At 44.3% G+C, this 68719-nt stretch overlaps 3 protein-coding genes and 1 non-coding gene across 4 annotated transcripts; 3 read left to right on the forward strand and 1 right to left on the reverse strand.

The window, feature by feature from the left end:
• The first annotated feature begins 10178 nt into the window (after nucleotides 1-10178).
• Nucleotides 10179-12442, forward strand: LOC142576122 (uncharacterized). Its single transcript, XM_075686078.1, has 3 exons — nucleotides 10179-10207; nucleotides 10996-12238; nucleotides 12330-12442. Coding segments are annotated over exons 1-3 (1248 nt in total). The 5' UTR covers nucleotides 10179-10204; the 3' UTR covers nucleotides 12332-12442.
• Nucleotides 12443-28998: 16556 nt separating this feature from the next.
• Nucleotides 28999-31061, forward strand: LOC142576121 (uncharacterized). Its single transcript, XM_075686077.1, has 3 exons — nucleotides 28999-29025; nucleotides 29548-30853; nucleotides 30939-31061. Coding segments are annotated over exons 1-3 (1311 nt in total). The 5' UTR covers nucleotides 28999-29022; the 3' UTR covers nucleotides 30941-31061.
• A 5046-nt stretch (nucleotides 31062-36107) lies between these two features.
• LOC142576837 (U2 spliceosomal RNA) lies at nucleotides 36108-36293 on the reverse strand. Its single transcript, XR_012826978.1, has one exon. It is a non-coding gene; the product is annotated as a U2 spliceosomal RNA (small nuclear RNA).
• Nucleotides 36294-39425: 3132 nt separating this feature from the next.
• LOC142574657 (uncharacterized) lies at nucleotides 39426-56067 on the forward strand. Its single transcript, XM_075683694.1, has 3 exons — nucleotides 39426-39479; nucleotides 49330-50737; nucleotides 56060-56067. Exons 1-3 carry the CDS (start codon nucleotides 39426-39428, stop codon nucleotides 56065-56067), a joined length of 1470 nt encoding a protein of 489 aa, XP_075539809.1.
• Nucleotides 56068-68719: the final 12652 nt, after the last annotated feature.

The following is a 68719-nucleotide window of genomic DNA, read 5'->3' on the forward strand; positions in this document are numbered from 1 at the left end:
AAGTGCATGCATGACGTTCGTCGGAGGAGGAATAGTTATGACAAGCTTATGGGCAGAGTATTACAACACAGATATCGCCACACCTAAGAATTCTGCTCCGTTTGTACCACACTATACAACAAGTCATTTTTAAAGATTCACCAAGAATACGCTATGGACACATGCCGAACAGGCAAGTCAAGATTCTAGTAAATCAAAAAAATCTGTTGAATATAATTGCCACTCGCATTTGGAAATCGGTGTGCTTTAAAGAGAGCTACGAGAGGGCATTATATGTTGAGGTTTCATGCAAGAACTCGTATTGTTTATTACGCAGAACAGAGGGGCATCTACTTGTCCCACTTTATCGGTCAGCATTCACTGGTGATATTGGCCAGTTTGATACCACAAGTATTTAGCGCGAAAATCCACTTCGTATCTATATCGTCAAATATATCCTAGAAATACCGGCCAACCCAGCAGCAGCCCGCTGCCACATCACGCCCGGGCGTTTAGGCAAAGACAGCTTTGATTTAAAAATCCGAGTAGATATGAGCAAAATGCTGATTTTTGTAAAAAGAACAAGCTCGCTTCTATCAGATATTTTGTCATGTATGATGAGTGCAAACGCAGTAATTAAGAGGCACCGATGCATTCTGAATTTAGATCGGCAGGAGACGAAAGTACATATCTATAGTCTCTCATCACTTCGCGTATAACGAGGACATAACCTGAATATAGACAAATACGCATGAGAAGTAGGCAAATCAGTGTGAAAGGGAAATAGCAAGTGTGAGTAGGCCCTTCAGCTTCATATCACCGTACATATGAGGCGGCTGTTCTCGCTTACCTTGAAATGAAAGATTATTTTTATTGTTGTCATTCGAAGGTTGTGCCTTCAGCGTGACATTAAAATGATGTCCCACGATAAACGCTATAGCTTGAAGTGTGAACACTTTCTTCGTCGTTAGAAACCGACCAACTGCCTGCCAGGTTTGCCAGCCTGACCCCGCCTGTAGTAGCATCAGCATCACCACCCACAGCATCCCCTCCTTGGACCCCACGTACAATGTCGGTTTTTTAACGCGTCACGCGGCCTGATTAAAGCATACATGTTACCTGCGGTGCCGCTCTGTTAAGCCCGAAAGCGTGAGATCTAATCCCGGCAGCGGTGACCCCACTTCTATCGGACTGAAATGCAAAAACGCCCCTGTGGCGCTCGTTACGTGCAAGTTAAAGAATCTCCCAGGTGGCCAAAATTATTCCGGAGCCCCTCCCCCCTCCTCCCCCCGCCCCAACTCCCACTACAGTGTGGCCGATGACCATATTGCCGCGAGACGGAAGTCTGTCTAGGATTGGGCACGAAAAATCGCAGAATTTAATTTTATATGCCACCAAGGAAGAATTATAATTAAATAAAACTATGCATTAGCTGGTAACGGCGATATTTAAAGCGTCACACTGCACAATACTCTCAAACGTGGCTGTTAACGTGCGCATGGAAAGATAGGGAGGCGTGGCTATATTCGATATTTTATCTAAATATGGAACCTATGCGATAGAAAAAAAAAATGTACGAAGGGAGCGCTGAGGAGCCAAACAACATGCCCACTGCACGGACGCAATGTACCATTAAATCATATGTTTGCGAGCCAACATCAAACTAGGCTATATGCAGGACACGCAACTGTTGCCGATCGGACATACACGCAAATACAGAACCATTCACAACGAAACATAAACCCTACTATTTCATATGGAAAGAATCCACTCTCGCTGAAAATTTAAAGGACATTTTAGAGATACATACTAATCTTCTAAAATGTACTCGTCGCACATGTGCGCGTTTGTGGTGTGCATACGATGTTAACTCGCTGCTATATATAACATAAGAAAAAATAGGAATACGCGCTTGTTGTGTAGTAGTTTGAATGCTGGTCTGCCACGTGGCGGTCTTGGCATCAAGTCCTGTTGCGCGTATTCCCGGTGAAATACGACGGTTTACAGATGCACGAAGCCTTGAATACTCGCCATGGCGTGATTGTACTTGCTAAAAAGAAAAAGAAAAGCCTTGTCACACGCATTTTTTTACACAGAGCTGCTTAAACTACTGGCCGCATATATCTGAAATTCATAGTAACCGTACTTACTTCTAAATTTGTTACCACATAAAATTAACACATTTGCCCTGCGGGACGCATATTAAGCGTCCTAGTTGAACTTTTATGCCACCAGATTTTTTACCGTTTTTCGGCAGGCCACTTATAAGCATGATTTCGTTGATTTCTTTTTTTTGCCCACAAAGAAGTCCGGCTAACAAAACGGGCCGCATATCTTCGGCCCGAGTAACTAGGAGCCCTTTTTTCTGTGCCCCACAAACACTCGGGACGCATAGTAAGCGGCGTTATTTTGAACTTTTCTCCCGCATAATTGGCACTCTCATAAGCGGGGTTTGACTTAGGATGTAGTGTGACACCCGTTTCCAAATGTCCGACCCCATGCATTTCTCTATATAACAGATCACGGAGGCGCATAGTCACACTCGTGACTATCGCTGAATTTGCTAAATGGCACAGTGTTGCTAAGGAAAATGAAGCAAGGCTCATTTCCGGATGGGGTTGTGTAATATCTAGCTGGAGCAGTTCGTCCGTTACAATACAAGCTTCGTTCTTTTCTTCCCGTTGGGATCCGGGAGCTCATGAAAAAGCAGCAAATTTTGCTTAAAAGGTGCATTTGGTTACTCTTAGAGGCCTATTTAGAGAAAGAAGGAAAACAAAGATATACCTTATCCATAGAGGTGCAGGGATTCCACCGTGTAATGCAGTCATTCGTCTCTGCACCAGCGTAAACGAATAGGTTAAACACAAGTTTGTCTCAATCTTGCAATAATTTTTTTAATCACGTGATGCAAACGTCTCCCAAACCTAGATCCTATGAAAAGCAAGGTCACGACATATGTGAACCAAGAATCTGTTGACTATTACATACCCCAAAAAATGTGATGTATTTCAAATTGTGTCTCACTCGCAATAAAGCTCAACAAAATCAGACTCAGCTTGGCTTATTCGGAATCGGACAGACCTAAATCAGACTCAGGCAGACTTACCCGGTTTCCTAGTCTCACCGACTTAATTAGACTCACTCGGATTCACAGAGAGATCGACTAACTTAGAAATGAATAATCAACTGTTCAGGAGAAACACGACTCGCAGAACCGCCGTCTCACACATCTGTAATGTCATTCGCGTAAGGAGGCTGACTTGACTCAGATTTCCTAGCTCTAAATACGCCCGGAATCACAAACGCCAGCTAACGCAAACGGCATTCGCTCAGTTGAGTCAGAACTGCATAAAATGAGGACATAATTGGCAGTCGGTGTCGACCGACGACGCGCGTACAGCAGGTGGCCGTGTGTTAGAGGGGGAGAAATGAAGATGTGATGAAGTGGCTGGGCGCGCGGGTTTCTTGTTCAGAGTAAAGATGTGTCACCGCAATAGTATCTTAAACAGCATGTTGAACCGTTGTTACTCGCCAAGGAGTTTACACAGTATGTGCGTACTTTAACTCTTTGTCTGGGACATCTCTGAAGTATGATTCATGCTTTAAGTCTAAAACGAAGGCGAGCGCCACAAATTTGTATTGAGGCCACAACAACTACAGTAAATGCAAAGCGATCAACAACAACAGTCCATGTGTTGCGTCTTTCGTCTTCGTTTCACCGGGTTACTGCTTCAGCCATGACAAATCGTTCCTTCGGAAGCTGCCGCAAGTTGGGTGGAGGTTCATGAAAGGAAAAAAAAATTCGCATCCTGTAGCTCCCTGGTACAGTCAGGTGTACGACAATTTTAACCTTTCCTCTTTCCAGCACGAACCAGCGCCAACTTGCCTAGATTTCTGTCTTCTTCCATATAAAATTGCGTTTGATGGTCAGCGATCCTTCGTTCGTAGTTCAACAATAAGGCTTACTGTTTGAAACGGAAACAACTTCTAGGTATAAGTTACAATAACACAAGGTCGAGGGCACTCATCCTCGAGGACACACTTCTATCTTACTGGGGCTGACAGTCACTTGCACTCACTTGCGTTTTCTCATACCAGAAACACAACTCGGAATTTTGAAAACTCACATTTGCAGTCCTTGCGAGTTTCAATACGTTTCAGTGCGTGCTACGTACAGCGTCGCTTACACGAAGTTTAACACACAACATAAATTTGCTCATGTATGAATGCACAGCGCGGGCGCACAAAGCTCCTCCCCGAAACACGGAAGTGCTGGCAGCTTGCAGAGATCGCACAACCATACTCGTTCTCGAAAAAAATAAAACAGCAGCCTTCATAGTGGCCACATCACAATTTTAACGCACGCCGCAAATCTGTAAGAGAATAAGGCACCTGCAATAATATTTTAGCATCTGAACCTCGCTGTAACCTAACTTCCCATAGTGACTTGTCTCTCTAGTTCTTTTTTACTTATTCCCCATGCCAAAATCCGTAGCACAGTTCTATGTAGTAAGGTTTTGCTGGCTTTTCACTCATCACGCCTTCCAAAGTTTTGCAAATCTTACATCTCAAATCTAACGACAAACGCTATTCTTCCACGCGGCAGCTTCAGATGCCACATCAGTGATTCGATATCCCTAAAGCGCGTGTAATTCACGCGCATGCCAGTGTTTTCTCTCATGCTCCTACAAAACATGTCATGCCGCATGAGCAGCTGCTCGCTGCAAATGTATTTTTGTCTTGACACCTGAACCCGCAACTATTCTCCCCTGGTTAGTGTCATAAAGTCTTAACCACAGAAAAGCTTTCACTGGCTAAATCGGCCGTACCTGTGATAAATCAGTGCACTACATGCAGAAATGGGCCGCTCGCACCGCGATGCTAACTAGTTTGAAAGTGAACCACTCCCATAAGACATGGGCCACGCTGACAACCTCCTTTTTCTGTTGCATAAAGTAGTCTGAAAAAGATGAGAAAGGATGGTGGCATGCACGAGTTTCACGACAGAAATAAATTCAAAGTCCTTGTGCCACGTATTCCCGATCTCTATGATAGTTTGAAGAATGCGGTTTGCGAGGTTAATGTGGATATTATAACACTGGCTTCTCAGAAACTTTACTACTACAAACTTTCACTTATAGAATGGCTCGTGCAGAAGACCGCTTGTCTTGCCTACGTGCCCGGTTGTACCTAGGCCCTCGTCTCTGTTTTGTGCTCAGAAACATATTTAACAGCTAACATCAAATAAAATAATAAGTTCGCAAAGCAGAGTGCACTCATTGCCGAATGAGGGCATGCAAGAGGAAATGATAATTGGAAAATAGTTATTCTACATTTGCCTTCAGTAAACAGGGTGTGCAAATATATAATGCGGCTAATTGGACGGATGTTGTAATCTAGATGAAAGGACTGACCGCTAAAGAGGAGAGTGTTCCAGCCATCAAAACTGGTCAGGATCAAGGTTTCCTCACTCAACTTAAAATGAAATACGTCAGCGCACGTCTTGTCAAAGGTCTTCAAGAAGTCAAAGAAAGTACTACCAGCGCGTGGATAGCCATCAAAAAGGAAGTCAAGCTTGGTAGTCGAGGATTGATCTTAAGTTTCACATGATATATACCTGCGGAAACCATGCTTTGTCGACATCAAGAGTAAGTTATGTTGATTGCCTTATTTTAATTGAGAAGAAATATGCGCAATTACTTTTTTGTACTGTTTTAACAGGTTGCAGGAAGATTACGGGGGACGAAGTGTTCTTGAAACACTACATTTTCTGAGAGCATAGACGGCACTGTTTTGTAAAAGCTCTAAATTAACAATGTCAGCACCAAAGCTTAATGCCATCCTTTGATTAGCTCTCGAACCTTAGCCTGAAGTAAGCCATGGACTAAAGAGTATTCACTTTATACAATAACTTTGAACAACACTGCGCATCAGCCATTACAGAAAGCGTCTGCGCCATCTGAAACGAAGAACCTCATTACACTGTCGGATGCATGCCGTTGCATGCTCACCGACAAAGTGATGCGGAAGTTCCTCCTTCGTTTTAAATTAGTCTGTTTCATGCAGAGGAGAATTTGTTCTATAAAATAAACGTCGTCGTAATACTATACCGCACCAGTCAATCGCGTGAAACTTGCCAAATTGAGCCATCTTGCTGTCCACGCAAATGATATTGATGAGGCGAAAATTCTAATTCTGCCAACCCGGAATTGATGTATCCAAATAGGCCTTTCTGATGTTTGAAATAGTATGAGCGAGAGAAGCAGTAGAATTGTAAGTCTGTCTTAAGTTGTTTTGTCATAAATTGCATGCAGATATTAGGTGGCACAGAGCGACGCCTCCCACAAAAGAATGCCGAAATTGAGGCCCGGAATCTTAGGAAAGTATAGCATTCGCCTGGACCAAGTAGGGCCGGTGCGATGTATCGATTATCTTCACTCAATTCAATTCTTACCAAAGCACTGGCTACTCACGAACTGCCTTTGACGGCGACAAAGTAAGCGGAGCGTCGCACAATGCAGTGAAATAACGTGGACATTAAATGAATTAAAATTGAAGGTGCAGAATATTACGAACGAGGATTCGCTATCCAATATTTTTCTACACGTCCCAGAAAATTCGGGCGAAACAACCGCAGTTATGCAAATGACCCTAACTGCACCACTGGATAAAGAACAGAAAAGAGCAGGTAATGTATTTACCGGCGGAATGCAGGAAGTAAAAATCTAACATGAGCGCTTTTTTCCATATATCTGTTTGCCTTATGTTTCAGGTTGTGTACAAATTATTAGGTAGTAAAATTCTCGCTCTTATGGTTGCTCAGAAATATAACAAAACATGCCATAAAGTTGGTCTCAATAGGGCAGAAATCAATACGTGGCTTGTGCTCATTTTGTCCATGTCGGTTTTCAAGAAGATTGACATTTGCTGAGGGATGTACTGCTGCAGCGTCAGCGACGATGAAAAAACAACAAAATATTGAATGAATTCCATGTCCTATTTCGTTGGGCAATTCAATATGCAGAATAAACGCCAGGAACTGCCACGTGGTGCTAAACTTGCGTAGAGTGTGTTTAGGTGAACGAAAAACGTTTTTGTCTGAAGAAACTGCAGAAATAGCCTGTGTTCGCGCACATGGAGGGAGATATTGTTGAGCGAATGTGCCCATGTGATATGATTTAGTCCAACATGCAGGTTTTAGGTGCTTATTAACTTAGTACACACTGAAACTCAGTTTAGAAGGTATTGTCATGAGCATTCTGGTGGGTTTCAGGAAGGTAGATGCATGAGAGACATACTATCTGTCGAAGCTAACGCTGGCCAAGCTGTTAAAACAAACGGGCTACCAGATACGATGATGGTACCAACAGTGTTTTTTATCCGCCACCCTATGCTTTTTCGCGATTTTTCTTTTTGGTGTCATTGACAACTTAATTTGTCAAAACCTTTCACCGCATTTCGAAGCTCCAGAACAAGTGAGAAAATTATTTGCAAAGCATGTTAGAGATAAATATTTGTAAATGCTTGTGTCAGAGCATTAGATAAAAAAATCACGTTCTAGGGTTCAGCTATCAGAAGTAACACTGTATAAATGAGGCCTGGGGGATTTGCAATGACATAGTTATTGGCGAGAACAAAGCCAACACAAAAAAGAAAGTTGGGACAGGACAGAGCGCTAGACATTCACTGCACCATATATACCTAGACTTCTACATTAGTTGAAGTCTAGCACTCTGTCCTCTCTTAACTTTTTCTCGTTATCCTTCTTCGCGCTATTGAATATGTCACAGCAATTGTACCTCCACCAACGAACCCAACGCTCTTGGTTATACTTACCGTGCAACCTCGGTAGCCTGGCTAAATTTCAACCACATGGGATTCTTTGACGTGCACCTAAATTGATGTACAGGAGTTTTTTTTTTGCATTTTGCCTCCATTGGAATAACGCCAACGATGCCTCGAAACGAACCAGTGACCTTGTGCATGGCTGGGGAGCAGCCTAATTGCTCAGCCATTGTGGGTCACCAGCTTTGACTGAGAGGACGCAACCGGCAACAAGTACGTTTGGCTCGAAAGTCATTATCTCAAGACACGCGATAAGCAGAAAAGGAAGACAGATGTTCAAGAAGCGGATTATGTTGCATGCATAATGTCAGCAGTTTAAACCTTATCGTCAGGATATTCGCAGTAGAAACCTCTCCTGTTAGTGGTTGCCGGGGTTTCATTTTGGTTATACAATAAAATAAAAGCTGTAGCACTGAGCAGGTATGAAGGGACCTATCAGGACTCTGTAGGATAGCACCTGCGATGATCTGCCTCGTGTTCTTTTTGTCGCACGTTTGTTATTTGTGTTACTAAGATGGTGCATAGGTATGTCATTTCTTGAAATATAACAACACTGTTCTCATCTCACTTTCTAATTTGCACGGTTAAAGCGATGCGGCTCCTGTATGGAATGGTCGCTCTGCACCATTTCCCATTGTCCGTAGCGATTAGAGCACAATAAACAAATGTCTTGTAAGGTAGGCAACTGCGGTAGAGTTTAGCAAAAAAAGAGGTAATTTTTGCAGCAAAAATGCAGTTGAACGTTACGGGACTCTTTCCGGATTATTCGAGCGAGTGCCGTTAAAGCACGTGGTCGTTGTGTGGAATGAATGTACTTGGGCAGCTTTCCCATTGCCAATATCAATTAGCGCACCCTAAACATAGGTTTCGTAAGAAAAAAACATGTTCAAGTACGTAAGAAAAATGAAAAAGGAGTGCCAATACAAAAGAGCGGCAGAAAATGTGATCTCTCCTATCATCCTTCTGTCTCTGTACCTTTATTCGTTTTTCTTGCAGGGTTTAACATGTCCTTGTATAAATTCAAACTCGCCAACTCTCTACCTTAAGGTATCGTAAGAAACACGGCAGTGGATGCCATACCATAAAGGAAACAGTAGCATTTGAGTTGAAGAATTTCAAGCTTTCTCCAGCATGCACAAACCATTGCATAGCTATTAAGAAAATTCTGTCATTTATACGTACTCCCGTTCGATTCCTGCAAACAATTCTGCACCAAGCCACGCGCTCAAGCCAAAATTACTGAGCTTCAGAAACGCTAACGAACTAAGTTGGTGATGTACAGGGTCTTCAACTACCGATGATAGGGAAGTCAATTGCAGTTATTTCTTTACCGAATATAAAGAAATAGGTTATTGGTCAAAGCTTATAAAATATCGAAATGTTTTCATTGAAAGAAATCATTCGTCTGCGCTTCATAAAAAACGAGTGATCGCGAAAATGTACCGCCAGGGTGCTCTACCGGAGATACATTTAAGCTAACAAAGAAATACTAGAAGTTCTTATCAAAATATTTAGGGTTCAAAAGCCTGCGTTCCCAAAAGGCAGTCCCAAGTTCAAAGAAGTTGTCAGCGCCCGTAAAGTACACAAATCAAACGCGCTTTTCACCCCTTAGCTTTCTACTTTACAAATTTAGTTTGCTCTCAATCTTTGACCTTTTACTCACATCTCTTGAGAGATTTTTAGTTTTATGATAGTGGCTGTTCCGGCCATGAAGCGCTGTAAGGGATGTAATCAAATTATGCGCTGAACCCAAAGGTATCCTTTATCCGGTAGCCAGCTAACAAGATGCGATCCCCACTAGACTTGAATCGAAGAAAATAAAAATACAGTGAAAATCCTCAACAAAATATGGAAAGCAGGCACCGCATCTCATTTTTCTCATGATCGATTAAGCCGGAGGGACGCGCCGTTGCTTCACGCAAAGTACTCGCGCAGTGCAATCCGCCGCGTATCAACCCTCTCACACCCTTGTCCTGTTAAACGTTGAGCGTCCTACGCCCTCGCCTTCCGCGTGGGTTTGTTGCTCAATAGCTTTGTCCTACGGGGGGGCCAGAGTAAAAGATCACTTAGCATCTACGTTGGAGGTGCGAGAGCTTCTATTCCCGGTAAAGGCCCCAAAGGTCGGGAAATAGACCACTTAAAGAAAACGGTACTTCGCGTTCTGCGTGCTTCATACGACGGTGAGTGCTAAACCGGATCTTAGGTTCTAAGTAATCACCGAGCTAAGAATGCAATTGTGGTTAAAGGTTAAACGTTATAGCATTTGCTGTTTAATTCTTTCCCTTTCGATTTCACTCTTCCCATATCGGGTATATAAGCGGCTAGGAAACGAGCAAACATGAGCAATCCGTGGTTTCCCGAAGGAACTACTGCCGTTGCCATGGTAAGCCCAATCCGCCTTGTTCTGTGCATCATAGTCAGTTGGAAGTGTTTAAAACTCACTAAGTTCATGTAGGCACCAACCATATCCAGTTTCAGCTTCAAGATAGCAAGTCGCACGTGGCAGGATTCGCATGGAAATGTACGGAAGGCTGCGTCGTTATTTATATGTTCCAGTGTTTCCAACTCTTCGGCTTTATTTGCTCCTATGGCTGGGACCACACTAACAAAAGAGAACGTTCTTTACACAACTCGTGCCACTTCTTCAGCGCCAAAGTGCAGTTGAATTGAAAGAATATTTATTTATACTCGAGTAAATATAATGCCTGTGTACTTCAATTCGTACTTTAGTAAAACGTCTTTCAACCTCGTGTATTAGCAACTTGAAGTGGAACTTTTTATAAACCCATTATTCAAACCCTCACATATCTCTCCCGTTTTAGAAACGTAAACCCGGGAAATGCTATTCCCGTAATAAAACAAAAGAACTGCAACCAAATATTTCGTGACTAAATACACGCACTTGCCATTATGGCGAGTTGGTGTATGCCTAAAGTCTCGCCTGTAAATTGTGACTGCGCATAGCCTGCCAATAAAATCGTTGTTATAGTAATGGTAGCCGCCCCGACAAGTTGAAAGTAAAGATTGTGGAAAACGAAAATCGGCTGCTCGAAAGCAAATTCAGACAAAGCTTCATTCTTCTGCAATAAAGCGTTACTCAAATAATAGCAGTCGAACCATTTGTAGAAAAATTATACAAGCTTATCAATTAGGTTATATCCACTATTACAGTTTCGTGTCGTCGTCATCCTGGCCCTGGCCTCCAGCTCGCTTGCTGGATTCCTCCACAGTGGCTACAATCTCGGCCATGGTGTTGGCTTAACCAGCTATGGCCTCAGCCACGGAATTGGCTACTCCGGCCTCACTGGCTTTGGTGTCGGTCATGGCCTTGCCTATGGACCAGCCTCCGGCTACGCTGTAGCAGCCCCAGCTATTTCTGGTGCCGTATCCACCTACCACGCTGCTCCAGCTGTGACCACTTTTCATGCTGCCCCAGCTGTCACTGCGGTCCAAGCCGCGCCAGCTGTCGCTACCTACGCCGCAGCTCCAGTCGCAACAGTTGCCGCTGCCCCAGCCGTGTCCCACGTGACCACCTACCAGTCTGCCCCAGTTGTCGCTGCCGCCCCAGCTGTCGCAACCGTAGCCGCTGCTCCAGCCGTGTCACGCTTCACCACCTACCAGTCCGCCCCACTCGTTGCCGCTGCTCCAGCTGTCTCCCGGGTGACCTACCAGGCCTCCCCAGCTGCGACTAGGGTTTACCAGAATACCCCAGTTGCTAGCGCCCCAGCTGTCTCCCGGGTCACCTACCAGGCCGCACCAGCTGTGGCAAAGGCATACCAGAGCGCACCAGTCGTCGCAGCTGCCCCCGCTGTGTCCCGCGTCCCCTACCAGTCTGCTCCAGCCGTGACCAAGGTCTTCCAGTCTTCTCCAATCGTTTCCACCCCCGCTGTCTCCCGTGTCGCCTACCAGGCTATTTCAGCAGTGAACAAGGTCTACCAGAGCGCCCCAGTTGTCGCCGCTGCCCCAGCTGTTGCTACCGTGGCTGCCGCACCCGCCGTGTCCCGCGTCACCACCTTCCAGTCTGCTCCAGCTGTAGCCACATACGCCGTCCCAGCTGTCACCAAAGTGTTCCAGTCTGCCCCAGTTGTGGCTGCAGCCCCTGCTGTGGCGACCGTCGCCCACGCTGCCCCAGTTGCAACCTACGCCGCTGCCCCAGCTTTCGCTACCGTTCATTCCGCTCCAGCTGTTGCCACTACCACCGTTCACCACGCCCCAGCTGTCGCCACTGTAGCCCACGCTGCCCCAGCCTTCGCTGCCTACCACGCCGCTCCAGTCTACGGCTACGGTGTTGGAAACCTAGGCTACGGTGCTGGTCACTATGGTCTCGGACACGGCATCGGTGTATACGGCCTGAACTACGGCTATGGCCTTGGCACTCCCTTCGACTACAACACTCTCGTCCGCAGGAAGAAGTGTAAGTACATTATAGCACTTGGTAAAAAGCAGAGTGCGAGCATTAATAGGCTGCAAACTAATTCGTCATGTGTGCTCTTCTCTCATTGCAGAAATAATTCTACTCTTCAGAGGACATGGCGCGCCGAAACGAAAATGAAGAATGTGCTGTGCTTGGGCTCAGCTGTGCATATTCTTAAATGTTTTGTTCAAATAAATGTTTCAAGTGAACAAAAAGGTGGCACTAGTGATTACATTTCGACAGGTACAACAAAAAACGCGCATGTAAGTGACTTAGATTGTTTTCAACGTCGGAATGAGGACCATTGTGTTCTGGACGTATTTATATTCTTTCCTGATTGCGCAAGGTTGTCTGCATTCATCAGTCATTTATAGGCGCTGTTCTTGGCAAAGAATGCAAGAAATTGTGTCAGGACGTCACTATGACTGAATTCAATTTACATTATCAAACATAGTAGGACCATTAACATTATGGAGGTGAAAGTTGCTGTTTCCTGTGCTATAACATTCGTGTTCATTACTTCGATGGCTTGTGTAACATCAGGCGCTCATAACTGCATTGTAGACCTTCTTGTTCTGATTGATAGATATATTGACAGATAGATATATATGATAGATATATATGACAGATAAAGAAGTGTCCAGAGAAAGCGCACATTTCCTGGCATAAATTTCAGTACCTCTTAGAGGTCTGCACATCGATAGTTACCGCCTTGCAACTTGAAAGAGTACTTTTGCTCCAATAATGCCAAAATATGAACTTTTATTCACCAAATTGTGCAGGTGCTTGAATTCGTAGGTAATCGCTCAAAGGAAGAATCCTGTTTACACAGTCAAACCTCAGACATACTGGGAGTGCCGAGTCTGTAGTTACCTGATTATACATGAACAAAGTCATAATCAATCCCTTTGGCTTCCAGTCGTTCTCATGTTTGACAAATAAAGGTTTTGGTGGGCCTCCATTAGTTATATTGAGGAAGTGTCGATCGATCCCTCGGATCTCTTCGTCCTAAATCACTCGGGATCAATGTTCGACTCGTCAGTAGACGCAGTGCCCAGATGTGGACATTCTCATTAGTAAGTGTTCATCCTCACTTTGCCTCACCCTGAAGAATGCAGGTGATAATGAGGCCAGGATTAGTGTCAGAATCTCCGTAAGGGCGAGAATAAAAGGGGGAAGCCGTGTGGTGAGGCCGAGTGATGGAGAATTGGCCGGAGTAAGGGTAAAGAAGAATTGATGATTCAATCCGGTTCGTTTAGCTGCATTTCATGTTTCTCTACTAACATTTTTTCATTCGGTCTACAAGGCACGCTCACACTAGCACAAAGTGCCGATTTATGTCAATATTGGCCAATGTAAAAACTCGATCAAAACTTGTGCACATCTCACGCATTGTGCGAATCGACCTTATGCGAAGCATTTTGCTGGCAGCTTGCTATACAGCATTGCTTGTGGTACCCCGAAGCGTTACGAGGCTGACAGACATGTTTGTGTAAAGCCAGTATTCCTTTCGATGACGCGAGTACAGTCAAATAGACTTAGAGCGAAAGCGTATGTTTGATGACAGGAACAAGACAACGACAACGGTAACGACGTTTTCATGACTTCTACGAACGAGCTAATTAATTTCAACGATATCCCTTTTGTATTTTGTATGTGTATATATTATGGGTGGGTCTAATTCGTGTGAACGAGCGTCTGATGATAGAGAGTGTAACAAACGAAGAAACTAAGTGCTCACTAAGGTCAGTGCAGGGTATCAGTTAGAATACACAAACGGGTGACTTGACGGCAATACTGTAACATAACCTTGAGTCCGTCTCACATTGTAACCATTCTGGCGGGTGGCGCAGTACGGCAGCTCGCCTCGGCCGAGCCGTGATGGCGCTGCCTTAGTGGGATTCGATCCAGCCTTGTCGTACTCGGAGGCTATGTGCACTAGGAAGGAGCGCGCCTCCATGTTTGGTTAAGCAGCCTGGTAACACAGAGAAGAGCCGGGAAAGTCCGGCAGGAGCTTTGGAAATAATGAGGAGGCGGCGCCTTGCTGTCTGGCGCTCTGAAACCAACATTCGTTCAGTCGTTCAATCACTGTTCGGACGGATGCAACCACCCCTGACGGAATTCATAGGTCTTTTTACGCGTGCCACCTGGTTTTACAACAGATTTAACGCGATAATAAGATGCGAGAGTCGCCTTACGAAGCTGGAAGCGTACAACAATCATCACCGCATCCTGAACACGAGCATATAGTTATCGGCCCATTCGATCGCCGTAACTTCTTATCATGGTGATGTCATGCCGTGCACGCATGCATGCATTTAAGCCATGAATACATCTCATTCTTCTTGCGCATGTCATGACATTCATGGGAATCACGCCAACCATTTTATGATATATACATGCCACGACATGTCATAATGGTCACAGATGAATGCTCTGACACGCATATGCAGCAAATGTTTAGTGGAATGAACGCATGCCTTATCGTTCAATTCATTATCGTCATCTCATTTATGGCATTCATGTAATGACATGATTGCCATTCACGTAAGTTTCGTTCTCAAAAAACATATATATGAATATATCTATGACACGACTGAAATGATGGGGCAGGCATCATATGAATGAAATGTATGTCACGACTTGATTGTTGTGAATGACATAAATGACATCAGCGGATGGCGCGTTCTCATTATTTAAATTGATGTGTATAAGGATGTGCATGGCGAGATATGCGTGCATTGCATGACAAGACTAAGGAGCTATGGCATGCTCATGCATTTCTTTTCAATAATTTCATGTCATGAAATTCATGGAGTGCGTGAATGGCATGACAGCTTGATAATCATGTAATGACATTTATGTCCGGTCATTCATGTCAAGTCATGCACGCATGTATATCATTCATATCCACATGTATACCGATCTTAAAAACCGACCATGACAGCATCATGTCATTCACGTAGATTACGCTATGACAAGGTACCATGAAAATCATGCCATATTATTGATGTCATGACATGACACGTCACTCTATGTCTTTTCGTTCATCACCCAACGTACAATAGCTGTCCTGAAATCGATGTCTTTCATTTCACGCCACACTTGTCATGCAAGTCATATCCCCAGTGTCAGATCATGAATCTATTTCATTGGTATCCTAGCATCATCATCGTCACCAGCCTATTTTTTCTCCAGTGCCAGGAGGAACGCCTCTCGCAACTTTATCCAATTACAGCAGTCTTGTCCTACCTTATTCCTAGCTGAACCGACAAGTTTCCTAATTTTATCACCCCACGTAATTTTCTGCCATCATCTGCGGCGCTTCCCTTCCCTCGGCCCTCATTATGTATCTCTAATCATCCACCGGTTATCTACGCAACTCCTATCTTTATATATATTGAACTAAAGAAATGACCACGACGGTGTCATATCATTCATACCATTCATATATAAATACATGTCACATGAAATATATCTTGTCAATGATGCCATGACATGTTATTCATGTTATGTATGCATTGCATGTTATATGTTATATGTTATATGCATTGCATGTATGCATGTTATATGCATGCATGCCTCCATATAGCAATGCTGATATATATAGTGTTGGAGGAATGGCCACGACCGTATCACGACGAAGGAGACAAGATAGATAGATAGATAGATAGATAGATAGATAGATAGATAGATAGATAGATAGATAGATAGATAGATAGATAGATAGATAGATAAATAGATAGATAGATAGATAGATAGATAGATAGATAGATAGATAGATAGATAGATAGATAGATAGATAGATAGATAGATTCAAAACGCTGGAAATTGGCCAAGAATGCTTCGCATTAACATGTGAGAGTATTGGACGTAGCGAACAGTGGAAAACCACTACCATAAGTAGACTGTCTCCTTTGACCAGCTTGAAAGCAGTGTGCAAAGCTAAAATAATCTTTCAATACTGACAATAATTTTTCTGTAGGATAAATTTTGTAATATAACTGAACAACTAAAGACCGAACACCATTGCTTCTGAATCTCTTGTCGAAGCCTCAATGTCACCTCACAGGAGCGACGTCATTAATTAGATTTTTTATCGGATGTTGGTCATTTTGACGCTTGATGGGTTTTATGAAGATGCCAAGTTTAATTTGCTGGGTCCCGATCATGAGTGTTTAATTTATTCAGGATGCTATTCAGTCCTTCATTGTGAAACGGTTTTCATACCAACGCTGTCAGAATCCATGATGTCTTGACGAGCCATTGCTGGGACTTTCTAGGCAGCGTCAACGCTGCCTGAAAGTTACCTCCAACGCCCCCCCCCCTCCCTTAAATATGCCTTGAAGAATACAGTAGGGGTAGCTATCACTGCCCGTATTTTGTTTTATCGTCTGTTTTGCTTTACCAAGCACCCTTCTCATGGTAAAATTGGACTTTTATTCATTGGTGTAACATAATAGTAATACTCATAAATTTGTTAGTTCTCCTTGATATAGGTTCAAGAGCACAATGTGCCCACCGGGGCATAAAATGTAGTCAGTGAAAAATTAAAATATTCTTTGGAAGCAGCGCTCAGAAACCCAGCGTATAAATGCATCAGTTCAAGTTGTTTGTGCAGCCAGACAACCAGTCATGTTGCAGAGATGGCCAGTATCGAATACAGATATATTTTGTATACTATCTTAAGAGATTCTTCGGGTACCTTGTATCTGTATCATGATACATTCATAGGGAGATGTATTAGTATGGGTACTTTTGATACATCACTTGAAGTATCGTGTTTCTTAAGATAGAAGTTACACGTATCGCAGCACCTATGACGATTGCCACAGGTAGTGAAGGCTACCAAATGTAGCAATAAAGCTTATTTGAAAGGACTGCAATTTAATTACCGCCCGTTTTACTAGTAAACTAACACCATCAAGTATATGACCATATCGTTAAGCAGCGCTAATGTCAAACTTGTTACTTTCCTACTTGACGAAGAGCAAGCGCCAGCCACTTTTACTTTCTTGAAAAATGTAGCATGCTCTGGAGGGCTATGAAAAAGAAGAGTCACTGTGAAGCAAAAGTAAGTGTCCGTCATTGCAAAAGCATGGAGAGTTGGACCAGTTAGTATCGTAACATATTCTTGGTTTATAACGCGATGTGACACAGACGAAGACTAGAAGACAGGAATAGCGATCGTTCTGTCTCTTTCTAATCGTCATCTGTGTCGCTTCGTGCTACAAACCAAGAATATGTCACCGTCATTGGTTTACACATGAGACTATGATCAATAAGCTTAGCTGTGGAAGGATTATCAGGCCACTAGGATTAAAGATGAGTTCTTTCCTTCATAATATCTTTTTAAATTGGTGCCTTTTGGGGGCAGGTAGCAACTGTACAATTGAAGTCAGTCAGTATTCAAAACATACCGTGTAGCTTTTGCCTTTGCAAGAATGTCAGCACTTTACTAATTCATAAGAACGGAGACGTCCAGGAATTGAAGAAATATAGGCACATTAGTATGAATTCAGTATTGCGCGCCAAGGTATTGTCCAATAAAAACAAGGCACCATTTCAATTCACCAAGAAAAGAAAGTTGGCTTGCACAATGTGTATTCTACAAAGAATAACATCCATGTATAATTACGTAATTCAAAAATAAGTGGAGTACCACCAACCTCACAATGTAGTTTCTCACAGATTACGGAAAAGAATTTGGTTCAGTAGAGGCGCCAGTAGGCATAGAGGCAGTGCATAATCACGCAGTACAGGACGTATACGAGAATATTGCAGCAAATATCTATAAAGACCCCGACGGATAGCTTGATTCTTCCCTAGAGAAGCGGAAAACATGCCAATTATGAAAAGGTTCAGGCAACCAGACACAATTGCTTCAAAACTATGCACTGCGTGTTTAGAAGTATTCAAGTTATGATACAGGAAGCATTAGGAGCGAGGGCCAGTAGAGATTATCTCTGCATCCTACGGTTTGCAGGACATTTTCCCGATAAGCAATGCTGAGGATAGATTTCAACAAATCTTGAGGACTTACACCGAGAAACTGTAAACGTCGGGTTGATGATCAACACGCAAAAGACAAATTTAATCTTTAATAGCCCGGTAAGAGAAGGCGATGAGCAAAACAAGAACAAGCTGAAACCACGAGCCGACGTTTCGACAAGTGGATTTTTTGTTCATGGTCTTGAACTTGCAACTCCCACCTCCCCGTGTTTTCCGTGGTAAGAGAAGAGGAATTCATTATCAGCAGCCAGCCTCTAGATGTGCAAGAGTACGTTCGTCTAAATCAATTATTCACAAGGGACGCTGATCATAATACAGAAGGATAAAAATGGGTTGCAGCTCATGCGACACACTTCGGCCGGTCTGGAGCGCGCTTCAGATCGGCTTTGGGCAGCCATGAACAAATCATAACCATAATAATAACCAATCATAACCATTAGCTTACCGCTATCGTTAAAAGGAAAAGGGGACAGTCATTGATTTCTTCCGGTGCTAACATATGGGGCAAATATTTGGAGGTTAAAAAAGGCTTCAGAATAGTTTAACGACTACTCAGCGAGTGATGGAGCCAGGAATGTTAAGAGAAGCGTTGAGAGAGAAACATTGCGATCAGTATTATAGGCTAAAGCAGTGTAGGCTATATAGTACATAGTTAACATAAAGAGGGAGCTGTGCAGAAGATGCAGTGCGTAAGGCAGACAACCGGTGCTCTACATGAGTGACGCAATGGGTGCCAAATGAGGGGAAGCACAGTTAAGGACAGCAGAGACAGCGAAGACTTAGGCGGTGTGAAGACAGTAACAAAAAGGCAGGCATGAGATGGCAAGAGCAAGAGCAAGACAGTAGGGCTGTGAGAGTGCTGGTAGAGGACTTCGTGCTGCAGTACACATAAAAAATAGACTCGTGATGATGATATTGCTAGTGTTGTCAATGGTGAAGATGTCGTTGATGATGATGATGACGATGAACCATTTTGCCTGAACGTTGTACGTAGCGCATGTTTCGTGAAATATGAAGACAAAAGGTTCCGTGTAACGAATTGCTATTGTAATTAGGTTGCCCATACTAAGTTTTCCACTGTGCGCACAAACGCGTTCATCTTAACCTGTATTTCTCTCACAACAAGGCTCCCGTAATGGGGCCAAATCGTCTTTTTTCCTTTTTTTTTCGACGACTGGTCGGCACTCGATATTTTCCGGAATAAATTTTCGCGCCCACACGGGTTCCCGTCTGGTTGCGAAACTACACAGATTTCATAGATTACATAGATTTTCATATATATCTCTACAGACTTCGACCACTTTCTGTGTACCTTACGATTAGAATTCACGTCAGTGTAGCACAGATGCTCCGCAATAGAATTAGAAGCCGGAAACACAGGTTCTACACATTAGAAGGATGTTTTATCGCACTTATTACGCTCATGGCGGTCACACGGCCACCGCTGCTGTATACAAATTTCGCACATCCACTTCCTCGCCGCCATGATACTTCAAGCCATGTGATGCGTAATAACACTTGTTGCTAGTTTTTATCATAGTAGCTCTGTCTAATTGCTTATAGTCTGGATTTCATGAGCCCCAACCACATGGCTGCCGTCACCATCAGCCAGCATCACGATAGTCTATTTCTGCATTCCCGCTTTGGCTATGTCACGTCGAGAATTCCCGACATGCTGCTTTAACGACAATCGATGGATTTAGCAATTTATTGTTTAAAGGCTGTTGCCTAAAGGTCCAAACTAAACTAGAAATAGGCAAGAATCAGATGTATGCGTTAAGAGACAAAGCCGGCAATGTCATTAATAATATGGATAGGATAGTTCAAGTGGCTGAGGAGTTCTTTAGAGGTTTATACAGTACCAGTGGCACCCAGGACGATAATGGAAGAGGGAGTAGTCTAGAGGAATTGGAAATTCCACAAGTAACGTCAGAATAAGTAAAGAAAGCCTTGGGAGCTACACAAAGGTGGAAGGCAGCTGGAGAGGATCAGGTAACAGCAGATTTGTTGAAGGATGGTTGTTCTAGAAAAACTGGCCACCCTATATACGCAATGCCTCTGACCTCGAGCATACCGGAATCTTGGAAGAACGCCAAAACATAATCTTGATCCATAAGAAACGGGACACGAAAGACTTGAAAAGATATAGACCGATCAACTTACTGTCCATTGCCTAAAATGTATTTACTAAGGTAATCGCAAATAGAATCAGGAACACCTTAGGTTTTTGTCAACCAAAGGAGCAGGCAGGATTTCGTAAAGGATACTCTAAAATAGGCCATGTTGACACTATCAATCAGGTGATACAGAAATGTGCGTAATATAACGACCCCTTATATATAGCTTTCATTCATTACGTGAAAACTTTTAATTCAGTCGAAACCTCAGCAGTCATGCAGGCATTACGGAATCAGGGTGTGGACGAGCCCTATATAAAAATACTGAAAGACATATATAGTGGCTCCACAACCACCGTAGTTTTCCATAAAGAAAGTAACAAAATTGGGGATAAGAGTTAATGGACAATACCTTATTAGTCATAGCTTCAGTAGCCAACAAACACTGACACCAAGCACAACATAGGGGAAATTACTCGTGCTTAATAACTGAAATAAAGAAACGACAAATAAATGGAAATTAAAGTGGATAAAAAGACAACTTGACGCAGGTGGGGACCGAACCCACAACTTTCGGGTTTGGCGTGCGATGCTCTACCAATTGAGCTACCGCGGCGCCGTTTCCCCGTATACTTTCTTGGTTATTTATGTTTCTTAGCAGAACCCTGGGATTGTAAGCCAGGGCCAGCACTCACAGACCTTGGCGGCACACTGTGAAACGTCCTTTCTGCCGCAGGCGTCACGAGAACGTGATATTTTTAGGTGAAGGCGACTGTTTAATAAACCCAGACATGCTACCTGAAGGCATCAATGTTGCAGGATTCGAGATCTTCGTTATGTATAAACAAAAAGGAAGTGGGTTAACCAAGGGATCCGATTTTTTTATTTGTTATATCATAAGAAGACAACAAACACTAACACCAAGGACAACATAGGGGAAATTACTTGTGCTTAATAAATGAAATAAAGAAACGATAAATTAATGGAAATTAAAGTGGATGAAAAACAACTTCATTTCCACTTCCACTTTGAAATCCACTTGCATTTCCATTAATTTATCGTTCCCTTATTTCATTTATTAGGCACAAGTAATTTCACCTATGTTGTCCATGGTGTCAGTGTTTGTTGGCTTAGTATGATATGACTAATAAAAAAAATAATGGGACCCCTCGGTTAATCATCTTCATTCTCGTTTATGGAGAATACCTTTGTAACTTGTGATTCGCTGATGGTATTGCCTTGCTTAGTAACTCACGGGACCAGTTGCAATGCATGGTCACTGGCCTGGACAGACAAAGCAGAAAGGTGGGTCTAAAAATTAATCTGCAGAAAACTAAAGTAATGTTTAACAGTCTCGGAAGAGAACTGCAGTTTACGATAGCTATCGAGGCACTGGAAGTGGTAAGTGAATGGATCTACTGAGGGCAGGTAGTGACCGCGAATCCGGAACATGAAACTAAATTAATCAGAAGAATAAGAGTGGCCTGGGGTGCGTTTGGCAGACATTCTCAGATCATGAACAGCAGGTTGCTATTATCCCTTAAGAGAAAAGCGTATAACTGCTGTGTCTTACTAGTACTCACCTGCAGGGCAGAAATCTGGGGGCTTACGAAAAGGGGTCTACTTAAATTGAGGGCGACGCAACGAGCTATATAAAGAAGAATGGTTGGTGTAACGCTAAGGGATAAGAAAAAAGCAGATTGGGTGAGTGAACAAACGCGAGTTAATGACATCTTAGTTTAAATCAAGAACAAGAAATGGGGGGGGGGGGCATGGGCAGGACATGTAACGAGGAGGGAAGATAACCGATGGTCATTAAGGGTTACGGACTGGATTCTAAGAGCAGGGAAGCGTAGCAGGGGGTGGCAGAAAGTTAGGTGGACGGATGAGATTAAGACGTTTGCAGGGACAAGATGGCCGCAATTAGCACATGACCGGAGTAGTTGGAGAAGTTTGGAAGCGGCATTCGCCCCTGCAGTGGGCGTAACCAGGCTGATGATGATGATTATTATGATGATGATGGTGGTGGTGGTCGTGGTGATACGTCAGCCTACTCCGAAGATAGCACAATACCAGGCTGACCGGTGGCGGAAGGAAAGCAAGCATTACACACTCCCCAGACGTGAGCCGTTCCCGAATCTCACAAATACCGGGACGACCCGCGGCGGAAGTGAAGCAGGCGTTACAATCCCCATACGTGAGGCTATCCCAAAGATAGTACTATTCCGAGCAGACCCGTGACAGAAGCGAAGCAGGCACTAAACATTCCCCACACGTGAGCCCTTCCAGAAGCGGGCACAATACCGGGCCGACCCGCGGCAGAAGTGAAGCAGGCATTACACACACCCCATAAGTAAGCCGATCCCGAAGATAGCACAATTTCGGGACGTCCCGCGGCGGAAGCAAAGCAGGCGTTACACATTCCCCCCAGGTGAGCGGTTCTCGAATCTGGCAAATACCGAGACGACCCGCGGCGGAAGTGAAGCAGGCGTTATAATCCCCATACGTGAGGCTATACCAAAGATAGTGCAATGCCGGGCAGACCTGTGGGAGAAGTAAAGCACGCGTTACACACTCTCCGTACGTGAGCCTATCCTAAAGCTGGCACAATACCGGGCCGACCCGCCGCGAAAGTGAAGCAGGAGTTACACACTCGCCATACGTGAGCCTTCCCGAATCTGGACATACCGGGCCGACCCGCAGCGCAAGTGAAGCAGGCGTTACACACTCCTCATACGTGAGCCGATCCCGAAGCGAGCACAATATCGGGCCGGCCCGCGGCGGAAGCGAAGCAGGCGTTACACACTCCTTATACGTGAGCCGATCCCGAAGCGGGCACAATACCGAGCCGACCCGCGGCGGAAGTGAAGCAGGCGTTACAGTCCCCATACGTGAGCCGAACCCAAAGATAGTGCTACTCCGGGCAGAACTGTGGCAGAAGTGAAGCAGGCAATAAACTCTCCCCATACGTGAGCCGATCCCGAATCGGGACATACCGGGCCGGCCCGCGGCGGAAGTGAAGCAGGCGTTACACACTCCTCATACGTGAGCCGAGCCCGAAGCGAGCACAATACCGGGCTGACCCACGGCGCAAGTGAAGCAGGCGTTACACACTCCTCATACGTGAGCCGATCCCGAAGCGAGCACAATACCGGGCAGGCGCACGGCGGAATTGAAGCAGGCGTTACACACTCCTCATACGTGAGCCGAGCCCGAAGCGAGCGCAATATCGGGCTGACCCACGGCGCAAGTGAAGCAGGTGTTACACACTCCTGATACGTGAGCCGATCCCGAAGCGAGCACAATACCGGGCAGGCCCACGGCGAAATTGAATCAGGCGTTACACACTCCCCATACGTGAGGGAATCGCGAAGATAGCACAATAAAGGGCCATCAATTGGGCCAGAACCTCAATTGATGGCATGTTTCGCGAAGCGCATTAGCAAGATTTAGATTTTTTATTGTTTCCTTCATAGCTACAAATAAATATATATATGGTTCTCGGGTTTAGCATTCCGAAGTTTACGATTGACACTTGGAGGGTAAACTACAGGTCCATTGCGAGGGGAATGCTTCGAAGCGCACCCAAATTATGTACACGAGCGTTTTTTTTTTTTTTTTGCATTCTTTGCCTCCATTCGAATGCGGCCACTGCTGCCTGGAAATGTAGCGGCGACTTTGAATTTTGCTGAGTAGCGCCCTAGCTGTAACGCCACTGCAGGAGCTAGCATTGACTGAGACGAAGCATCCGGTCACATAGCGCGTTTTACCCGAGCCTGAGTATCGCAAGACATATGATAGTCAGAAGAACATAAATGTATTCAACAAGAGGATTCTGCTATGCACATAACCTCATCAGTTAGCACCTAATAATCAGGACGCCTATGATACAAAACTAATATCTAAGTGGATGTCAGAGTGCAGGAAATCACAGCTAACTGTTGCACACTTTCTGCAGCTACTACTACTAAGTGACGTTCAATAGGGAAAGGAAAAAGAGTGCAGTACCGTAACTGTATCTCTCTTAGGGGGTCACCTCAACAGTAGTGCACGGGGGAAGGGTAAGGGGAAAAGAGTGAAGAAAAATAAGGAAGGGCGGAAGTCGAGCTTAAGGCCCTGAAGAAAAAAAGAAAGAAGCGCGAAACGGGGCTTATAGCAGCTTATAAAGGTTAGAAAATTCCAAGAACTCAATTAGAGCAGCAAAGGCTCGTTTGAGTAAGCATGAAAAACCCATAGGGAAAAGGAAATCCTCAGGACGGGCTGTGGGGAGTCCTAGGCGTCGGTAAGAGGCGATTAGTCTTTCTCAAGCTGAGCTGTAAGCCGCGCAGTCGAGTAGGATGCCTGTGAGTGTTCCATCAACTCCAGCAGTGCAATTCCGGCAGACCGAACTGACAGTGCGTGAATGTCGAGCTATCCGCTCCGCAGTTTTGAAACACCCAATGCGGAGACGGAATAATAGGGCCCCATCGGCCGGTGAGAGTCCGAGTTTGGTTGTGGCCTGGGTGAAACGCCGGCGGCGACGCGATTGTCAGGGTGTATAGTTATTTCTGACTGCATGCGATATTACTTGGCGTGCCGTGTCGAACAGGCAGACGAAGTTGGTATAGGGCGTCATATGAGAGTGAGCCTCTTTGGCGAGGTGATGGGCTTGTTCATTACCATAGATTCTTACGTGCGAAGGAACCCATTGGAAAATCAGATCACAGCCCATTTGTTGTGCGTCATCAAACTTCAATATTTCTGTAACAACGAACAAAAGTGCATCGAGTTATACGGATTCTGCAGGACAGCAACCGCGCTTATTTCCTGTGGCTTATTTCCGCACCTAGCCTGCTACTTGTCATGCACGGCCTATGTAATGGTTAAAATAAAACTTCAATTATCGAGTACAAAATAGAGGATGCTACTTGCCTCTCTTTGCAAATTTGCGCCGTTATATTGCTGTGGACCCTGTATCAAATGAATCTACCTATGCAGCATTTCCTATCACGTATATCGAAAACGCACGCTAACGAAATGTTTCGTTAGACAGGCATCTGCGGATACTGTTTAATAAAAGAAGATAATAGCCAATCATATAGCATTAACAATCAGGTATACTTATTCTATCAAGGACGTGGCATTGCACAAGCTATAACAAAATTTATTTAATTTATAAGTGCGGCCTTTCAATTCCCGCATAGGATTCCGCGCCAAGGTTTGCACTCATGCCCAAATTACTCAGTTTCTTTCTTTCCTTCTTTCTTTCTTTGTTTCTTTCTTCCTTTCTTTCTTTTGTTATTTGTGTCCATTGCTAAAATACAATGACGGGGGCTAAGATAAAAGATGCAATGAGGCAGTCTCATGTGCCCTTAGCCCCCATGTTAAATGGTGGCAGTGAGTAGCGCAATCAACCGGACGCAAAGAACATTACATATAAATATTAATTACAATCATCAATCGATTCAAGAGAATTTTCTATACCGGAATAAACAAAAAAGGAACAAAGAAATGGGATAAGGACAAATAAAAGCAATGCAGATTGTACGCACCACCACATTACATACACTTGGCAATACGTAAATAAAAGTGAAAATCGCGTGCACTTGACGATGCATAATTAAAGGTGAAAAGATACGATGTTCGATTAATATTGGAATAATTAAGAGAAAGAAAAGGACGAGCAAAAGTTATGTCATTACAAACATTTAACAAGACACACATGTGAATACAGGTGAAAAAGAAATTACGCTTGATTCATTATTTGGGATAAAGTTGTGATAAGTAACGACAGTTCTGACCGTGTTATGTTAATGATGTCAATGCCAGGGCCATGTAATGAATTAAGCAGTCTGGGTAACTTTTTTTACGTCGTTTGCAAACCGTAGTTGGTTCTTGAAGGGGGTATAGACCAGTATACTCCGTGACGGCTAATATAGGTAGCTGCGTTGCTTTGCAGACAAGCAATTTCATTAAATACACTGTTTTCAGAGTTTGAATTTGAGTGGCATATACGAAGGAGAGAGCGGTTGTATAGAGAGTAGATTGTAGGTATGTTGTATTGTTTAAAGAGGTGCTCACTGTGACTGTGATATTGCACGTTTGCAATGATACGTACGATCTTTTTCGGTAGTAAGTGTATTTTCCTGAGGTTAGTTTCAGTTGTTGTGCCCCACACAAGGTGTGTATAATCAATGTATAATGCAAATAGTGAGTGGCAAATTAATATTTTTACAGATGTTGGTTGACGATATCTGTTCTTGTTTAGCATTCCTGTGATACGGCTAAGCTTTTGTACGACAGAGTCTACTTGGCGATACCAGTTTAGCGTCCTAGAGAATATGTACCTAATACTTTAATTTCATTTACTCTTTCTATGCTCCCATTATTCATCTCTAAAGTGTGGCTTTGTGGAATCTTTGTGCCTTTCGCATAAAAGATTACGGCTTTTGTCTTATTTGAATTTAATTTTAGATAATTTTCTATAGACCATGAGGATATGTTCTGGAGAAACTCGTTTGCGCTGTTTATTAAACTAGATGAAATAAACACACTAGTATCGTCTGCATATATGATGAATTTTGCCTTGGGATAGATCAGAACAATATCGTTTATATACAAGTTAAAAAGCAGCGGTCCAAGAATGCTTCCTTGTGGGACTCCTGTTTTCATTTCGCCAGAAAACGATTTAAAGTTATTTATGTGCACATATTGCCGTATTTTTTCTAAATATGACCTAATAAACTGCAGTGGGAGGCCCCTGATACCATACGTATCAAGCTTTGTTAAAAATAGGTTATGGTTAATATGATCGAAAGCCTGAGTAAATTCTATAAATATACCCCTTGTCAGTTGCTTCCTTTCAAAATATTGCAGTTATGGTCTTTCTAGTGTAGTAGTGCTAACTGTGTTGATTTGTTTTTTCGAAAGCCATGCTGAGCTTTCGTGACAACGCGATATTTTTCACAGAAGGATGTTAACTGGATCAATATTATTTTTTCAAGTCCCTTAGAAAAGTGCGGTAAAATTGATATGGGGCGATAATTTTGAATATTGAGCCTGTTTGCCTTCTTATATATTGGAATGACTTTAGCAACCTTCACTTTTGATGGAAAGATGCCTTCAGCAGTATAGTTATTATAGATATTAACTAGAATGGGGGCTATATCGTGTATGACATATTTTATGGGTTTTATCTGCAGGTCGTCTGAATCACAACTTTTACAGTTTTTCATTGCCAGAAATACAGAGCAGACCTCGCCAACATTAGTTGGATGGAAAAAGATTGTGGTTGAGTTTCCGGGTAGGGAGTGAGTGGCTTTGGTGCGCGCATGCGCTTGTGTTTCTCTGTTCAGGAAGTATTCGTTAAAGGCATTCTCCATGTCTGTTTTGTACAGTAAACGACCTTCTAGGCTAATTTCACCGATAGGTTCTGCGCGTTGTTTCCGCTCCAATATTTTACCAAGGTTCCTCCACAGTTTTTCTGTGTTTCCATCACACAATAAAAAAGATTGTAGATAATAGTTATCTCTGGTAATAGTTATCTTTGGAATCGCAAGCGCTATCAAGCTACCTCGGTGAAGTATAGGACACTCAATGACTAATGGCAGAGAACTGAAATGCGGTGTTTTAGTTATTGAATATGAGGAAAGATTTTCTAAAAATTCAAAATTATCATTTTTTTTCTTCCAAAGAAATCTGTCTTCCGCAGTTGTTTGAAAGCGATTGCTCCTGTATAAAGTATTGCTCTCCTGCTCTTCAGGACATATTTCTCAATGTAATAAAAGATATAGCAGGTAATATTCAAAATAGATAGGCTTACACTCCCAGAAGGCACTCCAACGTTCAACGAAGTCGTTCGCGTCCATATACCACACATACGAAAAGAACGCTTTGGAGCGCTCAACTTCTGTCTGAAAACTGTAGTGTGATATCGCTATGTGTACATTTAAGCAGCATCCCTTCAGTGATTTGTAGTTTCTTGATAGCGGCTGCTCACGCCATGAAACCCTAAAAGTGGTGTAGCAAATTGAAGTATAGAAGCTATCTGTATACTTTCGTCAATAGCCTGATAAAAGGCACGAACCCATTTAAATTCAAGGGAAGAAGCAAATCTTTCAAAAACCTGAACACAATGCGGAAGACTGTTGCATCTCATTTTTCACAAGATCGATGATGCCTGAGGGCCGCGACGTTGCCCCATACAAATTACTCGCGCCGGGCAAGTTGCCGCATATCAACCCTCTCACACTCGCCGTGGTAAACGCCAAGTTCCCTACTCCTTCACCTTCCGCGTGGCTTTCTTGCTCAATCACGTTTGCGTACGGGGGTCCTAAGTAAAAGATTACTCTGCTTCAAAGCTGGAGGCGCGAGAGCTCCGATCGTCAGAAAAGGCACTCCTAAAGATAGAAAATAGAATACCTAAATAAAACTGCACTCCGCATTCTTCCTGCTGCATACAACGGTCTGTGCTTAACCGGATCTCCGATTCTAAGTATTCACCGAGCTAAGAATGAAATAATGGATAAAGGTGACACTTGTTTGCATTATCTCTCCTCACTAACTCAGCGTCCGTTCTCTTTCGATTTCACTCTTCTCGCAGTGACTATATAAGCGACTCGGACACGAGGAAACATCAGCAGTCCTTCTCTTCTCAAAGGTCCTACTGCCACAGTCATGGTAAGCCTAACTCGCTTGGTGATTTCCATCTATTGTCGGTAGAACGTGATTAAAACTCACTCAGATCATGTAGCCGCCAATCTTATCCAGTTTTAGCTTCAAGATAGCAAGCCGCAGGTGACAGGATGTGCATAAATGTACGGAAAGCTATATTTTTCTTTAGCTATTTCAGTGTTTATCAGAATTCCGGCTTCTTTGCTCCTATGGCTGTGAAAACATGAACTAAAAAAGGTTCTTTAGACAACTCATGCTCCTTCTTCAGCGAGCCCAACGAACGTGCAAAGTCCTGCTGGTAAATTTTGATTCTCCATAGCCTGCGAATAAAACCTTTCTTTTTATAATAAGTGTAGCTGCACACAAAGGATAAAAGTAAATCTGTGTAAATTGAAAATCGGGTGCTCCAGAAAAAAAATCATATAGCTTTTCATTCCTCTGAAACTACGGCTATTAAACTAATGCCAGTCGAAATATTCATAGAAAGATTACAGAAAATTATCACTTACTTAACGTCCACTATTACAGTTCCGTGTCGTCGTCATCCTGGCCCTAGCCTCCAGTGCCCTTGCTGGATTCCTCCACGGTGGCTACAACCTCGGCCATGGTGTCGGCCTAACCAGCTACGGTCTCAGCCACGGAATCGGCTACTCCGGCCTCACCGGCTTCGGTGTCGGCCACGGCCTTGCCTATGGACCAGCCTCCGGCTACGCTGTTGCTAGCCCAGCTTTCTCTGGAGCGGTGTCCGCCTACCATGCTGCTCCAGCCGTGGCCACTGTTCACGCTGCCCCAGCTGTCACTGCTGTCCAGGCTGCGCCAGCTGTCGCTACCTACGCCGCAGCTCCAGTCGCCACCGTCGGTGCTGCTCCAGCGGTGTCCCGCGTGACCACCTACCAGTCCGCCCCAGCTGTCGCAACCGTGGCCGCTGCTCCAGCCGTGTCCGGCTTCACCACCTACCAGTCAACTCCACTCGTTGCCGCTGCTCCAGCTGTGTCCCGCGTCACCTACCAGGCCGCCCCAGCTGTGACTAAGGTCTACCAGAGCGCACCAGTCGTCGCTTCCGCTCCAGCTGTCTCTCGCGTCACCTACCAGGCGGCACCAGCTGTCACTAAGGTATACCAGAGCGCCCCAGTAGTCGCAGCTGCCCCCGCTGTGTCCCGCGTCAGTTACCAATCTGCCCCAGCTGTGACCAAGGTCTTCCAGTCTTCTCCAGTCGTTGCTGCCCCAGCTGTCTCCCGTGTCGCCTACCAGGCCACCCCAGCTGTGACCAAGGTCTTCCAGTCGTCTCCAGTCGTTGCTGGCCCAGCTGTCTCCCGTGTCGCCTACCAGGCCGCCCCAGCTGTGACCAAGGTCTACCAGAGCGCCCCAGTTGTCGCCGCTGCCCCAGCTGTTGCTACCGTGGCTGCCGCACCCGCCGTGTCCCGCGTCACCACCTTCCAGTCTGCTCCAGCTGTAGCCACATACGCCGCCCCAGCTGTCACCAAAGTATTTCAGTCTACCCCAGTTGTGGCTGCCGCTCCTGCTGTGGCAACCGTCGCCCACGCTGCCCCAGTCGCCACCTACGCGGCTGCCCCAGCTTTCGCTACCGTTCATGCCACCCCAGCTGTTGCTACTACCACCGTTCACCATGCCCCAGCTGTCGCCACTGTCGCTCACGCTGTCCCAACCTTCGCTGCCTACCACGCCACCCCAGTCTACGGCTACGGTGTTGGAAGCCTAGGCTACGGCGCTGGTCACTATGGTCTCGGCCACGGCTTCGGTGTCTACGGCCTGAACTATGGCTATGGTCTTGGCACTCCCTTTGAGTACAACACCCTCGTCCGCAGGAAGAAGTGTAAGTACATTAGAGCATTTTCTAAAAGCTAGATTGCTACTAGGCCGCAAACTAATACATCATGTGTGATCTTTTCTCATTGCAGAAATAATTCTACTCTTCAGAGGACATGAAGCACAGAAAAGAAAACGAAGACCATACTGGGCTTAGACCCATTTGTGCATATTGTTAAATATTCTTTCACAATAAATGTTTCAATTGTACAGAATTTGGTGGTGACGGTAGCCATGATCTTGCTACAGGTACAACGATAAAGGTGCATGTAGGTGATAATGATTGCTATTGGCATCGCAACAAGGACCATTGAGTTGTTCCTCGTTGCGATGCGTTCTTCCCTCATTAAACATAGCTATCTGCTTTCCCAAGTTATCTACGGCGTTCTTCCTGGGAAAGAACGCAACAAATAGCGTGAAGATATAACTAAGACGGAATTTGATTTGCGGCATCAAACATAGTGGGACTGTGACGTTTATGGGCGTGAAATGCTGCTGTTTCCTCAGTTATAACGCTCGTGTTTTTTACATAGGTGGTCTGCGTAACGTCAGACGCTATAATGATGACGGCACTGTACAGCTTGTACTTCTTACTTGCAGATATATCATTAAAAATGAGTACATGTCCAAAAGAGGGCCACAATATTTTTGAGAATTTTTAGTGCCTGTTTGATGTCTGTCCATGGAGAGTTTCCGCCTGTTAACTTGAAACAGTATTTTTGGACAAATACTGCCAACCTAGAAAATTCAATTGAGCATACTGTTCTAGTTCTTTCACTTGTGGGTGATTACTTAAACAATCAAGCTTAGCTTACACAATCGAACCTCTGTCAGCAGTGCCACACTCAACGTGCCTTCAAGCAGACCGAATCGGAGCGCCCGGTGTGGAGTTAGCTGTCTTCACGTGAACACAGTCATCCTCGTTCTTTTTGACGTCCAATGGTTCCCAAGTTTTTCAAATAAAGGTGTTGGTGAGCCCAGATTTCTTATATTGAGGAGGTGTTCATCAATCCCGGGGACCTCCTCCCCTTAGATCTCTTTGGATTAAAGTTCAGCTCGGCGCCAGACTCGTCCAGATGTAAGCACTGTCCTTAGGACGTCCTGACCCCAACTTTCTCTCAGCTACAAGAATAGACGTGAGGATGAGGTGAGGGTCGGAGTCGGAATGTTGGTGAGGGATAGATTAAAAGACGGATGCCTTAACGAAGAAATCATTGAAGCCGCTACGTTCATCTGCATTGCGTATTCTTCCGCAAACCCTGTTCAGTTGGTCGCCGAGATGCGGTCATGCTTGTGCAAACCTCCGATTTATGTCCACGTTGGCCAGAGAAAAACTTAGGTCAAACATGTAGGTGCCTTTAGAGGTAATTAACGGTGGGAAAACACAGGCATCACAGGCCTTTGAAAAGCAAGAAACTGTTTTACAAAGACGGAATAGTTTTTCAAAGCTGCTTATATCCGTTCTTCAAGAACAATTTTCTGATCTAACGTTAAAACTGGGGATCAAACTAAATTCTTTTTGAATGTCTTTTGGAATAATCCATGTGATCCCGTAGGTTTGACGTGATGAATTTCATATTTTGTTTCTCGCATTCCCGGCATTTCGGCGCTTGACAGGTTATTTATTTATGCTACATAGTTGTTACTTTGATCATGACGCTATGTAATCTTTTAATGAGAAAGTGTTAACCATAGATTCATACCAACGCTAGAAGAGTTCATGGAGTCTTCACGAGTCATTGCAAGGAACCTGCGGGCCGCGTCGACGCTGCACGGGTGTCAAAATTCGCGAAAAGGCAAAATCTGGATGGATATCACTAGCTCTATTTCGTTTCTGTGTCTTTTGGCCTTACCATACCGGATACCTTTCTCTTACCGTAAAAGGTAAGAAGTATTTGTGTAAAGAAATATTATAATAGTGCTTAATTTAATATTATTATTTTTATGTATCTTTAAGTATAAAAATGGTCCGCCCGACGTAAAGGCTAGTGAATGGAAAATGAAAATCTTTTTTGGAAGCAGCACTTTAAATATCCAGCGTATAAAATTGCCAGTTCAAAGTCTTTAGCCTGAAAACCCGCCACCTCGCAGGTCTGGGCATTATCGAAGATACATGCATCTTAGATAGTGCCTCAAGATACTCTTCAGGTTTCTTTTATTTTTATCATGATCAACTGGCAAAGATGTGTATCAGTTTCGGAATTTTCGGTGAATCAGTTGAAGTACCGTGTATCTTCAGATATAAGATACGCATATCAAAAAATCTTCGGCGACGACCACAGTTACTCCAACTTACAAAATGTCGCCAATGCGTTCATTCTAATAGACTCAAATTTCATGTTCACCGTAATTTTTAGTAAACAAACACGCAAAGCAAATATGGCATGTTCGGCAGCGCTTTCGAAGTGTAGAATAGCGGTTAGCCAAAACTAAAAGTGACTGTTATCAGTTTGCTTAAGACTATATGATCAATCAGCTTAGCTATGCGAGGATAATCAGGCCCCTCGGATCAATAATAAACGCTTTTCATTCATGATCCTTTTAACTTACTTCCCTTTGGAGGCGTGTTGCAACTGCACAATTAAAGGCAGCCGTTATTCAAAGCATACTAATCTGCTTCTGCTTTTGCAAGGATGCAAAAACTATACCTATTCATACGAAGGGCGACGTTAAAAAATTGAAGAATTAACGGTGCGCTAGCTTCAATTCAGTCATGTGCACCAAGGATATGTCCAATAAAATTAGGACAACTTTTGACTTCAATTACCAGCAAAGGGTAATCTACAATGAATTAGGCTCATGTCATCAATGAGGGCCCATTGTTACATTCAACAAAATATTAAAATGCAAGAAGACAGGATGTGAACAGAGACACAGACGTAGACACAAAGCGCAGTATATGTGTCTTCGTCTATGTTTCCGTTCATGACGTGTCTGCCTCACGCTGTGTAAAATTTGCTTGAATCTTTGAACGGACTGGCCCAACAAGATTCGTGATCAACATTAGTTTGCACATCGGTGTATGTTTAATCAGCTTGACTATGGGAGGATGATTAGGTCCACAGGAATAATACATGCTTTTGATTAGTAAACTTTTCCGTGTTCTGGAGGATCATGGCAGCTGGAGTTTTTTCGCATATTTGTCGCAGTGCGAATAGCTACGGTTGATGATCTCTATGTCGCTCATTAGCGCACTCGCGGTATTATAGTAAAATTACTGGAACATTTCATCGTTCATCAATTTACTTTCATTTAGGCGTAGGTTAGGTTTTCTCGTCCAAATTTAAATTACACACCACGGAATCTATACTGGTCGTATAAACTCCGGAGCCAGGCCATAGCGTAATTTACAACGATGCAACTCAACAAAGAGCTGCTCACAATTCTAGCTTTCTTTATTTAGGATGTCGTAACATTAAAACGAAAGCCTCCTCAGAGCCGACTATCCCCAACAACTGATGCGCTTGTCTCCAAAATCTTCTATTCTATATCGAGTTGACATGCACAAAATAATCAGTACACGGTTAAAGGAAGCAAGCAACCACCAATTTTTCTTCCAGTGTTCGACGTGATTTGAGCACATAGCGCTACGTCTCATACCCGAATATCACAAGCCCAACTCATGCAATACGATAACACCGTGATTGGCAGGCGATATGCTCTGAATCTCGACAGAAAGCTCAGCTAGTTGGTAAGGATTCATTATGCAAAAAAAAAGAGGCGTTCGTGTTGTCCACTTCTCTACTCGTGTGTCATGTCTGCACGCCTCACCTCTTTTCTGAATCTCGGCGCCGCGTCAGACTTACGGGTCATCATTATCGGTACAGGTTTTCACTGGCCACACGCTAGAGTAGTTGTGGAAATTGTAATGTCGAGAAAATGGCCCTTTAGTGATTTTATTAGTGGTCTCTTGATGCCCCGTATCCAATCACGTGGGGTCTTGCTGCAGCTGGTGCGCCATGTATAAAGAGGCCGACTAAAGCGGACGGCGGCTACTTACCGGTGAAATAGGAAACACCATGCTCCCAGAGATGTGCCCGGCCATTAGGGGGCATAAACGTGTGGAGACGGGTGTACATCCCGAACCATGAGGTCGTCCCCACCGAAAGCTTCCTTTAGGTTGAGATATGGCAAATTGACCCCATCCCAATTCAGAAGGTTGGTAGCGATCCCGCCTTCAAGAATGCTAGGTAATATAAAAACTCACGCAAAACCAAACCTCTTTAGGAGTGCATTTAGCATTGTTTGGTAGCTGGTATTTGTGTTTCTCACCCCTTCTTTAACTTTTCGGAGATATAGTAATATTTCAAATAGCAGCATTTCGTTCTGCACGTATTTATTCAGCAAGAACTGCGCGGTTCGCAGAGAAAGTGATATCCTGTGTGACGTTAAATGCAGGAAATTTGCATTAGAACGACATTTAGACAAAAACCGTGCAACCGCTTCAACGGAACAAGTGGCCGTTTGTGCGAGTGCTTGCACAAACTAAAGTTTTTGGCAAGTCAGAAATACAATATTAACATTAGCCTTGCGGGCCACCTCATTTCAACCGTGACATGATAGGTCGTGAATATACCACACAAATACTTTTAACGCATTTTCGCCACGGCGCTCCCACGTGCCACGTCTTGCTATGTGACCATTGTTTAGCCTGCTTCATGCAATTGTACAAAATAATTAGGCGGGATAGCTTGCACTGAGAAAACATATTTTTTTTCCCTTGCGGAGCGACCCGACCTGAAGTGAGGGAATTATTTGGTGACCACATTAACAAAGATCAAAATTTCCTGTAGTTCACCTTGTCAGCTCCGATTTAAAAAAAATCAATTTGTAAAGTCGAACAAACCGAAGCAACATATAAATTGTGAGGGATGTCACCGATGGACGCTCAAGAATCATGTGATTCTCTTGGAATTTTTCAAGTGCACAAATTATAAGCACCCGAGCGTCCTTTTCTTCTTTATTTGAATTTCAGCCCCATCGAAAGGCAGCCGCCATGGCCTAGAATGACATTACCGAGCAACCTTACCATGGAACCTAATCAAGTCGACTAAATGTCTACGTTGCTACTGGGAGTTGAATCCATGACATTCTGTTCAGCTGTGGAGCACCACTGCCGCTGAGCCAGTGCGGTGGTCAGCGGCTTTGAACGCTGCGATGCCTACAGTAAATGATTTTTGTACAGCGAAGCTGTACATGGCTATGTTTAAGAAAGAACATTGCATGGGTCTATCGAGTCATGTAGATTGAGAATTTGTCCCCATACGTGGGCCGACTCCGATCACAATGGAATACCGCGCCGAACCGCAGCGGAGGTGAAGCAGGCATTGAGCACTCCGCCAACGTGCAAAAAATAAGTTTAATGCTTTAAGTCCAAATAGAACCCGTAATAAAGTTAAGATAAGAGCAGATACTACACTTTCCCCGGCGTCCGCCTTTCAAGAGCTTGCTTATCTCCTTACTTTCCTTCCGCTCTCCCATGATGGCGGTCCCGTAAGCGTGCTGCCTTCCAGGAGCGGCAGTCGGAAAGAATTGCAAACCGTCCATGTGGCTCCGATCTCGCAAACATGGGACGCTTCACCGGAGCAATGGCCAGGTTTTCGAGGGAGCTTACGGGGAATCAATTTTGTGTGACGTGCGTTGTGTGTGACCGCTGGTGGTTTTCGAATGACCTCACAACCATTGCTGCACTGCGGGACGTCGACCAACGTATGATCGCCTTGGCTACGGCAACGCAGTGTGCGCCACCGGGTGCGTGTCTGTTCTACGTGCCAGAATTCGTTAGTAAAAGGCATCGTGTCCCGTTTTGCAACAGTACATGGCTATGTATAACTCCCCGTGCCTCGTCATTTTCCGAGGTTCAACAGCGTCGAGTAGTCGCGCCTCGCCTTCCGTCTAAGTGCATACGGCGTTTGACGCACGGCAATGGGCAGCTCGCCACTAAGGGGCCCGCATAGACAACTTCGTTGGTCATTCAACTTCACAGAGTGGAATGGCCGTGATTTCTTTATCACAGCTGTAATTATCCCGGCACGATCAGGTGGAAGAAGCTGGACGGCGCTTAAGCATCGCCTTTGAGTGGGACGCGTTAGCGTTATCGAGCCCCGTTCGCATCGCCTTCTCATCCGCTTGCCGTGGTCTTGAGTCATATAACTGCCTAATTAGCGTGACACAAAATTGCTTTCTTTGTCCACAATGCGACTTTCTTGTTTGCAATTTCTTGTTTGCAAATTGTTTTATGCAATCCAAACTCATCGGGTCGTGCAAACACAATGAACTATCATAATCGCCTTTAATTTCCCGTAATTTCCTCATTGATCCGAATCCGTCACACGTGTCTCAAGAGCGAGCACGCGCTCCGGCGCTTTATGCCCTAGCGCTTAGGGTGCCTCGATGCGCGCGCCCTCTCGGAGGGTGGAGTCATTCTGTGAAGGGGTCAGTACCGCCTTCCGACGGCCGGCCGCCATTGCGCACCCCACATTTCATTACGGCCGGTCGAGAGAGACACGTGCACGGCGTTTTATGGTCTGAAATGCCCAGGTGTTGCGTGCGCCAGTGCGCGAACCACTCACGGAATGACTGGAAGAAGCACTGACTTCATTTGAGTGCAGCATTTTTCACCGTATTGGTGGCTTTCTTGTGAGAGGAATTTTGAAAAAAAAACGAAAAACTACGAGCAGTGCGGGGCTGCAATGCTGGGCTGGACGAGCCATGAGCATGCATATTTAACTGCACTAAAAGAGTATGTTCATGATGGTAAGAACTTATGTTATCTGAGCGGTGACGTTATGAGCATGCTCACATCCTGCGAAGAGAACTTTAAAGGAATCACGTCCTGGACTGACAACCTGTTCACCCTGAAGTCTCCTCTAAAGGTTGTGACAGAATATTGAATCAAGAGGGCTCAGTGCAGTCTGGAGGCGTGCCAGCGACACAAGGATTCTCTGGAACACATGCCGATATCAGGTTATGCAAGAAGAGGCTAAGAATTCACCTGCGCCAGCTTGAAGCTGCGAGCATTAGTGGGTATGGAAGCAAGACATGCGCTGCAGGTAATTTGCAGTGAGTTGTAGCGCTTGTTGTGTTTAAAATCCTTAAATTTCTCGACAGTATAAACAAGCTATCACATCGTAAATTGCTATCTACTGAATGCACTTCTTCTCAGTGTTGAGAAGCCGTATGGCTATTTTATTTTAGCAGCATCGGTGATCGGTTTATAGCAATTACCAGTTCAAATATATTCGTGCAGAAAATATGCTAAACAAGGCTTTATAGTCAATTACCACGTCAGAGTCCTGATTTAGTGCTATATAAGCCACATGTAAGGCACCAAATAATCTGGTATGCATTCAATATTTTGTTTACCCTCATCTGCATCCCCTACAGTAAGGTAAAAGAATTCAAAACAAAATTAAGAATAACTATGGAAGCACTGCTAAACAGAATACAGCCACAAAATAAATTGTTCAATGAAAGCGCATGCTATATACTCAAGTTAAACATATAAATGGGCTAGAAAGTTTCATTTCGTAGTCTTAGTGTGTAATATCCCACAGAAGAAATATAAATTACGTTTCGAACTACAATGAAGCAATAAAAGCGGCCCAGATGTGTAGGCTCCGTAGTTATCGCGCTCGACTGCTGATCCTGAGGACGTGGCAGCCACCCAGCCGCGGCGGCCGAGTTTCTACAGAGGTTAAACACGTGGTGCTGTGTGCTAGTTCGGTATCGGTGCATGTTAATAAAACTTCAGGGGGTCGAAATTTGAAAGCCCTCTACTACGGATCCATCACACCCGATGCTACGAAATCACAATAAAGGCCGTGGATGTGATATTAGTTGAAATATGCGACGTTAAAAAAATAGCAAATGTCAGCACAGGTAACACAGACAGAAACAGGTAAGACAGACAGGTAAAACAGACACAAATGAAAAGCTACCACATTCACTGCAGTTTCCCTGACCCCGAAACAACCATTCAACATCGGTAGAACATCACTTATCACTTACACACGGCCTTTCAACCGCAGAGTGGTTATTTGACTGTTACGATCATTGCTTTCTACTCAGCGTTGCAGCATTCAGCCCGTAAATGGTCTGACTGATGACTGATTAGAAAACAAGATTTGAATGTAGGGTGTGCGATGACACTTATTCTTTTGTCCCCTGGTGGCACGCGGTTTGTTAAACAAAGTCGGGTTTCAGTTGGCAGCCAAGCGGTCTTTACGCTTTGGTCAAAGGCACGAAACTCACACACATACGCAGTGAAAGACGGCGGCACTCGTGCCTGCGTATGTTTCGTGCCTTTAACCAAAGTGAACAGTCACCAGCTTGCCCAACAAGGCGTTCTTTTAAGGTCAGCACGACTGACGTGAACGGCAGTTTTCTGCCGCCAGCAAGTCCAGTTAGAAATTCAAGTTTTACAAATAAAAATGACAAAATATTAGATTGATACCTTCACACTGCTGATACGAAAATTTCGTGTTCTCGACGTATCATTAAAGCAGCACACGCTATCAAAGCGAACTGTACATGCAGCTGCGCGACGGCCGTCGACTACCTGCGGAGCGGGCATCATAATGGCGGACGCCGTAGCAGACGACGCGGTTGTCTTCACCCTGCACGGCGGCGGAGTGAGCGCGCGCATCGAGGCAGCTTACCTAGCGCTGGTGTCATCGCTCCTCCTAGCGGCCTTCGCGAGCAGTGGAAGCTTTCCGCTACTGTAGCAAAGGCGCGGGGACAGGCGTTCCTTCCCTCACAGCACGGTTGACGTGTTCAACAAGAAACGAGACGGTTACTGCGCCTTTTCTTTCCTCCGAAACCGAATTTTTATGCGATACCAAATCATCCGATTGTTCAAGTGCAATGAACTATAACAATCACCATTAATTTCCCATAGTTACTTCATTCATAATGAGTATATTCATAATTACTCCTGTGTACATCAGTACATCTCTTTAACACACTTCACCAAATTAAAGACAGTAGCCCACTAGGTATCCCTTGTATCCCCGCCTAGCAGCCGCGGCCACTAAGACAGACCTCAAATAGCAACTCGAAAAGGGGTTTGAGTTTCCGCTTAACAGAATAGTGTTTTCTCGTATATTAAAATTACAATCCAAAGCTGTCATGTCCGCAGGTTGTGTGTAAGTCGTACTTTAGGAATTCTCTGACAAATTTTACTTTGAGAAATTCAATTATTTCAGTAACACCTATGAGCCACGCGGACGGCCTGCGTGGTTCGAGAAGCGTGGTTCGGGATGATTTTTCTCTCATAGACAGCGACGGCAACACCGACGCCGACGCCGCATCGGATTTTTTGTGACGCAGAGCCTCAACGCCATAGCGTTAAAAAATGCTTGATATTCGGGAACTGTATTATACTGCCTCTGTAAAGCTGATATCTATTCACCTGGTTCCTGGGACACTCGCGGCACAAAGGCGTAGAGTCGGTCGCTTTGTAAGCTTTATTTCTGTCAAATATAAACAATTATAGCTGATTGCCTGCATAGTCTTCAGCACTGAGTCCAAGTGGAACAACGTATCTGGACTCTGCAAGACAGCACCTGGGCTGATTCTCCAAGTCTTAATTAGGCGGCTCGCTTATAATTTGGGTAGACAGGTCATGCATACTTATGCCACTTTTCGAGAAAAGTAAATCTGTTGAAACTTAGCTTTGGATCCTTTTCCAAAAAAATTATGGTGTTTTACGTGCCAAAACCACTTTCTGATTATGAGGCACGCCGTAGTGGAGGACTCCGGAAATTTCGACCACATGGGGTTTCTTAACGTGCACCTAAATCTAAGTATACGGGTGTTTTCGCATTTCGTCCCCATCGAAATGCGGCCGCCGTTTGCATCCTTTTCTGTCTTTCCAAGTCAGCGCCGCTAAATAACTTTGCTTCCTGTATTAAGAAGAACGTTTCGCCACATTTAACATTGCTACGTAGCGGCTAATGCACGCTGAAGAAATTTTTCCTTAAACTCATACGAGGCCAAGAAAAATCTGCCCTGTCAGATTTGATAGATTTTACGTAAGCATTGATATTGTCACACGATACATGCATGTTGAAAGCTTAATAAATTGTGCTTTACTGTTTGAAAAGTAACAAATGTCTACTTTATAAACTACGGTGGGCCCTTGTAGAGGAAGGGTGGGCACGTCACAAGGTGGCAACGTAAGCCTTATATCTTAGAGCTACTTGAGACAAAGCACTTACACCGAAGATTCACATCCGAAATTACGCAGGTCCAGTTCGTATTGTCATACAAAGAAATCTGCATGTTAGCGGTAGTTTTCGCGGTTTGGCTGGTGTTTATACTGTCCCAGTGCTTATTAAAAAGTCAGCGGCTGGTAGCAGGGAAAGGTTTTCGTGTTGTTTTCATAGACGCCGGCCTAAATTATTTATTTAATGAAGATAATTGCATAAGAATTCATAACTAGGGAAGAAATACTGCGCAAATGTCGTCACTTTGATAATGAAAAAAAAAAACAGCTGCGCCGGATAGCGACGAAAGCAATAAATTACCCAAAATGTGCTGCGCTGCGCAAGGACAGCTTTTGCAGGCGTAAGCATAAGAGCGCCAGCGCAATGCAGCGCGTTGTGTTGCTGGTCTCGGTGCGCTTCTCAAAGTTTTTTAGCATTCGGGCCGTCGCGCATGCGAACAGCCGCTGCCTGTTAAATCGCACGAATAAAACTAGAGCTAGCGATTATCTTGCAGCTGAGTCGGCGAGTGAGGGCAGGCGAGCAAGTCTCGGGATTTTCCATGCTTCGCCGTTCGTGGAGCGGACTCACGTGGTTGTGCTGACGCCGTTTCGGCGATAATGCGCATTGCTGGTCGCGCCTTTTTATTTTTATTTTTAATGTGGAAGCATTGTATGCCCCGTCAGGCGAAATCCGGCATTGTAGTTGTCGGAGTTACGACATGATGGTACCAAAAGTGGCCAACGGCAACGAGTAAAACCACATCAAAAAATACTCAATCTGGCGTCAAATTTCTCAGGGAAGTTCCTTTTTAAAATGTAAATTATAGCATTTGAAAAGACTAATTCGTAAATATCGGTCGGGGTTGGAATCTAACCTGGTCCTGCGGGATACGATACGCGCCCGCTTCACCGACGCCACGACGGCTCCACATTTTCGCTAAACTAAACGTGTTGCCTGGTGCGTGTGTCGTTGGGCACGCACAGCCAATGGGTAGGAGGTAGCTCCTTGTCATGAGTGCACAAGAAATTGTAGAACGCTCAAGCTTCGAAATTTAGGATCAGAACGCGATAGAACTTAAAGAACCCAGACTGTTTCTGAGGCCCCCCGGGAACGGCAGCTTGCGTAACCGTAATGTTTAACGGGGAGCACTGACGGCGAATCCTATGCATGAAAACGAGCTTTCTGGTAGAAACACAGCCTCTTGCGCGGGCCGCGATGCGGAGCAGGCGGGCGCCGTCTGGAGGTGTTGCAAGGAAGCACGAACGCCGCTTTGTGGCCTTTGAAATTGGCGCGCCGGCGGAGGCCATGATCGTTCTATGTATGGTAGAAACGCTGGAAACGGAGTTTGTGTTTTTTTTTAGTTTCCGCTTGACAGAATTACGCTTTATCCTATATTCAGGCTACAATCCGACGCTATCATGTCTGTGGGTTGTAAGTTGTACTGAACGATTTTTCTGGCGTATTCTACATTTATAAATTCAATTAGTTGAGTAACTTAATCGCGCTACATGGAAGGCCTGCGTGGTTGGGCATGCGTGGTTAGAAATAATTTTTGCCGAAACGACAGTCGACGTTAGGCGCCGGACGGCTAAGCCTGATTTTCTGCGACACATAGCAACTTAAAGCTTTCGCGTTAAAACTGAGTACGTAAAATAATAAACAAAAGCGCAAATTTAGAATAGAATTCCGCTGAGCGGTCCTTCGAGTTATGCACTCCTCGCGGCCAAGCGAGCGCGTTGAGACGCTTGGCGTGTTTTCATTTTGCCTCACCGAGGAGCAGTTAAAGCGCCGCCGAAAGCTTGCGCGGTCAAGGAGCCCGCAGAAAAGACGTATCACTAAACCGACTATAATACTTTCGCACTCACCCACGTCAGCACCCTTAAGTGTGTCTGTCGAATTTTCTTTTTGTTCTGTTGACAGGCGCCGGCGCCAGGGCAGCTGCTCTTGATCGCGGTCCACAGCCCCACGGTCACGGCGATCCCGAGTCCTGATATGGCGTCGGCCGCATGGCTGGGAAGCGCGATCGCCAGCGATCAGAGGGCAGAATGAGAGGGAAGTGATTGGCGAGGGAAGCCATGTGTGGCTAGGGGATTCGGAAAAGAAGATGCCAAGAGGAATGTCGCTCCCTTTAGCTTATTGAAGGGGCTTACGCCCCAGTTACTCAAAGTGAAGTGCTAATGTCTAGAGATGCTTCTAGAGACTCTAGTGAGTGGCAAAAGGAAGTCAGTTACGCGCCAAATTTTGGCTTTAGCTTGTTGGTGTTGTCACAATACCCAGAAATGGCTTCGAGCAAACTACTGTGGAGTTCAATAACCCTAGCTTCTTCACAAAGTTTGTAGGAATACACCTCTAATCACTTCACTCGAACTTAAAACAAGACTGCTATGACAAAGTCCCTTGAAAAAATAAATTACATTATGGGCTTTTACGTGCCAAAACCACGATCTGATTATGAAGCACACGGTAGTGGGGGACCCCGGAAATTTGGGCCACCTGGTCTATGCTCCTAGAGGTAAGTACACCGGTGTTTACGCATTTCGCCTCCATCTATATTCGATCTCGCGACCTCGTGCGTAGCCGCCTATAGTACTATAGCTACTGCAGCGGGTGAAATATCCTTTAGGGCCACTCTTTAAAGCTTTTTTAATGGTGGAGAACACAACTTTTTGTGACTGTTACCCTCCCTAAATATAATAATGCTCTAAATTAAAACTTGCATGCTCCCTACTGCTCTAATAACAAGATATCTATGGTATAGACAGCTCCAAAATGAGAATTTGCTAGAGTATGCTCTGAAAAACATTTCATCTTCTAAGAAAATTACTGCAACGCGACTTTGCGCATCCCGCCCCCCATGATTGACGCAGGTGAAACAGAGTGACAACTCCAAAACTTGGCTCAATTGACATAAAAATATTCAAAAGTAGTGGTGGCATTTCTCAGGTAGCATTCATTTCGCGTGATTCGCATCGTGAATTCAAAGCAAACTGATTTCTGTTAGACTTTTCTGGAAATATTATGAGATGGAGACCCCTGCTAGCTCCGATGGGCGGTTACCCAACTTTCATTACCTGTGTCAACTCGTTTGCACGCATATATTCGGGATGGTCATTTTTAGGTATTATGGGATTTTTAAAAATCCCCTGTTGCATAACTCTAGTTCTTGACGTAGAGATTTCTAAGATGGGGACATTAATTACACGAATAAAAAACGAAGCACACCTTCAGTTAATGAACAAAAATATACAAATAAGTTCCAATAATTATTTACAGCACATACTGCAAGTTAGGAACTGCAGCCGGCGTATCCTGTTGGAATGAATTTCCAGTAAGACACCAGCTGGCAGCTATGTGACGTCAAACTCGCCGTAAAATGCATTGTTGTTCCAGTTAACTTATTTAGCAAAACGCTCTTTTTTACCTTCAAGCACAAAGTAACTGGAGCCACCCATGTATTTCGTCCCACACTTTAGGAAATAATGTCTTAATTATTTTGTCGAAATGGAGCTAAAGCTATAGTATGTGCTGCGGGAACAAGACAGCCCTTCTGGCATACAGAAAAGTTCTACGTATTTTGAAAAGTACATCTATACTAATTTTCTTTTAACGTTATAAAATTGTCTTCGTTATTTACGGCATGTTTTATATAGTTTATATATAAAACTATGTTCCGCAAGAAGGTACTAAGCTTGCTAAGAAATTATGCGATGTGCGCCTAGCGCTACACTTTTAATACCTACTCCTCCAAGTTTGGCGATGAGCACATCAATCACGCTATGCAATGGACAAAAAAATAATTACAACATTGCGGTCATGTTGAAAACGCGCTTGATAATAATGGTATACTAAGTAAAACAAATTTTTTTCCTGCAATATTGAAAAATAAAGCTATTGTTTTATTTTACAAAGCACACTGTGAGTTAATACGTTAAAAAAGGCTGCTGTTGATACCATTTAGAAAAATAATCACAGAAATGGAACGGCAAGTAAACAGCGAGCGCAAGCCATCGAGCAGAAGCGATTGTATAGACATTGAGAAAGTGATGTAATCCTTAAAGGGACACTTAGGCGAAAAATCATTTCTTCTGCATCAGTAAATTACCTTTCTACAACACCAAAAACACCACTCTTACAACGATAAGACGTTTGGTAAGCCAGAAAAAGCGCAAGAACGAAATACGGGTGTCGACGCCTACTTAAGTTCCCGCACCTGGTGGATGTGACGCCATGGATGTTTATGGCATCTTCTAGAGCCTACTAATTATATATAACGGTACAGATTGACTACGTTGTGTTCTAAAGGAACCAAATGTTAAACATGACAAGTTTTTGAAACCTTTACTAAGCCAACGAGGCCCAAATGCGAAAACATACTTTGGAATCCCTTATGTCACGCTGACGTACCGGCGCTGGGGTTTTCGCGCGAAATTCAAATACTAATACTTGGACCTTCATTTTCTCATCTAATAATCGTTTTTTTAAATGACTCCCTGCAGGGTTCTCAAACAATGCTTCATTAGTGTAAACTGATTTATTGTTTCGCTTTAGTGTCTCTTTAAGTTTAACCTTTCAATTGCGCATAGGATTCCTTGCAAAGCTACGCATTCACACACCTATTACTCAGCTTCCCAAACCCCAATAGGCTAACTCGATGAAGTAAGTGAATTTCTATGATTGCATCCAGGGAAATAAGTTGCAGCAATTTATTCAGTGAAAGTACAAATCATGCCTCATCAAGAATTACGAACTATCGAACCAGGGCTATCTAAAGTCGTTCTACCGTATTGTTTCAAAAACGAGTAATTGCGCACAGGTATTGCTTTGATTTCCTTCCGGATGTATTATTTAACGAAACAATGAAGTTTACATGACAATATCAAAATAATGTACGGCTCACAAGCCTAGGCTCCCAGAATGCAGTCTCACGTCTACAAAAGTTATTCGCGCTCATATAATGCGCTAACAAAGAGCACGCCTTTCCCCACTTGACCGCTGTCTCATAATTTCCATTTGCTTTCTCTTCAACGTTTCACAAATCTCCTATGCTTTATCGCTAGCTGGGTAACATTAGCTCCTCAGGCGATGACGCGCTTAAAGTGGTGTAACAACTGGACGTATTAAAGCCAAATGTATCATTTTATTCGCTAGCCAAGGACGGGGGCACGCACCTAATTGTATATAACGCGGAAATAAAAACAAGCAGAACAGCCTCAACCAAATACGGAAGGCAGTTCATGTAGGTACTGCAATTTTCTCTTAAATTTATTTATTCAGCAATGGCTACGCTATGCTCAATGAACGTAGTATTCAGTGATATTAACTCCACAAATAACAATCAGCAAGAAGTTAGGACGACAGCCCAGGTCAAGCGCGAAGACGTGACAAGTGGTCATTCGAGCGTGTGTGTTTATAAAAGAAAGTTTGTTCAAGCGAAAGTTTCTGGGGACCAGAAAATGCAACATCAACGTTTGTCTTTCGGGCGACTTTCTCCAAACCCTGAGATTTGTCGTGAATATACGACGCAACTACCTTTGGTGTGTATTGCGTCATGGAGCTCGCACGTGCCACGTCCTGTTTCCTGACCTTTCTGAGCGTGCTTTCTGCAAATGCAAGAAAAAGGGCAGATTGTCGGGATAGTCTGCATTCAGAAGATAATCTATTTGTCGTCACACTTTCCCGAACATCAAATGAGAGCATGGCTTCTGGAGTGCGTTAAAGAGAGATAGTTTTGCGGTGGCTTGCTTCGCCAGATCTGATTGGGGAAAAAAAGAGTTTGGGGCTTTGAAAGTACTAAAGGAACACAAAGGTTTTGAGAGGTGCGATATATGGGGGTTGAAGAATTATTTCAAGCTCCTGGGATTCCTTACGGGCCCATACATACACTAGCGTTTTCCAATTTCGACGCCATTGACGTTTTTACCGTATTCAGGTTCAAATTTTCATGAATTATGCTTTAATGTTGCAAATTTTAGAAAAGTGTACTTTACAAACTATGATTGGAGAGAGAGAGAGAGAGAAAATGATAGAAGAAAGGTTGGGGGGTTAACCAGGACTGAGCCCGGTTGGCTACCCTACACTGGGGAAAGGGAAAGGGGGACGGAAAGATTAAAGGAAGAGAAAGTCCACTGGAGATATCAGTCGGTCACTCTGTCCGGATCACAGTCGCTCACTCAATCCGGTCGCTTTCAAATATCGCAGCAGCGCTTTTGTGGCCCTTTGTAGCTGCGATATGCGAGGCCATGGTCCCAAGATCTTGTTCAAGGTGAACGGCCTTCCATCTAGTTGATTGAGAGCTGTGCAGAGGTCTTGCCTTTCATTTTCAAAAGATGGGCAGTAGCACTGTATGTGTTCTATGGTTTCCTCGACACCGCAGGCATTGCACTCGGCGCTATCAGCCATTCCAATCAGAAATGCATAAGCATTGGTGAATACGATTGGCTTTTCTAGAGAGCCTGTGGGGAGGAGGTGGGGGCATGGGTTACAAGACAAGGGGCGAGCGTTGGAGCCTCTCGAAACAAAGCGCTTACATAGAAGATCCACACCTAATTTTACGCAAGTACAATTCATATGGTCATGTAAAAAACAGCATGTTAGTGGTATTTTTCTTTGTTTGACTGGTGTTTTTAATTTTCCAATGCTTATTGAAAATCACTGCGCAAAGCAACAGGCGATGGTTTTCGCGTTGATTTCATAGAATCAGGGATAAATGATTTAATTAATAAAGATACTGACACCATATTTTATTATCAGTGGTGCGAATACTGCGCCCACTTCGCCGAATGCGCAATTTTTGTAATAAAGACAACTGCTGTGCCAAATTGCAGTGAAAGTAGAAAAATAGCCGATAATGCGGACACGCCAGCCTGAAAAGCTATGGATGGCATCAGCGAAAGATCGCGGGCGCGGTGCTGAACGTTGTGTTGTTGGTAGCACGCGCCGATTCAAATTCTAGAGCAGGAAAGTAAAAAATGCGAGCAGCCTCAACCCACTACGGAAAGCAATCGATGCAATCTTTCATATTCTTCACATCGATGACGCCTGAGGGGAGCGTAGTTGCGCCATACTTCTGACCCGTGCAGCGCGAGCAACCGCGTATGAACACGCTCAGGCCCTCGCCCTGCTAAACACCGACTTCCCTGCCCCCTCACCTTTTGCGTTGCTTTTTTGTTCGATAACTTTTACCTTCAGAAGGCCAAAGTAGGAGACCACTCAGCTTCAACGTTGAAAGCGCAAGAGCTCCCATCGCCGTCGTAGGCACACCGAAGGACCGTAAAATAACATACCTAAAACAAACGGCGATCCGCAATCTTCCTGCAGAATATAACGTTATGCGCGTTGTCAACGGGATCTGTGGTTCTATGTGCGTGCATCGACCTATAGAGCGATATTGTGGCTGCATGTGCCAGCCTTTTTGAATTCTCTCCCTCATTGATTCAGTAGCCTCTCCTCGTCGCTTTCACTCTTCTTATGTGGGCTATATAAGAGTGTTCGGGTCGGGGGAAACTACAGCAGTCTTTTGTGTGCTAAGGGTACAAGTGCCACAGCCATGGTAAGCCCAATACCCCTAGAGCCTTACAGCAGTAGTTTGCTGGAAGTGATTCATACCACACTCACTTCAGTTTGAGTTTGAGCCATATTCAGTGTCAGCATCAAGTTAGCAAGTTGCACCTGATAGGATACGTATTAATCCGTGGAAGGCTGAGTTCATTCTTAGATATTTCGGTGTTTCTAAGGCTTTCTATTCATTTGCACCTTCGGTTGTAACACATGAAGTAAAAAAATGATGTTTAGATGACTTCCAACACTTCCTGAAAAAGTTGACAAGAATGAAAGAAAATGCTTATTGATTTATAGTGGCATAGAAATAATGTTCATATTCCATAAATTCAATATAGGCACATTTTTTCACTATCCTGTGTTAGTTTTCTCAAGTTGAAAGTTTGATTAATTAGATTTCTTTCTTTATATTAGCTAAGCCAGAAATGGTCATTTCATGCAAACTCAAGGCACAATTATATCATAAGTAGAGCAGGCATGTGTAGACTCGCACACGAATCGCAGTTATATACAGACTGCCAAGAACTCTTTTAGAGAAACCTAAGAAAAACATAAAGAAAACCAAAAGAGTGCAAAAACCAAAAGACGGCTGCTGTGGTTAACGATGAGAAAGGTATCGATTCATCGGCAGTATAGCGTTATTCACAAAAATAAGTAAAATATTCATAAGAACAGTGCACAAACTTATCAGTATTTTAATGTCAAATATTTCTTATAGTTCCGGGTCTGCGTCATCCTGGCCCTGGCCTCCAGCGCCGTCGCGCAATTCCACTTCAGTGGTTACAACCTCGACCACGGCGTCGGCCTAACCGGCTACGGCGTTAGCCACGGAACGGGCCACTCTAGCCTAACAGGATATGGTTTCGGCCAAGGCATTACCTATGAACCAGCCGCCAGCTACGCTGTTACAGACCCGGCTGTGGCTGATTCCGTCTACAGCTACAACGCTTACCCAGCGCTGACTGCTGCTCAGGCTTCCCCAGCTGTCAATGCTTTCCACGCTGCGCCAGCTTTCGCTAATTATGCGGCGGCTCCAGTCGCCACTGTAGCCGCCGCACCTGCTGTGTCCCTCTTCACCGCCTACCAGTCTGACCCTTTCATTGCGGCCGCCCCAGCTGTTTCCCGCTTCATTTACCAGGCTACTCCTGTCCCAGCTGCAGCCCCTGCTGTCTTCCGCGCCTCCTACCAGTCTGCTCCAGCGCTCGCTAGCTACGCTTCCCCAGGTGTCAGTGCTTTCCACGGTGCGCCAGCTTTCGCTAATTACGCGGTGGCTCCAGTCGCCACTGTTGCCGCCGCTCCTGCCGTGTCACGCTTCACCGCCTACCAGTCTGACCCATTCATTGCGGCTACCCCCGCTGTATCCCGCCTCATTTATCAGGCATCTCCAGTCACAGCTGCCACCCCTGCTGCCTTCCGCGCCTCCTACCAGTCTGCTCCAGCGCTCGCTACCTACGCTTCCCCAGCTGTTAGTTCTGTCCACGCTGCGCGAGCTGTTGCTTCTTACGCCGTGGCTCCAGTCGTCACTGCTGCCACCACTCCTGCCGTGTCCCGCTTCCCCACCTACCAGTCTTACCCACTCTTTGCGGCTACCCCAGGTGTTTCCCGAGTCATTTACCAGGCTGCTCCAGTCACAGCGGCCGCTCCTGGGGTATTCCGCGCCACATACCAGTCAGCTCCAGCGTTCGCTACCTACGCTGCCCCATCTCTGACCAAGGTGATTCAGTCTGCCCCGGCGGCCGTTGGTGCCCCAACAGTCTCCCGTGTCACCTTCCATGCCACCCCAACCGTGCTCAAGGATCAGCAGAACAACCAAGTTACCACTGCCAAAGCTGTTGCGACCGTGGCTGCTGGCACAGCCGGGTCCCACGTCGCCACCTTCCAGTCTGCTCCCGCAGTCTCCACATACGGAGCCCCAGCTGTCACCAAGGTGTTGCATTCTGCTGCAGCTGTGGCTGCTGCACCAGCTGCGACCACCATCACACACGCTGCTCCAGCCGTTGCTGCCTCGCACACCGCCCCAGTATATGGCTACGGCGTTGGAAACGTTAGCCCCGGCGCTAGTCACCATGGCCTCCACCCCGGCATTGGTGTCTACGGCCAGAACTCCCGCACCCACAGGAGGAAATGTAAGTACTATACAACATTCGATAAAACACTGAATGCTATGTTGAATAATTCAGAAACTGATTATTCGGAAACTGATGTGTCATGCGTACATTTTTCTCATTGCAGAAATAATTCAACTCTTCAGAGGACCTGGCGCGTCGATAAGGATATGACAAACGTGTTGGACTTAAGCTCAGTTGTGCATGTTAAATTATGCTGCCAAAATAAATGTTTCCTGTTGTACAAAATACATGGTTGTAGTGATGACGTTGCTGCAGGTGGGACTACAAATAGTTTGGCAGAACTCATAGAATGATGACGGTCTACACACTAAGAAAAAAAGGAGTACCTCTTACTCTTTTCGGAGAGTCTGGATTCGCCACGTATACGACACACTTTGTGGGAGACACGCGAACTCCCTTTCGGAAGAGGGTCCCGAGACTATCTGTGCTCGATACAAGGTGGTTACGTGACTCCACACCCAATAGTCATGCATACTCTCCTGTAGTAGTCTCCTAACCCTCTCAAAAGGGTTACACGACTAGTGCTGAGGGAGTCCGTTCACTACTCTGCATGAGTCAGACGACTCAAGATAAGGGGTCACATGACCACTGCTGAAGGATTCGGGTAACTATTCTTGATGAGTCTGATGACTCCAGCAGTGTGTGTCAAGTTACCCTTAGTGTGTGGTGCAGGACTCTTGCAGATAGAGTAAAATAACTAATCCATGTAAGTCGTTTGACTCTCGGATGGCAGTGTCGAGCCGCTTTTCAAAATGTGTCACCAACTTTTGCTGTAAGTACACACAACTACGGCTAGTTCTCAAGATTACTGTAAAAAGACAACATATAAGAATGCATAGCAAACTTGCCAAAAAGGACATGGCAGGTTAGCAACAAAAAGTTAACATTTCATCACCCTTTGTCGTCTTCTGGAAAATTCAAATGTATTAGTCAGCACAGAATCACCATGAAAGCAAGACAGTTCTCATTACTATTAAACTGGAAGCAATAGCCAACCATGCAAAACAGTCTTAAATAAACATCCAATATGTAGCCTGCAGGTGCATATGCATGACACTGCAATGCAACTCAGAACCATAATGAGACCCGAAAATATTATGTAACTCGTGTAGAAGTTCAATTCAGCACTGCACAAGTCTGTAATGTCAAAAATTTATAAGTTAAACCTATTTCACTGTTCTTCGAGAAGTGTTTTTATTTAGAACTTACGATTTAACATTTTAAGCAAGTAAGCTACACATAACAAATGAAAAAGGCTGCACTTATGTACAAAGGAGACCCAGATAATCAAGTGCAATAAAAACAATATTCCAACTTAGATTACATAATCTATGCATTATACTATGCTTGCTGAAAACAACTGGTTGGCAATTGATAATCCAATCTAACAGTAAAAAGAGCTGTCTGACCTTATGGTACTCTTGTTGGCACTTTTCCCCCACAACTTGTGCGTGTCAGCGTCAGTTGAAAATTGATCTGAAAAATACCACATTAAAAATTTGTGCATCAATTTTATTCTGTCATACAACATGCAACAATGTATAAAAGCTTCACAACAGATAATATTACAAAAATAAATACAGCAACATTTATACTAATTGTTTATGTTGACAAACATACTTTTCCAAGACGAAGAATAATAGCTGCCACAGACAATTTCACAGACAATTGCAATAACCACTAATACAAAACTTGCCATAATGCAAACATGCTGATAAAATATGTAGTACAGGTAGCTGCAGTTTGTTACGGCGAAGATATCAAGATAGCAAACACTATACCCAGCTGTATGCACGCAGCTGTAACAATACACATGGTGCACCAAGATCTAAAAGAAACAAAGAGGAAGATGTGAGGAAGGCTTTTTTGTACTCATCACAAGTTATCCTGTAAGAGCAGATTATGCACTGCCTGTAATCTACCCTCAGCACATACGTAAATAAGTTACATTAGGTGCCACATTTACAAATCACTCAGATGATGTTCTTGTGATTGTCCTTATTCCGATTTTTAACTTGGAAAGCATGACTGAGTTACGTAAAGCCTCCCAACGGCTTGGCATATATACAGAAAGAAGTGTTTCTATAAACACTGGAGGCCATGGAAGGATGACTGACACATACCTCTTTTAATTCTTTTGTCTTTGTCTTTGATTATCTACCACAGTAGTCTTTTGTAGAGTGAAACACATCCAGATAATACACTTTGGGCAACAAAGTGTGAATACCTGTTCTTGATTTCTACCTTTCTCTGGTGTCCCGCTAAGGTAAGATTGGTGCAAAAAATTGTCTTCCCAATGTATGCGTTCCCCCAAAACAAAACAGGAGCAGATGATAAGCCACATTAATGGTGCGCGAAATAAAACATCTGTTCTTAACTTACCACTGCCATTCCAATATGGTGAGATTTTCTGCTTTGTTGTGTACTCTAGCACAGGTGCTACGCAGTTCACTTGGTGCCCAAAGCAACTCTCATACCATAGCAGGATGTCAATTTTGTTTTTCAAATTCTAAGCGAAACTCTCGTTATGGGGGACAATTGCAAACTTATAGTTTTGCTTTGTATCTTCATTATGTTGTAGAGCAGGGTAGAAAGCAAGACCAGATATCTAAAATTTGGGTTCCCACTGTGCATTGCATGGATATGTTTCAATGAATGATAAAACTATTTGGTAGATAAACATATGAAAGATAAGAGAATTAAGCTCGAAGTCTACCATATCATTAACTGGGAATATTATGTGTAATTGAAATTTTGCGATTCCCAGTGAAGAAACAGTTTTGACAATATGTGCCAAGGCAACTAAGTCACTCATGCTCACAAAGGAAACAAAAACAAGCAAGATTACAAGAAGTTCGAACTTGCAACCTGAGGTGACACACCTCACATGACTGATTTATGTATTTACTGAGCATAAATTACATCTGGCGCATAATCTGCTTGTACAAGATGACAAACAATGAGTTACTCTTGCTTTCACTCTGGGGCATTTGGCTCTTCTGAACACATGCACATTGTGTGGCACAGCTGTGTGGATGTAGCTGGGCACAGCTGTTATTCAGCATCAATCTGTTTTTATGGTCCTGTGCTATTATTGTAATTTATAATTAGCAAATAGCCTAACTATTGCGTTGATCAGCTCCATTTTAAACAAAACATACTGACAGATTTCCCTGTTTATCGCTAACAAAGAGATGGGTACATCATTTCAGATTTCAAGAAACAGCTGTGGAACAGAACAAATGCTGAAGACAGAAAATATACAGACCAATACTTTTTTATTAAATGCCATGTACTAGCCCTTTCTGCAATGAATACCATTATTAGCAAAAATTGTAGACTGCAAAAATAATTGGGAAATATTTACGAGAAAGTGCGCGTAAAAATATTTTGCCACTATGTAGGACATAACTAAGAAACACCAGCTATACAAAAGCCAATGACAATTCAAATCTACATAAAACTCCCTATGAATGGCAGTATATTCAAACTTCTAGTACAAATTAAAAAAAAGTTGTTTCGAGAAGCACTTCCCCTTAATAAGTGGGTGTTAGTGTTTCTACAAAAGGGTTAGAAAATGCCTTCCGGCATACCATAGGGAGTTTTATATATAGCACATGCACGAATCTGCCTAGAAAGCCCCACGCCCTGCTTGTATTCCTTAGTCATTTTTCTGCATTCTGTTGTATGTCACCGTTTGGATCCCTTAACACTGAGTGCGCAAAACCAAAAAACAGCCTATTAATACACTGAATTTTTAGCCTGTAAAGGGGTTGTGTGGCAATGGGGGCAGCCAACTCTAGTGTAAGAACAAACAAATATTTGTTCTTGCGTTAGTGAAACCAGTCAAAATATAATCTCACAAATTTGGAAATGAATGCACAAAGAACCTTGCTGATTGTCACATTATTGTCCCGAACAAGATCTTTTTGTGTTTACAATTCCTAGTTTAATTCACTTTCCTCTAGTAAATGGGCTCTGACCTAGAATACTCAGTGTAGGAGACTAACCCAGACTTGGAAGCCAATGTTTAAATCTGAAATAAACACATTCATCCCCCGACCACATGGCACTGCTTCGTCATCAGAAGAAGCATGCATCCATGGACATATAGTCTGCAAAATTATTTATACATGATCTGTAGCGTTAATCTTGCATTAACAAATTCTGAAAATTAAGAAATACATCTGCTATGCAAAGCACTGCTGTAAACCTGTGTGTTTGAGAAATGCAATACTCAAAAGGTGTAATACAACCAATGTATGCATGAAACCTATGCTGCCTTTGACATTCGTCAGTGTGGAAAATAAGTACTGAGAAATGCCAAGGGTATCATAGCTTTTATGTCTCAAACCTTGTATGTGAGTACCACTGGTATATTTGCAGTGAAAAAAAGGTCACATTATTACCAGACATATGAGGGGAACCCATGTTTCTCTAGTTTAATATTTTCTTTTTTGTGCTCTTATATCCTTGAGTTTTTCAAAAATAACGGGTGCTTGAAATAAGTACTCTATATTGCTCTTAAATTTATCCTGCACCAGAGCCCGTGTTATGTTAAATTTCTTGAACACATTGCAGTGCTGTAGGTTATCAAAGGAAGAAAAAATACCGTAAGTTTTCAGTTTAGCCTTATGTACAACAAGAATTAAGAACCTATCAATTACATCCACAAGTACAAAAGAACTATGAGAAACGGGGAATAAAGACAGGTATACATTATAATAGCAGGAGTTGATGGTGAGAACTCTACGAGAAAACTATTAAAAACTAGGTACTAAAGAAACATGAATTATAATAATAGAATTATTTGCAAAGAATTTGAAGAGACAAATAGAATGTCTGTTCAAATCACTCCACCCCAACATTCATCCATGGTTCGATAAGTGATCGATAAGAAAAGAAACAGCTGGTGATGCTGTTTGGATAGATGGAAACTGAGGTACAGCTGTGAAATAGATGAAACACGTAGAGAGGTCACCAAGTGTTGCGCGCTGGTTGCACAGCAGGTTTCCTTGAGCTCCGGACTCACTCGACACTGATGCGTTGAGCCTGGTTATACGTAGTTCGCTAGAGGCCTGGCCCGAGTATGTGGCATGGCTTGGGTAAAATTTCAAGGCAACCTGAAAAACACAGATCCAAATATATAAGCACCAAAATATTCTGCACCATAGGGCAAATCTGAAGTTTACCATCTGCACATAGCAGATGATGAAAACAGACACAAGTCACCAGACTCAAGGTACGTAAATGTGCAAAAGTGTAAATGAATGTGAAGAGCTGCTTGTAGGATGGAATCCTTCATTTTGTCTTTTCTAGATCAATAATAGTATCTTAACGTAAAGTCAAGTGCACACGACCCTCCCTATTTGTGTCAGTAGGCTATTCCATGCCAGCTGTTCCAACCTGGCACATGACCACTTGGAATTTCTTTTTGAAAACTGGGGGCCCTTCAATATAGAACAAATCGCAATTTCACGCAATGCTTAAAGCAAAAAAAATTTTACTGGCGTAAACACTATGTCACATTTTGTGTAACGCACCAAACTATGCATCATAAAATGGCATAGCCAAAAAAATTGCTTCCTTCATTAAGAGGGACAAATTTTTAACGACAATGAAGAGAGGCCTTGCACCAAGAAGTTAACTGCTTATTAGCCAGTGCTCACTTTATTATGGCCGATTAAAAATGGACCAAATGGCTTATTAACTTTATTTTCACAAAAGTGACCTACAGCAAAAGCTGTAAATTTATGTAATCCATGTGTTTAGGGCTTGTGCTGTGTGCAAGAACTGGTTTCAGAAAGATACATTATGCAGCAGAGCAGAGAGAGGAGGATGAACTTGGAAAAGAAGTCAGTTTTGGTGTACGTTTATCGGCCTACTTACCATTGAGGCAGCCCTAGTAAATTTATGCCAAATACCATGTATGAGAGTACACTGTATTGTTTTTAAAGTGGTAAAGCTTTATCAAAATAGTTTTTGTGTTACGCAAGAAAACAATTTTACAATTGGTCTCTTGTAGTTTCAAAATTTGCATCGCGTTTCGTCTAATACACACAGCCTCTTGGAAGCTAAGACAAAATGCATAGACTTGAGCATCCCTGCACAGACAGAAGGGAGTCTAAACTGCTTCGAAGTTACTTCTTTCATTGCTGAGTGGTTACAAGCCACTTCACTCAAAAAGACGCCGCTTAATTGCAGGTATTTACCTGAATATTTGTCTGCTGTCAGCCTGCTTGGCATCATCACTAAGGCTGCCAACTCCCTAGTGGACGTGGTCGGGACATGGTGGTGGCAGGATGCAGTGGCAGAAGCCGCCAAAGGCTCCCAACTCCCTAGTGGACGTAGTCAGGACAGGGTGGTGGTAGGACGCAGGGGTAGGAGCCGCCAGAGTGTACCTGCAACAAATTTGCACAAATGTTCTTAGTTCTACCACGTCACGATTCACAATAAAAATTGAGCTGTCTGTGTAACATGGCTACCAATACAAATAAAGGCAAACAGTTAGGTCCTACCACTCAAATAGAACCCCGACAAAAAAGAAACGGTACTTAAAGGGACACTAAAGTGAAACAATAAATCAGTTTGGACTAATGAAGTATTGTTTGAGAACCCTGCAGGCAGTCATTTCAAAAAAATAGTTTGATTATTAGATGAGAAAATGAAGGTCCAAGTATCAGTATTTGAATTACGCGCCGAAACTCCAGTGCCGGTACATCATCGTGACGTCAGGGATTCTAAAGTATGTTTTCGCATTTGGGCTGTGTTGGCTGAATAAAGGTTCCCGAAACTGCCCATGTTTATTATTTGGTTCCTTTAGAACACAATGTAGTCAACCTGTACCGCTATATATAATTAGTAGGCCCTAGAAGATGCCATCAAAATCCAAGACATCACAGCCTCCAGGTGCGGGAATTTAAGTAGGCGTCGCCACCCGTATTTCGTTCCTGCGCTTTTCGTGGCTTGTCAAACGTCTTATCATTGTAAGAGTGGTGTTTTTGGTGTTGCAGAACGGTAATTTACTGATGCAGAAGAAATCATTTTTCACTGTAGTGTCCCTTTAGGTTTATGAAAATCTAAACAATGAAAAAAATGTGCAACTGATTTGTGCATGGAAGCTCGGTTGAAACCTGAGCTCATACCATCAAGTGATCTGCTAGTCAACTGCAAGCCTGCCACCTTAAAATGTCATTGTAAATTTCTTTACATGCACCATGTAAGCTGCATTAATACAAGTTCAAAATCTCTTAACATAAGTAAATCACCAAGCTAATTAAATTAACGAATTCCAGTGGTCGTTAATGCAACAAAGTGCAAGCTCGTAATGAAGCTGGCCAAACTGGGCAGTGAAAAATAACAATGTGGTTCTCTACATCTTGTTTTTCTGGCTTTCGCTCTAGCGTGGGAATATACAAGAATTTTGACATTCCTGATATTTCCCCCTGCTAATTTCTATTCCATAATGCATAATACTTGAGCAAGAGCAATAATGCTTTCTTTTAACCGTAAATAGTGATAGAACAAGAAAATTCACTGGAGCCAACGTTTTGAGAAAAAGCTCCTCTTTGTCGAAACATTGGCTCCAGCGATGCTCCTTGTTCTATGGCTCTTCATCATGTCAAATCTCTGTCTTCCTGTGTACCTCTGTACTTTCAATGTTATGTCAATGAAATTGTAACAACAGATCATTAGTAAATGTAACTGATGAGGAATTTGGCCTTGTTGGTAGATAACGACAGAGTAACTGCGCAATATAGAGATATGGACAAAGGAGGCTTGTGTATGTTGTCTTCTCCAGTCATTGGGCGATTACTCTGTCTCAATGTAAAACTATTACCCTTTGCACAATAATACTAAAATGCATAAAGACAGCAAAGTGGACACAAAAATTACAACAGATAGCACCATATGCTAATGAGATATGCAAAAGTGCCTGCTACAATTTGTCTCACCCATAACGTGCTGGATAAGATGGCGACTTCTGGCTGTTGCCATTTCTTGAATACCTAAAATAAAATACATATCAAAATTATAAAAATACACAGGACAACAGCAGTAGCCGAGGACATAACGCATTGTTTAGTACAAGAAGGTAAACTAATCTCTGATACACGGCAGACGAAATTTCCTTTATTAAGTTAGTAGAAAAATACACCACACTTCATTTCATTCGATACTCTCGGCATTTCTTGGTACAAGAAAAAAAAGGTATTTCTGCATGGAAGCAGCAAAATAATAAATGGCCTTCTACTTTTACAAAATATGCTGCAGCGACAAAGCTAACTACAGCTGTATATACTTAAAATTGTTGTATGCACATTACAATAGCCAAGACAGGATAAACTTGGGTTCCTATGCAACTCACTGGAAGGTACAACTTTGCAATGAACTCATTGCTGCTTGGCAAATATACGCATTAACATAAAACTACAAATAAAAGGATCCTTTTTTTCATAAAGCGCCGGACTCAATATAAAAAAAATCCAGTAGCAATATTACAATTTCACCACATAACACAGCCAGGTTTTGTAAGCCTAGTAGGATTTACTATATAAACGTTGCAGCAAGTTCATGCTTTTAAATATTTACAACCGTGAAAATAAAGATTACGTAAAAATAATACATTATATATAGGCTTAGATTGTGAGCTAATGTGTTTTCTACTTACAGCCAAATGCACATAAAATTTGTTCTGTTTCAGCGCTTTTAAAGCGCTGTGTCTGTTCGCTTGAGCAGCCAGCCGCTTTACCGCTCTTAAAATATCTGTGCTCCCACATCGCCTGACACTGACATACAGCGTTGTAGCGCTTTTATTATTCGCCGTAATATACCTAAAGCGCTAGTAAATCTTCAGAATACACAAGCTGTCTTTTCGACTACCTGTCTTCGCCAGCGAAAGTCACACTGGGGCGAGTATTGTATCTACACTTCAAGTTACGCAGTACTTGAAGTGTACGATGCGACAGGCCACTCGTCACTAGAGTCGTTAAGAAGGGTGTTTCTCCTGGCAGTACAGCTTTGCAATAATTTCAGACGCTCTCCTGAGGCTTCCGTCTGCCAGTAGTATTTTCGCATACATACGCGCACGCATGCCTAAGAAACGTCTGTGAACTGGAAAGAGAAACGTGGAGCAAAATGTAGCCATACCGGAAGGGCCGAGTACGCGCCGTTTGTAAACTCGGAACAAAAGCTGATATGCTTACCTTAGACGTTAAGAGAAATATGGCACAGGTCACTGCCCGCTGGTAGTCGCTCGTATGCATCTGGTCGTCTCTGTCCGTTGCGATCTCCCATATCACAATGAAAGATGCAGTGCAAACCGCAGCACTTCGGGCGCTTGTGACGGTCCGGCGAGCTGCACTTGCTCGATGCCGGCAAAGACGAAATCGGCGACACGCTGCTGCTGGCGGCGGTTCCCCTCGTTGCAATCACACAGCACCGAAAGAAGTTGGCACCGTAACTTGCCGCAACGCCTGGTTGCAGTCGCCCCTAGCACAGCGATTTCAGAACCACTCAACGACAACGTACTCGCGCGTGATGCAGCGCAACCGTAAAATGGCGTCATGCTATTGACGGCTTCGGCTTTGGATCATTTTGTATCTGCACAACTGAGCAAAACAGTTGCGCTAGTTTCGGTTTGGTTTCCTCGCGTTGAGATAAAAACTCTTTTGCTCACTGATGATTTCACGTGACTTAAGTAAAGTTCACGAATGAAACCGCCATGAATTTAACACGCGTCTTGAAATACCCGCTACGTTCACTTGGCAGAAGCAAAATTTGCTCGTCCGAGTGTGGTTGCGTTTGAAATATCTATCGCGCTGTCGGAGCGTGCTCGAAGTGTGAAGACGCGGCGTAATTGTCCTTAATTTGCTTAGCTATAACGGTGCGGCTGCCCTTGATTTCTGTCGAGTGCAGTTTGCTCTGATGTAAGGTAGAACTACAAAGCCGCCCATGTTACTGAATGATCTAGTGCACCTGAAGCTGCCAGATCTACGGTATTTCCTCCACAAGTTCTTGCGACTGTGTGCCGCTGTCACCAAATGCGAGCGTAGTCATTTGGCGGAGATTTAGCAACACATATTCTAGAACTATAGTTCACCGCTCTATCACGACATGGAGAAGCAGCGTGGTTGCTCCTTAGTAAAATTTTCTGTTTATTGCGAATTTTGCAATAGCAATTATATGGACACAACCGCCGAAATGTACCTGTCGGTGTTGCCGTGAGCTTAAGAGGAAGCTTTAGCTCGGATGCTCCTATCTAAATACATGTAAAAGGAGAATTTTATAGCGCCATTTCAAGTTTCGGAGACGCTTTGAAGGACGAGGCAGCAGAAGCGTTCTGTCCGCTCTGTTCGCGCCCTTCATCACGCCGACGCTGTGACAGCGAGTGGTCGCGGTCATTGAGTGAGATCTGTTCATGTTTGCACGTGCGCGCGTGACGCCGCGTTTGCTAATTTACGGAGTAAGCGATTGTTTACTGCACTTTATTCAGGCGATGAAACTACGAAGCTTGGTTCGTGCAGTTGTTCGTGCAGTGGTTCACGCAGCATTGGGGGAAAACTGCTACATTTTTGTTTTTACATTTCTAGGGGGTTCAAAAGCAGTGCTGCGTACGCTAATGGTTGTTTCTGGTCGCGGGACGCAACGCACTGCGGTAGCCCAGTGGCTTTGGTGTTGCGCTGCTGAGCTCGAGGTCACGGGTCCAATCAAGCCGCAGCAGTCGCATTCCAATGGGGGCAGAATGCGAAAACGCGCGTATACTGTGCATTCCGTGCACATTAAATAACCCGAGCTGCTGAAAATAAATGTGCAGTTTTCCATTACCGTGCGCCTCATAACACGATCTTGATTTTGGAACCTAAATCCTCAAATTTTAATTTTACGTAGCGCAATTACATTTACAATCGACACTGTTGAGTGCGCCTACTGAATTTATCTCGTTGCAGTGCTCTCTTTAGTAGCCAATGCTTTTTTTTAGATTTACTTATAGTAGAATCCAGTGTGACAAATCCGGGTCTTCCTTAGTATAGAAGCCAGCTATCACTTAAGCGTGTGAGATATTAACAAACGTGTTCAAGGAAAATCGATATTTGGAGTTCGATATAATTGCAGAACATGACAAGGACGAAAGAATGATACACCGCATTACAACCAGGACAGGAACCCGAGGGCCCGCCTAAAACAGAAGACGTTATTTGGTATTTCTTCTCCTGCATTTTAATCTTTCTCTCGCCAGACTCATCTCGAATATCTGAGGAGTCGGTATCTTCCACGACGACTCTTCGCGTGCTATTAAGAGTCAAACGACCCATACACAAATGTTGACTCTTCTTTTGTGACTCTACCCGCGCGAAAATGGGTCTTCGTAAAAAAAAAGAGAGTCAAGTTGCCGTGACTCACTTTTTACTCTCTTTTTTCTTAGAGTGTACGGTAATGCGTTAGCATTCAACGAATACACTGACACAGCGTATTGCCCCCACCCAAACTAGTGTTTGATGAGGCGTGTATTGCACCAGGCCTCCTATTTCTCGCTACCCTAAGAACACTCGGCGCCATCTAGCGTCGCCACCGTGAAGCCTGCGCGTGACCTCGTAAATTCATGGTGCGCCGGTGCGTGCAGTCGCTGAGAAACGCGGCATGCGACAACCTGGCTACTCTCTCACGCTTCAGTTTGGACAAGCTGTTTCATCTAGTTACACTGCCGAGTAGTCCGCGTGTAGCTTCCAGGACAAAAAACGTGGCGCGCCGACGCCTTCTAATGGTAATAATTGTTCCCTCGCTCGCCGCACACTTAGGTGGCACATAATTAGTGATCCAAGTTGGCGATAGGTTAATTGAAGACCGGTGCATACCCAGCGAATTGAGGGCGCAGCTTTATAAAGCGTTGGTGTGAAAGGTGTTCTTTGGAAAGCGGCACATACCCAGTGCATTTTTTGCGCAGCCTGCTAATGCGTCGAGTCGCTGTCCTTGAGGAACCTCTGTGACGTGAGTTCGATTGCGCTCAGCATGGGAGCAATTCAAAAAAAATATTTTTCATGATTATAGAGTGGCACACTCCCAGCAGCACACACCTAGAGAGAAAGGTTTAATAATGTGAAGTGCAGAGAGGCCGGCTTGAGGTACATTCCCCTCGCCAGCTACTCTGCGCTAGGGGAAGGGGAAGATGGAACAAAAAGGAGCATGATTGGTGACGATGATGAGGAAAGAGCTAAAGCTTATATAGTAAGCAATTGGAACTACTTAAACCCTACAGTCCAGGCACGTGCTGTTTAAGAAATCTGACCCTCTCGCCAAATCTCTCATTTTTAATTAAATTATCTTTATTTTTAATCATTTTTAGTGCGAGTTTTAATGCCGGTGTAAGACCGGCATTAAAACTCGGTTTAGCGACTGGCCAGGGGCATTAAATAACGTCTTCCGACAGGGGAGAGCTGCCGAGACGCGTAACAACAATATTAAACTTTTGACGCTCTTCCACGTACTGATGGCAATAACACAGTTCATCAACTACAGTGTCTTCCACATTGCACAATTTTTCACAGCCTGGTGACTCGGTGCGTCGCATGAGGAGCACGTAACCTCGTGTAAACCTCACCCCCAGCCTAAGTCAGTGCAGGAAACTGGCACAGCTGCGTTGAATTTTGGGTAGTAGCCTAAATTACATAGCAGAGTCCAATTTTTGGAGTCGTCTGTGGCGATTATGTGGATTGTCCCAGCGCTTTTCTGTCTCTGTTCGGATGACACTTGATAGAACACAGTTGGCATGCGCCCTTGAAAAAGGTATCGCAAGCAGTGACTCTCGTTATTCGAGCGCATTCATGGCTTCGGCATCGGCCAGTTCATTGTCGTGCGCAGCAAATTGACTGGGAACTCACTAAAATGTATTATGGTGGGCGTTCTGGAAATCCTATACTCTGTGCGAGCTTTCCTTCATTACGACTCTAGCTATCTGCAGAGCTGATTTCGCGCCACTAAAGACTGTACATACTTGAGCAGACTCGCAAATATAGCACACTGCCTCTGTGATTGCCCCTAGTTCCGTGGATGTCAGTGTCTTCTTGCTTTGCAAACGAAACTACCGAATGGCCTGTTGAGCAGGCACTACGAAAGCCTCACCTGATGCATACGACGAGGCGGATCCGTCTGTATATACATTCATTGATGAACCATATTGTTTTGACATATATTCAAGTGTTAGAGGTCTTAGGACTACGGTAGGTATTCGCGATTTTCTAGAAATTTCTGGAATGGAGAGACGTATCCGTATGTTGGACACTACCCATGGAGGCATACGTGGAAGGTCAGCCGGGGCAAAGTGTGAGGTATCGCAGATCTTGGCATTTAATGGCTGTCGAGAAGTGGAGTCCTGCTGTATGCCGGGAAGTGTCGATAAGGGGTGGCGTCTGTGACGGCACAGCAGCCACAGGCAAAATCGCAGAGAATCGCATTGCAGAAATACAGGTAAAGGGGCGAAGCGATTTTCCTCAATTGTGCCATAAATGGAGCAGCAACGTGGAACGCCTAAACATGCTCTCAGCACCTGTGCCGGAGCACTTTTCAGCGTACGTAAACATGACGGGCTTATACCAGATAAAACTGTGAGCTTATACTTAATGTAGCGGACGTCGAAACCCTGGTACCGCAGGAGCAGCGAAGGCTCACATGGGCATACCCACTTCATACTGGCCAGAAAGTGAGAAACTTAAGCAAGTGCAGTTAATTTATTCTGAAATATTACCGCATGCTTCGACCATGAAACACTGCGGTCAATGATAACGCCCAGGTATCTATGGTGAAGCACATATGGAATGACATTGGCGTTAATAATAATCGGATACCGACACATAAGCTTTCGTGTGAACGCTATGCAGCGCACTTATCTGGGGCCAGTTGCAGTCCATGGCACTGCAGGTACCGAAACGCTAAGGAAACAGCTCGCTGCAGTCTTGCACGAAGTTGCGGTCACGTGACTCCGGTCGCTCATATGCATATGTCGTCGGCGTAGGCAATGATGCGTATTGTATCAGGAATTATTTCCGCAAGGCCAATAAGGGCAATATTGAAAAAGGTTGGACTGAGCATTCCTCCTTGAGGCACTCCGCAGACAACAACGTGCCTTCTCGTTTCGCCATAATTCGTGGACATGAAGACTGTGCGACCCTCTGGGCAGTTGGCAATCCATATGTAGAGACGGCTGCCAATGCCCGAAATAATTCGGGCATCAAGAATGGCTTTCTACAGTACATTGTCATAAGCATCTTTCATATCTATGAAAACGGCTCCTACAAGTCAGCGCTTCCTTTTTTTGTGTGTTCGATCTTAGACACATCACTCACCCAACCTATGGCAGACCCTCCACGTCTAAATCCGGTCATCATTTAAGGATAACGATCATTCTTTTCTGTGAAGCACTCTAATCTAGTTAACACCATTTGTTTCATCACCTTACCGACACAGCTCGCTAAAGCCACTGGTCGGTAAGATGACTGTTTATAAGGCACTTTTCTTTGCTTTAGAAGGACCGCCAAAGGGCTCGTTTTCCACTGTTTCGGAGCTGTACACGACAATAATATTGCGTTATATTAAGACAGCAGAACTTTCCGCCCTTCCAGGCCATGGTGGCAGAGCACTATATGTAATACCATCATGTCCAGGGGCGGAGGATTGTCTTGCAGCAGCAAATGCAACGGGCAGTTCCAGCACCATGAAAGGAAGGTCAAGAGGAGCATGTTTAGGAGGTGGTGTGTGTCGACCCAATGTGAGATATGTTAAACTATCTGTACTGATCACTGTCTTACAGAAGTCCTTGGTGACCCGCAATTTCGTCACAGATAAGTGAAGTGATAGAGCACCGAAAAGATGTTTTTGCTGAGTAGCGGCACGAAGACTTCGTGCTATCTCCCAGATCCTAGACAGTGGCTTTTGAGGATCCAGCGAAGAACAAAAGGTGCTCCGTAGTTGATTTTCTGTTTTTTGAAGGTGAAGCCGTATTTTTCATTGAGCCCGTCGACATTAGACAAGGTCTTACGAATATTTAGTTCACCTTCATTTCCTTTCAGCTCGACGACGAATCGCGCGGAACCATTCATACTGAATATGAATTGTCGTTCTTGATGTATAGGTACACTGATAAACTGTGTTGTCTTCTGCACTGACGGTACAATAATGACTTCTGTATCAGATGGCGAGGTGATGTCTCCCCAATACTCTTCTAAAGATGTAGAGAACGTGGACTAATCAGTGCAGCGTAGACGCAGTTGATTGCACAAATCACTTCATTTGCGCATATGTTGGTACATGATCGCTCCCGTCCGTTTTTACATCCGACCACCACCTGACAGATGACAGGAGGCTCTAAGATAAAATAGGGAGGAAAGCTGGCAGTTGCACATACCTTGTTATCCAAGTTGGCTTGAAAGACGTTAATTGACAAGCGGCACACACCTACTGGCACATACCCAGTGACTCAAGTTGGCGCCAAAGAAGTTCATTGGAGACCGGTGCTCCAAGTCGACGTCATAGTTTCTTCGAGCAGGGCACCTACCCGGTACCGCATCTGCAGTGATTCTTTTAGGCGTGAAATAGTTTCGTTGAAGTCTGTCACATATGTACACATCACCACATACTCAGTCACCCAAGTTGCTGCCACGTTTGATTTCGAACCATGCTCTCTCATCACAGCAGCTGGAAGTGCTACCCGTTTGACGACGGACTACCCAGTCCCCTAAGCAGGCGGGAAAACGGATAGATAGATATCTAGCTGAATAGATAGATAGCGTCTGAAATTGCGTCAAGTACCCTGATATTGCTAACGCATTAAAACAAGGGGCACGTTGAAGACAATAAAGTTGCTGTCATCTTCTAAAATGCTAAAAATGCAATCTGGCCGTAATCCTGATCTACGCTAATTACTTCAATTCTCATTCCTAATTTTCGGACGCTACTCTTGGGCAAGGTTGCAGCAAATAGCGTGATTATTCTAATAATATTGAATATGATTTGCATCATCAAATCCAGCTGGACTATCACTGTCTGTTGTCACCGAGCCTTGTGTAATATGATTGCTCTATGCACGACACTAATAGTGTACAACTTTCTGGAAGGCACTCGGGCACAAGCCATCACTCTGGAAGCTTCGATGACGGATGTACTTAAAAGCCGCCACTCTTGACCCGCTGATCAGAATTTTGACGCTCGCCGACCGTGTTCGCCGCTTTCGCTGTGCATTGGCTATAACTTCCTATTGTAGGCACAAGTTCGCCCAATCAAAAGTTGGTTTCGTTATTAACAGTTTTGCGGCTTTCTTCACCGCCACTACCCCGTGACAATATGGATGTCTGGGCTACCGCTTACCTTTATTCTATGATTTACGCGGGAAAATACCACGTTTCAGGACTTAGCGAGGCTGCTGTGTGGGCATAAGTTTTGAGCGCCGGACGTTCAGGAATGATTCTTTTTACGCTCGTTATGGGATTTTGTCAAAGCCGTGCAGGTATGCCCTTACAGGTTAAGCATCGAATGAGTTCTATGACGGCAATCCCGCCCGGACCCCGTCATTGACCTTGGGTTACGCGTTTGAGTCACCGAACGTGTCCGGCTATCCTCGCCGCCACGGACGCTGGCAGCGCAAGTTAACGTCCGCCAGTAAAATGGCTGGGATTTTGTTCTTGTTCGACTTGGCATTGTGTACACTTTAATGAAAGGCTTAAGTCTTGTCATGCCTTTCAACGGTTCCACTAATGAACTTCGTTACTGTGGTCTCGTGCCTGGTTAAACAGGGGCCACGCACAGCGCTAAAATGGAAGCAACCCACTCCAGACTTCGTGCATATATTTTCAATAATGGTAGCCCTAAAAAATTTCACTGTCTCTTAACATTTCTGTGAATATCTTTACTGCTGCTTTAAAATCTGTATGTCTGAAACCAGCGCACGCGATGCCAAAGCCGGGATGTGAATGAACAGACGACGCTTTAGAGCGCAGCTCTTAGGCGCCCTTTCTCGCGGCGAGAGTTGGCTTCACTTGCAACCGAGCGAACAAGCACAGCGAAAGGTGAGAGCGAACGCGGCGCGCTGCGGGGATCAAAAATGCGGTGAGATCGAAGTGGCGCAAGGAGGAAAGTGGAGAGGTGCGTGCTGCGGACCGGTGAAGAAGAGGACAAGCTACCCATAGGGCCCATGCATTGAAATCGGGAACCGCAAGAGCGCCGCCATGTTGCTACACGCCGAGGTTGCCAGCTCCTGAGACGCTTGCTAGACTTGGTGACAGTAGTCAGTTTTAATCCGGCAACCGTAGCAGCGTAGCAGCATGGCGTCTCACTTGTAGTGTCGTCATGTGTGCGTGAAGCCGTGTGTTTGGGCTTTATAAGTTGGTTCTTTATTCTATGTTGCGGCACGGTGTGGGTGTGGTCCATGTTGGCCGTACAGGTGGCAGTTATGCAACCGAGGGATGATCCTGTTAAAGTTTCCGGCGGTATGCGGTTTTCAGCGGTCACGCCTGTTGCAGGAGTGTTACTCGACGAGGTTACGACCTCGAAGCTGTGGTCAGATTCCTCCTTGGCGTTCCGTAATTCTCTTCGCAAGGGCGCGGTACGTTGCAAAAGCCGCTTTCGCGATCTGTCGTCGCGACGATAGATCGAATTTTTTTATTATTATAATTACTGATCCAGCTGTAGGGCACATGTAACCGACAAACGGAAGTCTCAGGAGAGCACCTGAGATTATAATAAAGCAGGTGGTGCAGGATCTCCAGGGCACCCAAGGGACAGTGGGGGGATCAAAGCTCGAAGCAGAACGGTAAGTAGGTTGGGGCCGCCGAGGCAGTTGTGTGCCAGAGAGTGTCCGCACGGACAGCTCCCCTGGCACGCGCAGCAGTGCCTCGCAAGGTCGAGATACTTTAAAGGCACCTGCGCCCATGATCTTTCTTTTGCCTCGGTGCAGTGAGCACGATTAACGAGAATAATATGGAGGGTATCTGG

The sequence above is a fragment of the Dermacentor variabilis genome, chromosome 3 (genome assembly GCF_050947875.1).
Source record: "Dermacentor variabilis isolate Ectoservices chromosome 3, ASM5094787v1, whole genome shotgun sequence".
NCBI classification, from domain to species: Eukaryota; Metazoa; Arthropoda; class Arachnida; order Ixodida; family Ixodidae; genus Dermacentor; species Dermacentor variabilis.

Coding starts and splice junctions, on each gene's coding strand:
- LOC142574657 (XM_075683694.1), top strand. CDS start 39,426: ATGGCGGACGCCGTAGCAGACGACGCGGTTGTCTTCACCCTGCACGGC. Junction 39,480..49,329: donor TCACCCTGCACGGCGGCGGA/GTGAGCGCGCGC, acceptor TATTTCTTATAG/TTCCGGGTCTGCGTCATCCT.